The 72,089-nt window shown below is 47.3% G+C and overlaps 1 protein-coding gene across 1 annotated transcript; it reads left to right on the forward strand.

Moving 5' to 3' along the window:
* The first annotated feature begins 22,517 nt into the window (after nucleotides 1-22,517).
* On the forward strand, nucleotides 22,518-34,501 carry LOC147087774 (putative G protein-coupled receptor 139). The gene is made up of 2 exons (XM_085977829.1): nucleotides 22,518-22,877; nucleotides 32,625-34,501. Exons 1-2 carry the CDS (start codon nucleotides 22,811-22,813, stop codon nucleotides 33,533-33,535), a joined length of 978 nt encoding a protein of 325 aa, XP_085833955.1. The 5' UTR covers nucleotides 22,518-22,810; the 3' UTR covers nucleotides 33,536-34,501.
* The last annotated feature ends 37,588 nt before the right edge of the window (nucleotides 34,502-72,089 follow it).

The raw sequence follows: 72,089 nt of genomic DNA on the forward strand, positions 1-72,089 counted from the left end.
GAAGGAGGATTTGGGGATAGTGCAGGAAAGTGGATTTGGGGTTAGTGTGGGAATGTGGATTTGTAGTTAGAGCAGGATGGTGGATTTGGTGTTAGTGCGGGAAAGTGGACTTGGGGTTAGTGCGGGAAGGAGGATCTGGGCTCAGAGCAGGAAGTTGGATTTGAGGTTAGTGCGGGAAGGTGGATTTGGTGATAGTTAGGGAAGTTGGATTTGGGGTTAGTGTGGGAAGGTTGATTTGTGGTTACTGCGGCAAGGTGGATTTGGGGATAGTGCGGGAAGGTGCATTTTGGGTTAGTGCGGGAAGTTGGATTCGGGGTTATTGCGGGAAGTTGGATTTGGGGTTAGTGAGAGAAGTTTGATTTGGTTTGAGTGTGGGAAGGTTGATTTGGAGTTAGTGCTGGAACGTTGATTTGGGGTTAGTGTGGGAAGTTGGATTGTGGGTTAGTGCTGGAATCTGGATTTGCGGTTAGTGCGGGAAGATGGATTTGGGGTTCGTGCTGGAAGGTGGATTTCTGGTTATTGCGGGAAGGTGGATTTGGAGTTAATGCTGGAAGGTGGATTTGGAGATAGTGCGGGAAGATGGATTTGGGGTTCGTGCTGGAAGGTGGATTTGTGGTTATTGCGGGAAGGTGGATTTGAAGTTAGTGCTGGAACGTTGATTTGGGGTTAGTGTGGGAAGTTGGATTGTGGGTTAGTGCTGGAATCTGGATTTGAGGTTAGTGCAGGAAGATGGATTTGGGGTTCGTGCTGGAAGGTGGATTTCTGGTTATTGCGGGAAGGTGGATTTGGAGTTAATGCTGGAAGGTGGATTTGGTTTTAGTGCATGAAGTTGGATTTGGGTTTAGTGCAGGAATGTGGATTTGGGAATAGTGGGGGAAGGTGGATTTTGGGTTAATGCGGGAAGGTAGATTTGGGTTTAGTGCGGGAAGGTGGATTTGGGAATAGTGGGGGAAGGTGGATTTTGGGTTAATGCGGGAAGGTGGATTTGGGTTTTGTGCGGGAAGATGGATTTAGGGTTAGCACGGGAAGGTAAATTTGGAGTTAGTGCGAGAAGGTGGATTTGGCGTTTGTGCTGGAAGGTGGATTTGGCGTTAGTGTGGGCATGCGGATTTGGGGACAGTGCGTGAAGGTGGATTTGTGGATAGTGCAGGAAGGTGGATTTGGGGATTGTGGGGGAAGGTAAATTTGGGGTTAGAGCGGGAAGGTGGATTTGGGGTTCGTGCTGGAATGTTGATTTGTGGATAGTGCGGTATGGTGGATTATGGGATAGTGCGAGAAGATGGATTTGGGGTTAGTGCAGGAATGTGGATTTTTGTTTAGTGTGGGAAAGTGGATTTGATTTAGTGCGGGAAGATGGATTTGGGTTTATGGCAGGATGGTGGATTTGGGGTTAGTTTGTGATAGTGGATTTGGGGATAGTGCAGGAAGGTGGATTTGCGGAGAATGCAGGAAGATGGATTTGGGGATAGTGCAGATGTTGGATTGGCGTTCGTGCATGAAGGTGGATTTGGGGTTATTGCGGGAAGGTGGATTTGGGGTTAGTGCGGGAAGGTTGATTTGGGGTTAGTGTGGGAAGGTGGATTTGGGGTTATTGCGGGAAGGTTGATTTGGGGTTAGTGTGGGAAGGTTGATTTGGGGTTAGTGCTGGAAGGTGGATTTGGGGTTAGTGTGGGAAGGTTGATTTGGGGTTAGTGCTGGAAGGTGGATTTGGGGATATTGCGGGAAGGTGGATTTGGGGTTAGTGCGGATGGTTGATTTGGGGTTAGTGCTGGAAGGTGGATTTGGTGTTAGTGCGGTGTTGTATCCGTGTGTTAATGGAGACACGGAATGCAGGAGTTGGTTTACAGGTGTTTATTGAACAAAGTCTGGAGGTGAACTAAAAGATACAAGACACTATATAGGCTTATATAACCCGAGTGGCCACTACCGGCATTACAGTACACAGGGGCTCTTAAAGTTACATACACCACAATTCCTCCCCTTTTAGACAACCAGTACATAACATTTTAATTCATCATTAATTAACATGTTTACAAGAGCAATAATCTACACATTTGCTGCAGTTAATCAATTATAATTAAGTCTCTCTGAAGGCTTCCTGACTCGGTCTGGATAACGCCTCGGTGGTACAGTAGTTTTCAGTGGTGTAGTAGGTTCTTTTGGCAAGGTCGATTCGTCTTGAATGCCAGTGTCGGGTTCTTCTGGTTCCAGTATCACCGGATCAGATGTAGATACTATGGGTATCTCTGCTTCATCATTAGGCATATAGAGTTGTGGTGTATGTTGTCCCTTTTCGGATGACTATGATCTGGTCAGCATGGCGCCTTATTATGCTTTCTCCAATGTCCACTGTATACATCAGCGGTCCTAGTCATGTGCAAATAGTTCCAGGCTGCCATTTCTCGGTACGGTAGTCCCGGGCCAGAACTTGTTGACCTATCTGGAAGGTTCTAGTTGGCCTTTCATTCATGCCTTGAAATTGCCGGTTCTCTATGTCCCTTCTGATGTTTGGCTTAATCAAATCCAGCCGGCATCTTAGTCTTCTATTGATAAACATTATGGCAGGAGTTTGGTTTGTAACCACATGTGTTGCATTCCTGTATACAAACAAGAAGTTATGTACCTTATGTTGTAGATTTATGTCTTCATTACCCATGGCATTTATGGCCTTCTTGAAGGTCTGGACAAACCTTTCAGCTAATCCATTGGTGGCAGGATGGTATGGGGCGGACGTGTAGTGCTTAACCCCATTGTTTTTTAAGAACTTCCTGAATTCTTCGGACACAAATTCGGTCCATTATCAGAACAGATCTGTTCAGGCAGCCCATTCCTGGCAAATATGGTCCTTAATACTGTGATGGTTTTTTCCGTGGTGGTGGAGGACATCTTTATTACCTCTGGCCACTTGGAGTGTGCTTCAACCGCGATTAAGTACAATGAGTCCATAAATGGACCAGCAAAGTCGATGTGTACCCTTTGCCATGGAGATGAGGGCCACTCCCATGGATGTAGAGGGGCTTGTGATGGGGCGTTTTTATCTTCTGGCATCCTAGACAGCTCTTGTTCATTTCTTTGATGTCTCCATTGATACCTGGCCACCACACAAACGCTCTGGCTAGGTTCTTCATTTTCACTCTGCCCAGATGCCCGCGTGAAGCTCCTTTTGCACTTTATGCTGGAGTTTGGGTGGAATCACCACTCTGGATCCACACATCAAGGTTCCTCGGCACACTGACAGCTCTTTTCTTCTTTGCGAGACGGCTGGCAACAGTGGTTCACCATGTGCTGGCCATCCCTTCACCGTTATATCGTAGACTCGTGAGAGTGTCGGGTCATTTCTCGTTTCCTTTTCAATGGTAGAATTTGTTACTGGTAGACATTCCACTATGGTTGAGTGGAACATCTCCACTTGGTCCACTGTCAGTGCCTCTTCTACCATTGGCAACGGTAGGCGCGATAAACCGTCAGCATTCTCAAGCTGTTTTGTTCCTTTGTATTCTATATCATATTGGTGTGCCACTAGGAAAAGGGAACGCCTCTGTAGCCTTTGCGCTGTCATAATGCGAACGCCCTTTTTAGGGTTGAAGATGGAGACGAGTGTTTGATGGTCAGTCAACAAGGTAAATTTTTGTCCGTGTAGGTAATGGTTGAATTTCTTCACTCCCCATACCAGGCTGAGTGCTTCCCTGTCGATCTGGGCATAGTTACGCTCAGCTGAGTTTAATGAGCGTGACGCAAAAGCTATCGGCCACTCCGAGCCATCAGGGAATCTATGCGATAATACCGCTCCTACGCCATAAGGGGATGCATTGCATGCGAGTCTGATTGGCAGTGATGGGTTGTAATGAGCCAACACTTCCTTGGACGTGATCAAGCCTTTGCATTTATGGAAGGGACGTTTACAGTCTTCGCTCCATTTCCAAATTACTCCCGTTTGTAGCAGTGCGTTAAGAGGGTGCAGAACAGTTGACAAGTTCGGTAAAAATTTATGGTAGTAATTTAACAATCCCAGGAACGACCTTAATTGTTAGATTTTTTCAGGTGCTGGGGCTTTTATGACAATTTCTATTTTTTCAGGTGACTTATGCAACCCTTCTTCGTTAATTGTATGCCCACAATATGATACTTGTTTTTGGAAAAATTCGCACTTGGGGCGATTTGCTCGTCGGCCCCGTTCTCTCAGCCTAGTGAGCACCTGCTCCAAATTGGCAAGGTGCTCGTTGTCGTTTTCTCCTGTTACAAGTATGTCGTCTAGGTAGCATTGAGTCCCCGGAATCCCCTGCAGGACTTGCTCCATAGCTCTTTGCCAGATAGCTGGAGCTGATGCTACTCCGAAAACCAGTCGATTGTACTGGTACAGGCCTTTGTGTGTGTTTATCGTTAGATAATTTTTAGAGGCCTCCTCAACCTCCATCTGTAGATATGCCTGTGCCAAGTCAATGTTGGTGAAACGTTTCCCTCCGGATAGTGAGACGAAAATATCTTCTATCCTCGGAAGAGGATATAGTACCGTGTGGAGGACCGGGTTTACAGCCACCTTGAAGTCCCCACAGATGCGAATTTTTCTCTGTTCTTCAGATTTATCATTATTCAACGCTTTCTTCATGACCGGGATGATGGGTGTTGCCCATTCGCTCCAATCTATCTTGGATAACATGCCTGCTTTTTCCAAATTCTCCAGCTCTGCTTCGACTGCTGGACGAATTGCGTATGGCACCGGCCTTGCCTTAGAAAACTTGGAAATTGCCGCATCTTCCACTTTTATTGAGGCGGTGACGCCTTTTAAGGTACCTAGTTCCTGTTGAAACACTTCTTTGGCGTTGGCCAAGATGTCTTTCAATCGTTTAAGTTTGACGTCATCATCACTTTTTTTCTTACTGGTCACCGTCAGTGCCTGAACGGAGTGCCAGTCTAAACGTATCTTCCTGATCCATTCACGTCCCAACAGCGATGGACAACCATCTTGCAGAACGTATAAATAAAACTTCTGTATTTCCTTGCCGCTGTATACAACAGGCACCCTTATTTTCCCTCTGGGGTATACTTTCTGCCCCATATATTTCTTCAAGATAATGGATGTGTCTTGCAAATGTATATGTGGAAATAGCCGCTCGTAATCCCGTCGACGTATGACGGTCAGAGCTGATCCTGTATCTTGCTCCATTTTAACTGGGGACCCCGCTATCGTGAGGGTAACCCAAATGGTCTGGTAATCTTCATTGGCAGGTACATTATGTAATTTGATACAGCTTAGTCTCTTGTTTCCAGAGTCGCTATCGCTCTTCTGGTCTTCGGAGCTACTGTCCGTCATTATTTGTACCTTTCTGTACTTTTCCTTATTGATTTTTTTTTCTGTCAGTGGATTTTTTGTTTCCACATCGGCATACACGTTCAATGTGTCCCATCTTTCCGCAATGCCTGCATTCTTTGTCCTTGAACCAGCAGTCCCTCTGGTCATGGGTGGATCTGCCGCAGTGATAACATCTCTCGAAGCACCGTGTCATTTCATGGGTGCCGAAATCTTGTGGCTTTTGCTGTATCTCTGCAGCTCCTCTCGCTGCTGCTTCGTATGATACAGCCACACTGAAAGCCTTGTCCAGTGTCAAACCTTTCTGAGAAAGTAGCCTTTTTGTGTTCCTTCACTTAGGAGACAGAAGACGAATTTGTCTCGTAGAGAATCTGCCAGTCCTGCCCCGAATTGGCAGTGGTTTGACAGCTTCCTTAATTCGGTGAGGTAATCAGCGTTACTTTCATCCTTGTGCTGATTCCTCCTGAAGAATTTGAATCCATCCGCTATCAGCAGCGGTGTTGGGTTTAAGTGCTCCTGTAGGGTATCAACAATCTCCTTAAAATTCTTGTCCATCGGTTTGGCTGGAGTGATTAAGTTTCGTAACAGCCCGTATGTCCTTGCGCCCATCAGATTTAGAAGAACCGATGCCTTTTTATCATCCTCTACTTCATTCGCTGTGCAATATACCTCCACTCTTTCCACATATGTGGTGCAATCCTATATATCACTATCGAAAGTAGTAATATTGCCAGTCTTATGCATCCTGAAAATCAAAAATGGCACCTCCCGCGCTTTCCTTTCTTCCCTGCCAAGAAAAAATGGCGCCTGCCGCGCTTTGCCGCCGCTGCCACTGTTGAAAACGCTGTTCTCCGCGGTGTTTACTTACACAGATATTTTTAATAGTTGGAGACTCGTTCCCGCCGGACTCTCTGGGACTTTTCCCTCCCTCTGCTTGGTCCGAAAGCCGATCTGCTTTGCAGCGCCGGCCGTCTCCCGAGTGCTCCACCATCCATCTCTGTTTGCCTCCGCCTTCCAACTTAATGCTGGGCCCCGCTGCAGTGCCATCCGATCGAGCCCCAGCCTGCCGCCCAGGAAGGATGATTGCAGTACCTGCCACCATCCCGGCTAGCTGGTGAAACCAAGTTTATTTGTTTTTTTTCTTCGACCTTCGTCTGAGGAGGCGATCTTCTTGAGGTGCTGCCGAATTGCAGGAAACTCCGTTTCCAATTCGTCAACACTTTTGTATCCATGTGTTAATGGTGACATGGAATGCAGGAGTTGGTTTACAGGTGTTTATTGAACAAAGTCTGGAGGTGAAGTAAAAGATACAGGACACTATACAGGCTTATATAGCCCAAGTGGCCACTACCGGCATTGCAGTAAACAGGGGCTCTTAAAGGTACATACACCACATGCGGGAAGATTGATTTGGGGTTCATGCTGGAAGGTGGATTTGGAGTTAGTGCAGGAAGATGGATTTAGGGTTAGTGTGGGAACATGGATTTGGGGTTAGTGCGGGAAGGTGGATTTGTGGATAGTGCGGTATGGTGGATTTTGGGAAAGTGCGAGAAGGTGGATTTGGGATTAGTGCGGGAATGTGGATTTGGGTTTAGTGCGGGAAAGTTGATTTGGGTTTTGTGCGGGTAGATGGATTTGGGGTTATGGCATGATGGTGGATTTGGGGTTAGTGTGTGATAGTGGATTTGGGGATAGTGCAGGCAGGTGGATTTGGGGAGAATGCGGGAAGATGGACCTGGAGATAGTGCAGATGGTGGATTGGCGTTAGTGCATGAAGGTGGATTTGTGATTATTGCAGGAAGGTGGATTTGGGGTTAGTGCGGGAAGGTGGAATTGGATTTAGTGCGTGAAGGTGGATTTTGGGTTAGAGCAGGAAGGTGGATTTTGGGTTAGAGCAGGAAGGTGGATTTGGGGTTAGTGCGGGAAGGTGGATTTGGGGTTAGTGCGTGAAGGTGGATTTTGGGTTAGTGCGGGAAGGTGGAATTGGAGTTAGTGCGTGAAGGTGGATTTAGGGTTAGTGCGGGAAGGTGGATTTGGGGTTAGAGCAGGAAGGTGGATTTGGGGTTAGTGCAGGAAGGTGGATTTGGGGTTAGTGCGGGAAGGTGGATTTGGGGTTAGTGCGTGAAGGTGGATTTTGGGTTAGTGCGGGAAGGTGGATTTTGGGTTAGTGCGGGAAGGTGGATTTGGGGTTAGAGCAGGAAGGTGGATTTGGGGTTCGTGTGGGATGGTGGACTTGGAGTTAGTGCGGGAAAGTGGATTTGGTGTTACTGTGGGAAGGAGAATTTGTGGTTAACGTGGGAAGGTGGACTTGGGGTTAGTGCGGGAAAGTGGATTTGTGGATAGTGCGGGAAGGTTGATTTGGGGTTACTGCAGGAATGTGGATTTGGTATTAGTGCGGGAAGGTGGATTTGTGTTCAGAGCAGGAAGGTGGATTTGTGGATTGTGCGGAAGGTGGATTTGGTGTTAGAGCAGGGAGGTGGATTTGGGGTTAGTGCGGGAAGGTGGATTTGGTGTTAGTGCGGGAAAGTGGATTTGTGGATAGTGTGGGAAGGTTGATTTGGGGTTACTGCAGGAATGTGGTTTTGGGTTTAGTGCGGGAAGGTGGATTTGGGGTTATGGCAGGATGGTGGATTTGGGGTTAGTGTGTGATAGTGGATTTCGGGATAGGGCAGGAAGGTCGATTTGGGGAGAATGCGGGAAGATGGATTTGGGGATAGTGCAGATGGTGGATTGGCGTTAGTGCATGAAGGTGGATTTGGGGTTAGTGCAGGAAGGTGGAATTGGAGTTGGTGCGGGAAGGTGGATTTGGAGTTTGTGCGGGAAAGTGGATTTGGGGTTACTGTGGTAAGGTGGATTTGTGGTTAATGCGGGAAGGTGGATTTGTGGTTAGTGTGGGAAGGTGGATTGGTGGATATCACAGAATCACAGAATCACAGAAACCCCACAGTGCAGATAGAGGCCATTTCGGCCCATCGAGCCTGCACCGACACATATCCCACCCTATCCCTGTAATCCCTACACCAACACATATCCCACCCTATCCCCGTAACCCCACGTATTTAATCCCCCTAACACTAAGGGTCAATTTTTTTTATCATAGCCAATCAACCTAACCTGCACATCTTTGGACTGTGGGAGGAAACCGGAGCACCCGGAGGAAACCCACGCAAACACGGGGAGAATGTGCAAACTCCACACAGACAGTCACCCGAGGCCGGATTCGAACCCGGGTCCCTGGCGCTGTGAGGCAACAGTGCTAACCACTATGCCACCGTGCGGGAAGGTTGATTTGGTGTTACTGCAGGAATGTGGATTTGGTGTTATTGCGGGAAGGTGGATTTGTGGTTAATGCGGGAAGGTGGATTTGTGGTTAGTTTGGGAAGGTGGATTGGTGGATAGTGCGGGAAGGTTGATTTGGTGTTACTGCAGGAATGTGGATTTGGTGTTATTGCGGGAAGGTGGATTTGGGGTTAGAGCAGGAAGGTGGATTTGGAGTTATTGCTGTAAGGTGGATTTGGGGTTAGCGCAGGAAGGTGGATTTGTGTTTAGTGCTGGGATGTGGATTTGGGTTTAATGCTGGATGGTGGATTTGGGGTTAGTGCTGGAAGGTGGATTCGTGGTTACTGCTGGAAGATGGATATGGGGTTATAGCAGGAAAGTGGATATTTGGTTAGGGCGGGAAGGTTGATTTGGAGTTAGTGCGGGAAAATGGATTTTTGGTTCGTGCGGGAAGGTGAATTTGGGGTTAGTGCCAAAAGTTGGACATGGAGATTGTGCGGGAAGTTCGATTGGGGTTAGTCCATTAAGGTGGATTTGGGGTTAGTGCGTTAAGCTGAATTTGAGGTTAGCACGGGAAAGTGGATTCGGGCTTCGGGCAGGAACGTGGATTTGGGGTTATTGCGGGAAGTTGGATTTGGGGTTAGTGCGGGAAGGTGGATTTGGGATTAGTGCGGGAAGGTGGATTTGCGGTTGGTGCGGGAAGGTGGATTTGGTGTTAGTGCGGGAATGTGGATTTGTGAATAGTGCGGGAAGGTGGATTTGGGGTTAATGCAGGAAGGTGGATTCGGAGTAAGTGCGGGTAGGTGGATTTGGGGTTTAGTGCGGGAAGGTGGATTTGGGGATAGTGCAGGAATGTGGATTTGGGGTTTGTTTGGGAAGGTGGTTTTGGGGTTACTGCGGGAAGGTGCATTTGGGGACACTGCGGGAAGATGCATTTTTGGTTAGTGCGGGAAGGTGGATTTGGGGTTATTGCGGGAATGTGGATGTGGGGTTAGTGCGAGAAGTTTGATTTGGGTTTAGTGCGGGAAGGTTGATTTGGGGTTAGTGCTGGAAGGTGGAATTGGGGTAAGTGCGGGAAGATTGATTTGCTGTTCGTGCTGGAAGGTGGATTTGGGGTTATTGCTGTAATGTGGATTTGGATTTAGTGCTGGAAAGTGGATTTGGTTTCAATGCAGGAAGTTGGATTTGGGTTTAATGCGGGAATGTGGATTTGGGAATAGTGCGGGAAGGTGGATTTGCGGTTAATGCGGAAAGGTGGATTTGGGGTTAGTGCGGGAAGATGGATTTAGGGTTAGTGCGCAAAGATGGATTTGGGGTTAGTGCGGGAATGTGGATTTGGGTTTAGTGCGGGAAAGTGGATTTGGATCTAGTGAGGGAAGATGGATTTGTGGTTATGGCAGGATGGTGGATTTGCGGTTTGAGTGTGAAAGTGGATTTGGGGATAGGGCGGGATGGTGGATTTGGGGAGAATGTGGGATGATGGATTTGGGGATAGTGCAGATGGTGGATTGGCGTTAGTGCATGAAGGTGGATTTGGGGTTAGTGCAGGAAGGTGGATTTGGGGTTGGTGCGGGAAGGTGGATTTGGAGTTTGTGTGGGAAGGTGGATTTGGGGTTAATGCGGGAAGGTGGATTTGGGTTTAGTGTGGGATGGTGGACTTGGAGTTAGTGCGGGAAAGTGGATTTGGGGTTATTGTGTGAAGGTGGATTTTTGGTTAATGCGGGAAGGTGGACCTGGGGTTAGTACGGGAAGGTGGATTGGTGGATAGTGCGGGAAGGTTGATTTGGGGTTACTGCAGGAATGCGGATTTGGTGTTAGTGTGGGAAGGTGGATTTTTGCTTAGAGCAGGAAGGTGGATTTGGGGTTGGTGCAGTAAGGTGAACTTGGGGTTAATGGGGGAAGGTGGATTTGGGGATAGTGCGGGAAGGTGCATTTGGGGTTACAGCAGCAAGGTTGATTTGGTGTTAGTGTGGGAAGGTGGATTTGGGGTTACTGCGGGAAGGTGGATTTGGCGATAATGCAGGAATGTGGATTTGGAGTTAGTGCGAGAAGGTGGATTTTGGGTTATTGCTGGAAGGTGGATTTGGGGTTAGCGCAGGAAGGTGGATTTGGGTTTACTGCTGGGAGGTGGATTTGGGGTTAGTGCTGGAAGGTGGATTTGGTGTTAGTGCTGGAAGGTGGGTTTGGGGTCAGTGCGGGAATGTGGATTTGGGGTTATTGCAGGAAAGTGGATTTTGGGTTGGGGCAGGAAGATTGATTTGGGGTTAGTGCGGGAAGGCAGATTTGCGGTTAGTGCGGGAAGGTGGATTTGGTGTTCGTGCCAGGAGGTAGATTTGGGGATAGTGTTGTATGGTTGATTTTGGGATAGTGCGAGAAGGTGGATTTGGGTTTAGTACGGGAAAGTGGATTTGGGTTTATTGCGGGAAGATGGATTTGGGGTTATGGCAGGAAGGTGGATTTGGGGTTAGTGCATTAAGGTGGATTTGGGGTTAGTGCAGGAAGGTGGATTTGGGGTTAGTGCAGGAAGGTGGATTTGGGGTTAGTGCAGGATGGAGGATTTGGGGTTAGTGTGGAAAGGTGGATTTGGGTCTGTGTGGGAATGTGGATTTGGGTTTAGTGCGGGAAGATGGATTTGTGGTTAGTGCGGGATGGTGGATTTGGGGTTGGTGCGGGAATGTAGATTTGGGTTTAGTGCGGCAAGGTGGATTTGGGGTTAATGCGGGAAGGTGATTTGGGTTTAGTGCGGGAATGTGGATTTCAGGTTATTGTGGGAAGCTGCATTTGGGGTTAATGCGGGAAGGTGGATTTGTGCTTTGTGCGGGAAGGTGGATTTGGGGATAGGGCGGGAAGGTGGGTTTGGGTTAGTGCAGAAATGTGAATTTGGGGTTAGTGCGGGAAGGTGGATTTGGGGTTAGTGCGGGAAGGTGGATTTGGGGTTAGTGCAGGAATGTGGATTGGGGTTAGTGCGGGAATGTGGATTTGGGGTTAGTGTGGTAAGCTTCATTTGGGGTTAGTGCAGGAAGGTGGATTTTGGGTTAGTGCCTGAAGGTGGATTTGGGGTTATTGTGGGAAGGTGGGTTTGGGGATTGTGTTGGAAGGTAGATTTGGGGTTTGTGTGTGAAAGTGGATTGGGGGTTAGTGGAGGAAGGTGGATTTGGGGATAGTGCGGGAAGCTGGATCTGGGGATACGGCAGGATGTTGGATTTTGGGTTAGTGTGGGAATGTGGATTTGGGGTTTGTGCAGGAAGTTGGATCTGGGGATAGTGCGGTAAGATGGATTTGTGTTTAGTGCGGGAAGGTGGATTTGGGGATAGTGCAGTAAGGTGGATTTGTTGGATTGCGCGGGAAGGTGGATTTAGTGTTATTGTGGGAATGTGAATTTGGGGATAGTGCGGGAATGTGGATTTGGTATTAATGCGAGAAGGTAGATTTGGGGATAGTGCGGGATGGTGGATTTGGAATGTGCTCAGTAAGGTGGATTTGGGGATAGTGCGGGAAGGTGGATCAGGGGTTAATGCGGGAATTTGGATTTGGGGATAGTGCGGCAAAGTGGATTTGGGGTTAGTGCGGGAAGGTGGATTTGGAGTTAGTTCGGGAAGGTGGATTTGGGATTAGTTTGGGAAGGTGGATTTGGAGTTAGTGCGGGAAGGTGGATTTGGGTTTACTGTGGGAAGGTGGATTTGTGGTTAATGCGGGAAGATGGATTTGTGGTTAGTGCGGGAAGGTGGATTTGATGTTAGTGCAGGAAGGTGGATTTGGCGTTAGTGCGGGAAGGTGGACTTGGGGTTTAGTGCGGGAAAGTGCATTTGGGGATAGTGCAGGAAGTTGGATTTGGGGTTAGTGCGGGAAGGTGGTCTTGGGGTTAGTGCGGGAAGGTGGATTTGAGGTTATTGCGGGAAGGTGGATTTGGGGTTAGTGCGAGATATTTGATTTGGGTTTAGTGTGGGAAGGTTGATTTGGGCTAGTGCTGGAAGGTGGATTTGGGGTTAATGCGGGAAGGTGGTTTGGGGTTTAGTCCTGGAAGGTAGATTCGGTGTTAGTGCGGGAAGATGGATTTGGGTTTCGTGCTGGAAGTTGGATTTGGGGTTAGTGCAGGTATGTGGATTTGGGAATAGTGCGGGAAGGTGGATTTGGGGTTAATGCGGGAAGGAAGATTTGGGGTTAGTGCGGGATTTTGATTTAGGGTTAGTGCGGGAGGATCGATTTGGGGTTAGTGCGGGAACATGGATTTGTAGATAGTGTGGTATGGTGGTTTATTGGGATAGTGCGAGAAGGTAGAGTTGGGGATAGTGCAGGAATGTGGATTTGCGTAAAGTGCAGGAAAGTGGATTTGGGTTTAAGATGGGAAGATGGATTTGGGGTTATGGCAGGAAGGTGGATTGGGGTTTGTGTGTGACAGTGGATTTGGGGATAGTGCGGGAAGGTGGATTTGGGGAGAATGCACGAAGTTGAATGAGGGGATGGTGCAGATGGTGGATTGACTTTCGTGCATGAAGCTGGTTTTGGGGTTAGTGCAGGAAGTTGGATTTGGGATTACTCTGGGAAGGTGGATTTGTGGTTAATGCGGGAAGGTGGATTTGTGGTTAGTGCGGGAAGGTGGATTTGGGTTTTGTGTGGGAAGGTGGATTTGTGGATAGTGCGGTAAGGTGGATTTGGGGTTAATGCTGGAAGGTGGATTCGGAGTTAGTGCAGGAAGTTGGATTTGGGGTTTAGTGCGGGAAGTTGGATTTGGGGATAGTGCAGGAAGTTGGATTTGGGGTTAGTGCGGGATGGTGGATTTGGGGTTAGTGCAGGAAGGAGGATCTGGGGTTAGAGCAGGAAGGCGGATTTGGGGATAGTGCAGGCAGGTGGATTTGAGGTTAGAGCAGGAATGTTGATTTGGAGTTAGTGTGGGAAGGTGGATTTGGGGTTACTGTGGGGAGGTGGATTTGAGTTTGTGCGGGAATGTGAATTTGGGAATGATGCGGGAAGGTAGATTTGTGCTTAGTGTGGGAAGGTGGATTTGGAGAGAGTGCGGGAAGGTGGATTTGGGTTAGTGCGGTAATGTGGATTTGGGAATGGTGCGTGAAGATATATTTGGGGTTAATATGGGAAGGTGCATTTGGGGTTAGTACGGGAAGATAGATTTAGGGTTAGTGCGGGAAGATGGATTTGTGGTTAGTGCGGGAAGGTGGATTTGTGGATAGTGCGGTATGGTGGATATTGGGATAATGCGAGAAGGTGGATTTGGGTTCAGTGCGGGAAGATCGATTTCGGTTTATGGCAGGAATGTGGATTTGGGGTTAGTGTGTGAATGTGGATTTGGGGATAGTGCGGGAAGGTGGATTTGGGGAGAATGCGGGAAGATGGATTTGGGGATAGTGCAGATGATGGATTGGCTTTAGTGCAAGAAGGTGGATTTGGGGTTAGTCCAGGAAGGTGGATTTTTGGGTAAGTGCGGGAAGGTCGATTTTTTGGAGTTAGTGCAGGAACGTGGATTTGGGGTTTATGCGGGAAGGTGGATTTGTGGTTAGGGCGTGAAGGTGGACTTGAAGTTAGTGCGGGAAGGTGGATTTGGGGTTAGAGCACAAAGGTTGATTGGGGATAGTGCGGGAAGGTGGATTTGTGGTTAGTGCGGGAAGGTGGATTTGGGGTTAGATCTGGAAGGTGGATTTGGGGTTCGTGCGGGAAGGTGGATTTGGTGTTAGTGCGAGAAGGTGGATTTAGAGTTATTGTTGGAATGTGGATTTGTTGTTAGCGCAGGAAGTTGGATTTGTCGTTAGTGCTGGAAGGTGGATTTGTGGTTAGTGCTGGAATGGATTTGGGGTTATTGCAGGAAAGTGGATTTTGGGTTCATGGGGGAAGTTTGATTTGGGATTAGTGTGGGACGGCGGATTTGTGGTTAGTGCGGGAAGGTGGATTTGTGGGTAGTGCCAGAAGTTGGATTTGGGGATTTTGCGGGAAGTTCGATTGGGGTTAGTGCATTAAGGTGGATTTGGGGTTATTGCAGGAAGGTGGATTAGGGATGAATGCGTGAAGCTAAATTTTGGGTTAGCGTGGGAAGGTGGATTCGGGGTTAGGGCAGGAAGGTGGATTTGTGATTTGTGTGGGAAGCTGGATTTGGGTTTAGTGCGGGAAGGTGGATTTGGGTTACGGCGGGAAGGTGGATTTTGGGTTACTGTGGGAAGGTGGATTTGGGATTATTGCGGCAATGTGGATTTGTGGTTGTGCGCAAAGTTTTATTTGGGGTTAGTGCGGTATGGTTGATTTGGGGTTAGTGAGGGAAGGTGAATTTGGGATTAGTGCTGGAAGGTGGATTTGGTTTTAGTGCGGGAAGGTGGATTTGTGGTTAGTGCGGGAAGGTGGATTTGCGGTTCGTGCTGGAAGGTGGATTTGCGGTTATTGCGGGAAGGTGGATTTCGTTTTAGTGCAGGAAGTTGGATTTGGGTTTAGTGCAGGAATGTGGATTTGGGGATAGTGCGGGAAGGTGGATTTGGGGTTAGTGCCGGAAGGTGGATTTGGGGTTAGTGAGGGATAGTTAATTTGGGGATAGTGTGGGAAGGTTGATTTGGGGAGAGTGTCGGAAGGTTGATTTGGGGATAGTGCGGAAGGTTTATTGGCGTAAGCAAATGAAGGTGGATTTGGGGTTAGTGCAGGAAGGTGGATTTGGGGTTAGTGCGGGAAGGTGGATTTGGGGATAGTGCGGGAAGGTGGATTTGGGGTTTGTGTGGGAAGGTGGATTTGGAGATAATGCGGGAAGGTGGATTTGGGGTTAATGCGGGAAGGTGGATTTGGGGTTAGTGCGGGAAGGTGGATTTGGAGTTAGTGCGGGAAGGTGGATTTGTGGTTACTGTGGGTAGTTGGATTTGTAGTTAATGCGTGAAGGTGGATTTGCAGTTCATGCGGGAAGGTGGATTTGGGGTTAGTGCGGGAAGGTTGATTTGTGGATAGTGTGGCAATGTGGATTTGGGGTTAATGCAGGAAGGTGGATTCGGTGTTAGTGTGGGAAGGTGGATTTGGGGTTTAGTGCGGGAAGGTGGATTTGGGGATAGTGCAGGTTGGTGGATTTGGGGTTAGTGCAGGAAGGTGGATTTTGGGTTATAGCAGGAAGGTGGATTTGGGGTTAGTGCGGGAAGGTGGATTTGGGGTAGAGCGGGAATGTGCATTTGGGGTTAGAGCAGGAAGGTTGATTTGGAGTTAGTGCGAGAAGGTGGATTTGGGGTTGCTGCAGGAAGGTGGATTTGGGGATAATGCGGGAAGGTGGATTTGGGGTTAATGTGAGAAGTTTGATTTGGGTTTAGTGCGGGAAAGCTGATTTGGGGTTCGTGCTAGAAGGTAGATTTGGGGTTATTGCGGGAAGGTGGATTTGTTGTTAGTGCTGGAATTTGGAATTGGTTTTAGTGCAGGAAGTTGGATTTGGGGTTAGTGCGGGAATGTGGATTTTGGAATAATGCGGGAAGGTGGATTTGGGATAGTGAGGAAATGTGGATTTGGGTTTAGTGCGGGAAAATGGGTTGTGGGTTATTGCGGGAATGTGGATTTGGGGTTATTGCGGTCGGTCAGTTACTGTGTGCTCAGTAAGAATGTGTGCAGTAGGTGAGTTACTGTTTGCTCAGTCAGGATGTGTGCTGTAGGTCAGTTACTGTGTGTTCACTCAGAATGTGAGCAGTAGGTCAGATACGATGCGCCCAGTCAGGATGTGTGCAATAGGTCAGTTACTGTGTGCTTAGTCAAGACGTGTGCATTAGGTCAGTTCTTGTGTGCTCAGTCAGAATGTGAGCTCTACTTCAGTTACTGTGTGCTCCATCAGGTTTTGTTCATGTGGTCATTTCCTGGGGCTTCGGTCATGCTTTGGTAATTTGTGCAGTTTCTGGTGTTCTCATTCAGGATTTGTGCAGTATGCCAGTTTCCATGTGCTCTGTCAGAATGTGAGCAGTAGGCCAATTACTGTGCACTCATTCAGGATGTGTGCAGTAGGTCAGTTATTATGTGCTCTGTTAGAATGTGTGCAGTCGGTCAGTTAATGTGTGCTCCATCAAGATGTGAGCAGTAGGTCAGATATTGTGTACTCAGTCAGGCTGTGAGCAGTAGGTCAGCTGCTGTGTGCTCAGTCAGGATGCATGCATTCATTCAATTACTGTGCGCTCAGTTAGCGTGTGAACAGTTGGTCATTTACTTTGCACTCAGTTAGGATGTGCGCAGAAGGTCACTTACTGTGTGCTCAGTTAGGATGTGTGCAGTAGTTCATTTACTGTGTGCTCAGTCAGGATGTGCGCAGTAGGTCATTTGCTGTGCGCTCAGTCAGGATGTGTGCAGCAGGTCAGTTACTGTATGCTCAGTCAGGATGTGAGCAGTAGTTCATTTACTGTGCGCTCATTCAGGATGTGAGCAGTAGGTCAGTTGCTGTGTGCTCAGTAAAGATGTGTGCAGTAGGTCATTTACTGTTCGCTCAGTCAGGATGTGAGCACTGGGTCAGTTACTGTGCGCTCAGTTAGGATGTGAGCAGTAGGTCTTTTACTGTGCGCTCAGTCAGGATGTGAGCAGTGGGTCAGTTACTGCGCACTCAGTCAGGATGTGAGCAGTAGGTCTTTTACTGTGCGCTCAGTCAGGATGTGAGCAGTGGGTCAGTTACTGCGCACTCAGTCAGGATGTGAGCAGTAGGTCTTTTACTGTGCGCTCAGTCAGGATGTGAGCAGTAGATCATTTACTGTGCGCTCAGTCAGGATGTGAGCAGTGGGTCAGTTACTGTGCGATCAGTCATTATGTGAGCAGTAGGTCAGTTACTGTGTGCTGATCAGGATGTGAGCAGTAGGTCAGTTACTCTGTGCTCATCAGGATGTGAGCAGTAGGTCAGTTACTGTGTGCTTATCAGGATGTGAGCAGTAGGTCAGGTACTGTGCGCTCAGTTAGGATGTGTGCAGTAGATCATTTACTGTGTGCTCAGTCAGGATGTATGCAATAGGTCAGTTACTGTGTGCTCAGTCAGGATGTGAGCAATAGGTCAGTTTCTGTGTGTTCAGCCAGGATGTGAGCAGTAGTTCAGGTACTGTGCGCTCAGTTAGGATGTGTGCAGTAGATCATTTACTGTGTGCTCAGTCAGGATGTATGCAATAGGTCAGTTACTGTGTGCTCAGTCAGGATGTGAGCAATAAGTCAGTTTCTGTGTGTTCAGCCAGGATGTGAGCAATAGTTCAGGTACTGTGTGCTCATCAGGATGTAAGCAGTAGGTCAGGTACTGTGCGCTCAATTAGGATGTGTGCAGTAGGTAATTTACTGTGTGCTCAGTCAGGTTGTGAGCATTAGGTCCTTTCCTGTGCGCTCAGTCAGGATGTGAGCAGTAGCTCAGTTACTGTCTGCTCAGTCAGATTGTGTGCAATAGGTCAGTTACTGTTTGGTTATCAGGATGTGAGCAGTAGGTCAGGTGCTGTGCGTTCAGTCAGGATGTGAGCAGTAGGTCAGTTACTGTTTGGCCATCAGGATGTGAGCAGTAGGTCAGGTACTGTGCGTTCAGTCAGGATGTGAGCAGTAGGTCAGTTACTGTGCGATCAGTCAGGATGTGAGCATTACAGTTTCCACAGGGCCATGACCATTCCGAACCTAGATTCATGTCCAATTTCCTGCCCGCTCCCCGTAACCCTTAATTACCTTTACTTCTAGGAAACTATCTATTTCTGTTGTAAATTTATTTAATGATGTAGCTTCCACAGCTTTCTGGGGCATCAAATTCCACAAATCTACCACCATCTGAGTGAAGAAGTTTCTCCTCATCTCAGTTTTGAAAGAGCAGCCTCTTACTCCAAGATTATGCCCCCGAGTTCTAGTTTCACCCATCATTGGGAACATCCTCACCGCATCCACCCGATCAAGCCCCTTCACAATCTTACATGTTTCAATAAGATCGCCTCTCATTCTTCTGAACTCCAATGAGTAGAGTCCCAATCTACTCAACCTCTCCTCATATGACCACCCCCTCATCCCCGGGATTAACCGAGTGAACCTTCTTTGTACTGACTCGAGAGGAAGTATGTCTTATCTTAAGTATGGACACCAAAACTGTATGCAGTATTCCAGGTGCGGTCTCACCAATGCCTTGTATAACTGCAGCAATACCTCCCTGTTTTTATATTCTATCCCCCTAGCAATAAAAGCCAACATTCAATTGGCCTTCTTGATCACTTGCTGCACCTGCATACTAACTTTTTGAGTTTCGTGCACCAGGACTCCCAGATCCCTTTGTACTACAGTACTTTCCAGTTTCTTGCCATTAAGATAATAACTTGCTCTATGATTTTTCCTGCCAAAGTGCATAACCTCACACTTTCCAGTATTGTATTCCATCTGCCAAATCTCTGCCCACTTACTTAGCCTGTCTATGTCACTTTGCAGGTTTTTTATGTCCTCCTCACTCAGTACTTTCCCTCCCATCTTTGTATCATCTGCAAAATTTGATACGTTAAACTCGGTCCCCTCCTCCAAATCGTTAATATAGATTGTAAAGAGTTGAGGACACAGCACTGACCCCTGCGGAACACCACTAGTTACTGATTGCCAGTCTGAGAATGAACCATTTATCCCAACTCTCTGCTTTCAGTCCTCCACCCACGCCAGAATATTACCCCCAATCCCGTGATTTTTTATCTTGAGCAATAATCTTTTGTTTAGCACCTTGTCAAATTCCTTTTGGAAGTCTAAATAAACTACGTCCACTGGTTCTCCTTTATCCACCCTGTATGTTACTTCCTCAAAGAACTCAAGCAAATTTGTCAAACATGACTTCCCCTTCTTGAAACCATGCTGATTTTGTCCTATTAAATTATGTTTATCCAAATGTCCCGTTACTGTCTCCTTAATAATGGACTCTAACATTTTACCAACCACAGATATTAGGCTAACAGGTCTATAGTTTCCAGCTTTCTGCCTACTACCCTTTTTAAATAAGGGAGTTAGATTAGCAGTTTTCCGATCTGCCGGGACCTTTGCTGAGTCCAGGGAGTTTTGGAAAATTATTACCAATGCATCCACAATCCCTACCGCCACTTCCATCAAGACCCTAGGATGTAAGCCATCAGGTCCAGGGGATTTCTCCGGCTTGAGTCCCATTATTTTAGCAAGTACCACTTCCTTAGTGATTTTAATCGTATTTAGCTCCTCTCCCCCTCGAGCCCCCTGTTTGTCCAGTGTTGGGATATTTTTTGTATCCTCTACCGTAAAGACTGATACAAAATATTTGTACAACGTTTTTGCCATCTCCATGTTTCCCACCATTAATTTCCCGGTCTCATCCTCTAAGGGACCAACATTTACTTTAGCCACACTGTTTCTTTTAATATAACTATAGAAACTTTTGTTATCTGTTTTTATATTTTTTGCTAATTTACTTTCATAATCTATTTTCCCTTTCTTAATCAATCTTTTAGTTATTTTTTGCTGCCTTTTAAAGACTTCACAATCTTCTATCCTCCAACTAGATTTGGCTACCTTATATGCCCTTGTTTTTAGTCGGATACTATCCTTAATTACTTTACTTAGCCACAGATGGCGATCTTTTCTTTTACACCCTGTTTTCCTCAGTGGAATATATATTTTTTGCAAGTTGTAAAATAACTCCTTAAATGTACACCACTGATCATGTACCTTCTTACCCTCTAATCTATTTTCCCAGTCCACTCTAATCAATTCCGCTCTCATACCTTCATAGTCTCCTTTATTCAAGCTCAGCACGCTTGTTTGAAATCCAACCTTCTCACCCTCTACTTGAATATGGAATTCAACCATGTTATGGTCACTCATTCCAAGGGGTCCTTTACTAGGACATTTTTAATTAATCATGTCTCTTTACACAGGACCAAATCTTGGTCAGTTGAACAGTTTCTGGGATATCGGTCAGATTGTTTTCTTGTGGAGAGTTTCTACGATTTCAGTCAGACTGTGGTTATTTTGTTTAGTTTATTGGTGAACGATCAGGTAGTTGTCATTTGGTCAGTTACAGGGTGATTGGTTAGAATCTGCTCGTGCGGCCAGTTTCTGTTCAATTTTGTTGATGTGAAGTGGCCAGTTTTATTTAATTGATCGAGTTATTTAAGCTATACCTCAATGAGTTGTGGATGTCGCTGGGAAGACAATCCTTTATTGCCACTCCTCAATTGCCCTTGAGAAGGTGGTGGTGAGCTAACATCCTGGACTGCTGCAATCGGTGTTGTGAATGTACTCCCACAGTGCCGTTAGGCAGGGAGTAGCAGGATTTTGGCACAGCGGCAATGAGTCAATGGCGATATTTCCAAGTCAGGATGTTATGTGAATTGGATGGGAAATTGGAGGTGGTTCTCCCATGCGTCTGCTGCCATTGTCTGCCAAGGTGGTAGAGGTTTTGGCTTGGGAGATGCAGTGGAAGAAGCCTTGACGAGTTGTTGCAGTGAAGCTTGTAGATAGTATGCATTTTTTATATTCATTCACTTCATTCAAATTCCCCAGCTGCCGTGGTGGAGATCTGAACTCATGTCTCCGGATCATTAGTCAGGCCTCGGGATTACCAATCCAGTATCATAACCAATAGCTACATTACCCCACAGCCAAATTGCAGCCACGTTGAATGATTAAGGTGGTGAATTGCATGCTTATCAATCAGGATCCTTTTAACTGGATGGTGTTGATCTGTATTGGTTTGAGGTGCTGTATTAATTTCATGTGCTACATTGGGTTGCAGTGCTGCATTAGTTTGAGCTTCTCCATTAGTTTGAGGTTCTCTATTAGTTTGAGGTTCTCTATTAGTTTGAGGTTCTCTATTAGTTTGAGGTTCTCTATTAGTTTGAGGTTCTCTATTAGTTTGAGGTTCTCTATTAGTTTGAGTGGCTGTATTCGTTTGAGGGGCTGTATTCGTTTGAGGGGCTGTATTCGTTTGAGGGGCTGTATTCGTTTGAGGGGCTGTATTCGTTTGAGGGGCTGTATTAGTTTGAGGGACTTTATTAGTTTGAGGGGCTGTATTAGTTTGAGGGACTTTATTAGTTTGAGGGGCTGTATTAGTTTGAGGTGCTGTATTAGTTTGAGGGGCTGTATTAGTTTGAGGGGCTGTATTAGTTTGAGGTGCTGTATTGGTTTGAGGGGCTGTATTGGTTTGAGGGGCTGTATTATTTTGAGGGGTTTTATTAGTTTGAGGGGCTGTATTAGTTTGAGGGGCTGTATTCGTTTGAGGGGCTGTATTCGTTTGAGGGGCTGTATTCGTTTGAGGGGCTGTATTAGTTTGAGGGACTTTATTAGTTTGAGGGGCTGTATTAGTTTGAGGGACTTTATTAGTTTGAGGGGCTGTATTAGTTTGAGGTGCTGTATTAGTTTGAGGGGCTGTATTAGTTTGAGGGGCTGTATTAGTTTGAGGTGCTGTATTGGTTTGAGGGGCTGTATTGGTTTGAGGGGCTGTACTATTTTGAGGGGTTTTATTAGTTTGAGGGGCTGTATTAGTTTGAGGTGCTGTATTGGTTTGAGGGGCTGTATTGGTTTGAGGGGCTGTATTATTTTGAGGGGCTTTATTAGTTTGAGGGGCTGTATTAGTTTGAGGGTCTGTATTAGTTTGAGGGTCTGTATTAGTTTGAGGGTCTATATTAGTTTGAGATCCTGTATTAGTTTCAGAGGCTGTCTTAGTTTGTGGTGCTTTATTATATTAGCGTACTGTATTAGTTTGAGAGGCTGTAATAGCTTGAGGGGCTGTATTAGTTTGATGCGCTTTATTAGATATTTTATTTTTATTTGGTTTAATAGATTCATTAGCTTTAGCGTATATATTGGTTTGAGAGGTAATGGCCGTTTAGGACATGGGAAAATTAAGAGCGCAGCCCCAGCCCAGAGTGCTGCACTGAGAGGGCACTCTAGCATTTGCAGTTTGATTACTAAATGAGCACAACAGCATGAAGGATATCACAGAAACAATATGAGATATGAGATGCACTGAAGGTGTTTGAAACAACAAACCTAGTGCTGGGAGAACACAGCTTGCAATTTCCATTGGTTAATTAATATGATCAGAATTCTCAAGTCTTTGGGGTTTTCAATTTAAAACTCAGCGCTAAATATATTCCATTATAACAGGGAATTAACTTGGCTGTCGTAACTTGTTTGTTCAACCTTTTAACAATGTTGCAACCTCAATCTCCCCGTGGAGATCGCGCAGGGTATAAATGAAAGGCTGTGGGATTCGGCTCAGAGTATAATTCAGAGAGATTGCCTGCAGCACGGACACATCGCTTCACACAGAAAATGTATCACACATTTGAGAGTGTCCAGAAAATATATTACATGATCCTTGCCGTCATTGGAGTTCCTGGTAAGTGATAATAACCATTGAAGTAGTGTAAATCTGTATGTGAGCTGTTCTCTGCTTTAGCTCTCTGGCTGATAATGTTACATGCTCGTCTAGTGGACATAGTTTTACAGACGTGCGATCAGTGTTTGGTAATTTCGTTAAGTCTAGTGTCTTGACACAACCTGTTTAATGCCATTTCCTGAACTGAAAATATACCTGTTTGTAGCTCACAGGCTCTCTGAATGATCAAGTTATTGCCGTTAGTGGAATATGATGTACAGTTAAATCAGTCCTCATTCCGGGAAATGTCTCTGAGAAAAGGTGTTAGTGCAATGGTCTGTCACTGTAAAATTGTACTAAGTGTGGGTCACTAACCAGAGTGGAACACCTGACCCCAGTGACTATGGATTACTTGGAGTATCTCTCACTGTAGAATTTTACTGGTGTGGATCACTAACTGGAGTGGAACACCTGACCCCAGTGACTATGGATTACTTGGAGTATCTCTCACTGTAGAATTTTACTGAGTGTGGGTCACTAACTGGAGTGCAACACCTGACCCCAGTGACTATGTATTACTTGGAGTATCTCTCACTGTAGAATTTTACTGAGTGTGGGTCACTAACCAGAGTGGAACACCTGACCCCAGTGACTATGGATTACTTGGAGTATCTCTCACTGTAGAATTTTACTGAGTGTGGGTCACTAACTGGAGTGGAACACCTGACCCCAGTGACTATGGATTACTTGGAGTATCTCTCACTGTAGAATTTTACTGAGTGTGGATCACTAACCAGAGTGGAACACCTGACCCCAGTGACTATGTATTACTTGGAGTACCTCTCACTGTAGACTTTTACTGAGTGTGGGTCACTAACCGGAGTGGAACACCTGACCCCAGTGAATATGTATTACTTGGAGTATCTCTCACTGTCGAATTTTACTGAGTGTAGATCACTAACTGGCGTGGAAGAATTCAGTTCGACTTTGTAATCACTATTTTAGGTGACTGATTTCTCCCCTCCATTTGTTTTATGAAGTGCAGCTCGGAACAGAGTGTAGAGCTGCGAGTTTGGTGAGAGAGGGAGTTCGGGGAGGGAGCTGTTACTTTCTTTTTCTATCTTTGTCAGCTTCCAGGAGAGCAGGAGTTACAAAGCTTTACAAGAGGGTACGGAGAACCAGCGGACGTTCGGCTCAGTGGCACCACCCCGCTCCCCGCATTTGGAGAAAAATAAAAGGTGACATCACAGGAAAAAGGTTAAGGGATTGGTTGGTGAGTATTTTGCTCACTGCCCTTATCATTTAAAGCCAAGAACATTTATTAGTAATTGTAAGGTTTCAATAGTACTAATTTGTATCAGTATCAGTAACAAATCTTATTAAAAGTAGTATCGTTTATTAATTAATAAAAATAAAGTAATTAAACCTCTATAATTAATGCAGGGCAGGTGATGTGTGGCGACTGCAGTATGTGGGAGCTACTGGATGCGTGATCCAGGATGAGCACATCTGCGGTAAGTGTCTGCGGCTCGAGGAGCTTCGGCTCAGAGTTGATGAGCTGGAGGCCGAGCTGCGGAAACTGCGATGCATCAGGGAGGGGGAAAGTTATCTGGCCACTTTATTCCAGGAGGCAGTCACACCCCTTAGGATAGTGTCTTCTGATTTGGTCAGTGGTCCAGGGCATGAGTATGTGACTGCGAGTGAGGCAGGTATGGGGATCCAGGACGTGGAGGAGCCTCAGCCTTTGCAATTGTCCAACAGGTTTGAGCTTCTTGCGAAAAGTATGGATGAAAGTGGTGGCTGCAGGATGGATGAGCAAACTGACCATGGCACCGAGATACAGGAAGCCGTTCAAGCGGGGGTAGTTAATAGGAATGTAGCAGTAATTTGGGACAGCATAGTCAGGGAATAAAAACAGTTCGCTGTGGCCAAGAGTGAGATTACAGACAGCTGTGTTGCCTGCCCGGTGACAGGGTTCGGGACATCTGCTCTGGGCTGGACAGGAACTTGCAGGGTGAGGGGGAGGAGCCAGTGGTCGTGGTCAATGTAGGTGCCAACGATATAGGTAGTACTAGGAAAGAGGTTCTGCTGAGAGAGTATGAGCAGCTAGGGGTTAAGCTAAAAAGCAGAACATCAAGGGTAACAATATCTGCATTATTACCCGAGCCACGAGCAAATTGCCATAGCATAAATAAAATAAGAGTGATGAATGCGTGGCTGAAAGCCTGGTGTGGGAGAAATTGGTTTCAATTCCTAGGGCACTGGCACCAGTAGTGGGGAAAGTAGGATATCTATATTTGGGTCGGTCATCACCTGCACTGTGCTTGGACCAGTGTTCTGGCGAGTCGTATAATTAGGGTAGTAGCGAGGGCTTTAAACTAAATATTGGGGGCATGGGATCAAATTAGGGAAGATGTTGTAATTTAAAGATTAGAGACAAGGCAATAGAAAAAGATATTAACGTGGAAAATGTTAAACAGACAGTGACAGAAATTATAGAGAGTACACAGCTAAGAGTAAATCAACAGATAAGGCTAGAGGTTACAAAAGTAATATAAAGACAAAACTAAAGGCACTGCATCTGAACGGAATTAGCATGCGAAACAAAGCAGATGAACTGAAAGCGCAAATAGAAATAAATAAATCTGATTTGATAGCCATTACAGAAACATGGCTGCAGGGTTATGTAGATTGGGACCTGAATATTGAAGTGTACATGATATTTAGGAAGGCCAGGAAGGTGGTAAAAGTTGGAAGGGTGGATCTGTTAATTAATGATGGTATTAGCACTATAGGGAGTGATGACTTAAGTTCAGGAAACCAGGATGTAGAAGCGGTTTGGGTAGAGATGAGAACTGATAAATGCAAGAAGTCACTTGTGGGAGTGGTGTACCGGCCAGCTAACAGTAACCACATGGTAGGATGGAGTATAAAGGAAGAAATAATGGGAGCTTCTCAGAAGGGTTCAGCAATAATCAGGGGATTTTAAACTGCATATAGACTGGAAAAATCAGACGGGCAAAGTTGGCATCGATGAAGAGTTCTTGGAATGTTTTCTGGATAGTTTCTTACAAAATCACGTTCTGGAGCCAACCAGAGAGCAGGCTAAATTAGACCTGGTGTTCTGCAAGGAGATAGTATTAATCAATGACCTCATAGCGAAGGCGCCCCTAGGTAGCAGCGATCATAATATGATTGAATTTTACAATCAGTTTGACAGAGAGAAGAGTGGGTCCAAGACTTGTAATTTAAGCTTACATAAGGACATTTAAGAGTGCATGAAAGCAGAGCTAGTTAAAATGAACTGGCAAATTAGGTTAAGGGATAGATCAATAGAGTTGTAGTGGCAGACAATTAAGGGGATGTTTCAAAATACACACAATATATGCAATCGAACGAGAAAGGAAAATATCAAGGGGAGGAACCACCATCCGTGGTTAACTAAAAATTTTAAGACAATATTAAACTTAAAGAAAAAGCTGAAACTTGCGCAAAGATGGGTGGCAGGATTGGACAGAATGTAAAAAACTGCAAAGAATGACTAAAAGATTAATAAGGAGAGAAAAATTAGTGTACGAGTGAAAGCCAGCTAGAAATATAAAAACAGATAGTAGAAGTTTTTATAGATATTTATAAAAGAAAAGATTTAACAAAGTTAGCATTGGTCCTATAAAAAGTGAGGCTGGGGAATTAATAATGGATAATAAGGAGATGGCTGTTGAATTGAACAGGTATTTTGCATCGGTCTCCACTATAGCGGATACAACTAAAATCCCAGAAATAGCTGAAATCAGGAAATGGAAGGGAGGGAGGAAATCAAGATAATTATAATCACCAGGGAAGTGGTACTGAGCAAATTGTTGGAGATGCGGTCTATCAAGTCCGCGGGCCTGATTGACTTCATCCTAGGGACTTAAAAGAAGTGGCTAGTGAGATAGTTGATGCGTTGCGTTTAATTTTTTTAATTTCCCTAGATTCGGGGAAGGTTCCATTAGATTGGGAAATAGCGAATGTAACTTTATTCAAAATGGAAGGGAGACTGAAAGCAGGAAACTACAGGCCAGCTAGCTTACCATCTGTCATAGGAAAGATGTTAGAAACGATTATTAAAGGTGTTGTAGCAGGGCACTTCGAAAAGTTCAAAGTAATCAGGCATAGTCAACATGGTTTTGTGCAACGGAAATCATGTTTAACAAATTTATTGGAGTTGTTTGAGGAAGTAACATGTGCTGTGGATAAAGGGGAAACTGTGGATGTACTGTCCTTAGATTTCCAGAAGGCATTTGTTAAGGTGCCACATCAAAGGTTATTGCAGAAAAGAAAAGCTCATATTGTAGGGGGTAACATATTGGCATGGATACAAGATTGGCTAGCTAACTGGAAACAGCGAGTAGGCATAAATGGGTCATTTTCTGATTGGCAAGATGTAACCAGTGGTGTGCCACAGGGATCAGTGCTGGGCTTCAACATTGTACATTTGTATAAATGACTTGGATGAAGGACCGATCGTATTGTTGCTAAATTTGCGAATGCCACAAAGTTAGGTATGACGATACATTGTGAAGAGGACATTAGAAGGCCATAAAGGGATATAGATAGGATAAGTGAGAGGGCAAAGATCTGGCAAATGGAGCATAATGTGGGAAAATGTGAAGTTGTTCATTTTGGTGGCATAGTGGTTAGCACTGTTGCCTCACAGCGCCAGAGACCCGGGTTCGACTCCGGCCTCGGGTGACTGTCTGTGTGGAGTTTGCACATTCTCCCCGTGTTTGCGTGGGTTTTCTCCGGTTGCTCCGGTTTCCTCCCACAGTCCAAAGATGTGCGGGTTAGGATGATTGGCTATGATAAAAATTGACCCTTAGTGTTAGGGGGATTAAATACGTGGGGTTATTGGGATATGGTGGGATATGTATTGGTGCAGGGGTTACGGGGATCGGGTGGGATATGTGTCGGTGCAGGCTCGATGGGCCGAAATGGCCTCTATCTGCACTGTGAGGTTTCTGTGATTCTGTGAATTGAATACAAAAGTAGGGAGGTTAAGCTACAGTTACACAGGGCATTGGTGAGACCACACCTGGAGGACTGTGTACAGTATTGGTCTCCTTATTTAAGGAAGGATGTAAATGTGTTGGAAGCAGTTCAGAGAAGGTTTGCTAGACCAAAACCTGGAATGGGCGGGTTGTCTTATGAGAAAAGTTTGTGCAGTCTTCGCTTGTATCCGATGGAGTTCAGAAAAGTAAGAGGTGACTTGATTGAAACATATACGATCCTGAGGGGTCTGGACAGGGTGGATGTGGCGAGGGTGTTTCCTCTTCTGCGAGAATCTAGAACTAGGGGTCACTATTTAAAAATAAGGGGTCACCCATTTAAGATGGAAATGAGGAGAAATGTTTTCTCTCAAAGGGCGGTGGATGCAGAGTCTTTGAATATTTTTAAGGCAGAGGTAGATAGATTCCCGGTTAGCAAGGGGGCGAAAGGTTATCGGGGGTGTGCGGGAATGTGGACTAATCGGATGAGCCATGATCTTATTTAATGGCGCAGCAGGCTCGAAGGGCCGAGTGGCCGACTCCTGCTCCTAAATCCTATGTTCGAAATTGATGGCGAAAGAGAATATTTTTGCTTTTGGGTAAAGATGTTTTAAAAACGCGTATGAAGTGAAATGCATTGATATTGAGCTGCAAGAACAGAAACAGGTTTAAATACTTTTCTTACACTAAGAGTAGTTACTGTAAGCACTTCAGTTGTTTTAGTGCTGAATATTCCCCTTCCCCCAACACGTTCCTGTAAGCCTGTGGGTCATGAGTGCTGAATTTCATTATCTGTCTACTAGTCAGGATGAATATTAGGCTGTGGTTTTTGATTATTGCACTTCGGAAACTGATTAATGTTTGACAGATCAGTTCTTATCTATGATTCAGAGGGCTAGAAATTCATCATAGCCTAGGAATGGGCTGTAGCATTAGAAAAGTTGGAGAATTAGTGTCAGGCGCTAATGCTTTAGCGAGCATGCAACATTCATGCACAATGCTCAAATAAATGATTGGAAATCTATTTCAAGTTTTTAACCACAAGCTCATTGGCGTTACACTCAAAGGGTGGACCAATATCAGTAGCACTCTAATCACAAGTCATGATTGCCGCAGGCTTTTTCTTGTTCTGGAAGGGAAGGATCATTGATGCTGCAGAACTTCATTCTCAGCATGGCTGGCTGTGCAGCTGCCTCAGCAAGCTTCAGCAGGTCAAGGAAAAGGAGTTGGAGGACTAAAGCAGCTGTAGTCATTGCAGATCCATGCCCCAGGGAGAGTGCCTGCAGATTCTGCGATTAAACATTGGAGGCATTGGTGTTCGCTGTGGAGAGATGGATGGCGGTGCACTACCCAGCAAGTGGCAGAAGGCCCTCGCCAGAAGCCTTCTGCACCATGGGTAGGGAAGTAGCGCAGCACGTCTTGGGCAGAACTGTCATCCCCTGGATCCGCACAAAGTGCAGGAAGAAATTTAGCGACTTCACTTGCGTGGACAGGGTGAGTGAATGCTTCTACAAATCTATGTACCGCCATCTGAACCAATCTTCACACTCCACGAAAAGCACCACACCCGCAGCACTCAACCACCAACAAAATCTATCTACCAACACTCACAGCCACATCTCACACCTTGCACACAAAGACACCTATACACCGATGGCAAGCACATCAGCCAATCACATAGTTCCACAATCACTCACACACTTTCCTTTCCTTTCCTTCCTTTCCAAGGTCGTTCAGAACAGGAGGGGGCAGTAGCGCGCATGCGGTGTCTACGTCGACACCTAACCACTGTCTGCGCTGGAGAAACGAGTGCTGCAGATTATTGGGCGCCAGGTGGTGGATGCCGTGGCCCCCGGCGACGTTGACCCCCTTGGGTACAACAACGGTATATTCTATCCTAATCCTTCTTCCAACATCCCTCTTCCCCCTCACGCCACAAGCCATTCACACATTCCCCCTAATCAGACTGTATGCAAGCATTTCTCCCCTTCTGTCCCCTCCCCTCACCTTAGCATGACTCTTGTGCCAGTAAGAGTTAAAGTAATGAGCAAGCAGCTGAGCAGCCTGTCCCTGAGGGCACTATACAGAGCGAGGTGGAAGAAGAGGAGGAGGAAGAACACACCGAGTCATTGCCTCTCTCTCCCTTAGGCACCAGCTCAGACACTGGCACTACTCCTTCTTTACAGGCTGGTATAGTCGCCGGATCTGCAGAAGGGAAGGCACCGGTGACGAGTGGGCTGCAGCAAGGTAAGGGGGAAAGGGTAGCTCGGGGCCCATCTCCCAGGAGGGCGAGTTCGACTGGGAGTTCGGCTGCACAGGACTCAGATCAGGACCTCGATGGTGAGGCTGCTAGAAGAATGGTGAAGGGCATGCACAGGGAGATGATAGGTGCAATAGCAAGGTTGCCCGAAATCACATCGGCAATGATAAAGAGCTTGGAGGAGTCCGCCCACAAACTTGCACAATGCTTTGCACACACCTTGTATCCCATCATTTCCAGTCTGCAAGGAATGGTAGATTCCCAGAGAGAACTTGAGTCCCAGACCCGAAGACGCCTGTGAATGGCAAGCTGGCAGCTTCCATTGCAGCACAGGCAGAACTGACACAACGTTTAGTGCTGTAATGCAGTGTTTTCTTGGTGGTATCCAAACTCAGACAGGTGCCATGCAGTCTCAGCTCTGACAGCTGCCATCGTGGCTGAGTCTATCACTGTCGACCAGAGCTTTCACGATATCTCAGCAGGTCAACAATCTGTGTTCCAACAGATTTCTTGGGATGATGTGGTGCTGCCCCGGGAGAGTGTCAGTGCATCAGTGGAGCAGGAACCTGCTGTCTTCTCCAGAATCACAGCATTCCTGCTCCCACAAATGCCACTAAGCCTTTGCCTGTCATCCAGCCAGCCCAGGCAACTGCCGCCCGTGCTGAGGTGGTGCAGTCTCTAGCTGGCCCTTCCAGGCCCAGAGCTGGTTGAGTCGCTCTTCAAGACCATCTTAAGTATCCCGCAGGGAAACTCAGCAGCCTTCCACCAGTCCTGCTGCAGCCACTAGGTCAAAACATCGTAGGAGCACTGGCGTGGGCAAATACACAGTAACGAGAAGCACCCAGCGACTGCACAGGCGTGAATAGTTAATTCATTTTTATTAAGTATATGTTCACTGATTATTCATAAATTTATTCATTAACTTTTGATCCTTGAGTGGTGTCTCTCACTTCTTCTTTGCGCTGTGATATGGCCTGAAGTAAAGATGGTGATGTGGTGAGCAATGGAGATCTGTGGTATACTTCATTCGTATGTCAGTTATTTGAGTTGCTCACGGACCGCCCTTCTGGAAGGTTGATAGAGTGGATGTCTCCTCCCTCTCTCCTGTTGCTCCTCCTCCTCGTCTACCTCCTCGTGGTCCTCATCCTCCTCTTCCTCCTCGAACTCCTCCTCCACATCCTCCTCACCCTCTTCCTCCTCCTGAGGTGCTCCCGTAATCCCAGGTGGCAAGGGCTGGGCTCCCAAGTTGTGGCGCATGCAGCAAACATCAGGAATTGTGACACCCGCTCCAGCAAATACTGGAGGGCTCCTCCCGATCGGTCAAGGCAGTGGAACTGTTGCATCAGCATGCAGATGGTCTGCTCGATAATGTTCCTGGTGGCAGCATGGCGCTCATTATATGACTGCTGGGCAGGGGCGTTGGGTCTGCAGAGGGGAGTCATGAACCAGATGGAGAGCAGGTAGCCCTTGTCTCTGACCAGCTAGCCGTGAGCTTGATGTGGTGGCTGGAAGAGTGCGGGCACACCAGTCTTGGGCAGGATGAAGGCTGGTGCGTATATCTGTGGTCCACCCACCATTCTCTGCCAGATTCCCTGGTCACTGGAACCTTCTCCTCTTTTACAGATTTTCCGTCCTTGCCTCCCCCTCTGTTATTCTGCTACAGCCATTTATTCCTGATCTGGTTCAATCTTTTATTTCTTTAATTGTCCTATCTCCCTTGACCAATTATCCATTTTATTCCTGGATCACTTCTGCCCTCCACCCGAGCATAGACCTCTCAATTGTTCTTTCCTCCCCTCCCCTACTTTTCTCTGGCTCTATCATTGCTTTAAAACTGTTAATATCTAATATGTTTCAGTTCTGATGAAAGATAGTCGAACTTAAATGTTAACACTGTTTCTCTCTCCACAGATGATGCCTGACTTGATGTGTGTCCACATCATTATCTGTATTTATCAGAGTTACAGCATTCTTAATATTGTGCTTTTGATATCAACCAGGCGGGTTCTGTAGGCAGGGTATAGTTTTGTCGTTGACAGCTTCCCTGCATGAAGTCAGCAGGATTGGCCAGCTTGGGTTTCAGTCGGGGGGGGAGGAATCTGGAGAAGATCGCAGGACCAAGTCCATGGCCCTGAGATGCTGGGTGGCCGATCCTGGGTTTTTTTCCGATCCCCGGCCACGGGGGGTGATGGCTGTCCAATACCAGTGTGTGATCTGATCCCCGAACACGGGAAGGGTTCTGCAAATCCGGGGGCGGTCCAATCACGAGCCAGGATGGTGGTCCGATTTATCTGTTAAACTCGGAAGCAGGTGGTCTGGAGGCGGGCTGTGGTCGGATGGAGATTTAAACCTGATAATCTCTGACCCGACTAAAAAACAACCCGTTCTTGGTTATAAAATACGGCCCATATTCTCTGGGCACAGATACGGAGAATGTTTGATCAGTAGTTTGCATTCTCTTTTCCCTGCTCTTTTTTTCAGTTAATTTAGTGGCGATTGTGATCCTGTCCTGGGGAAAGTGTGGGCTCTCCACCTGCACCACTCGCTATCTGGTGGCGATGGCAGCGGCAGATCTACTGGTCATCATCACTGAGGTCATACTGAACCAGATCAATTGGTATTATTTCCCAATGTGTTTCCTGGTCATCACTCCTGTGTGTAGTGTTCGCACTGTCCTGGTCGGTGCAGCCACAGACTGTTCTGTCTGGTTCACCGTCACTTTCACCTTCGATCGATTTGTGGCCATTTGTTGCCAGAATCTGAAAACAAAATATTGCACTGAGAAAACTGCGACTGTGGTTCTGGCAACAACCTGCATTCTGCTCTGTTTAAAAAACGTTCCCTTCTACTTTATATTTAAACCAGGAGAGATAATCGACAATGTGCCATGGTACTGTTACGTAAAACCAAGCTATTATTCTGAGCCCGGTTGGGTCGAATATGACTGGCTTGACACAATTTTAACTCCATTGCTCCCATTCGCTTTCATTTTGTTGCTCAACGCTCTGACAGTCAGACACATTTTAGTGGCCAGTCGAGTCCGTAAGATACTGAGGGGTGAGAGCAAGGGAGAGAATCGCAGTGACCCAGAGATGGAGAGCAGAAGGAAGTCTGTGATTTTACTCTTCACCATATCTGGCAGCTTCATACTTCTGTGGTCGGTATATGTAATATATTTCATATACTATTACATTAGAGGTGTAGATTCCAATTATCACAATGATTCTATATCTATCTTTAATGAAGTCGGATATATGCTGCAGAATTTAAGTTGCTGCACAAACACATTTATTTATGGGGTGACCCAGTCCAAGTTCAGAGAGCAGTTGAAGAGTGCGGGGAAATATCCGGTTGCCTCAATTATTCAATTAATTAAGAAGCAGAACAACTGAGCGCAGCCCAGATTCGGGTTCCAGTGTTTCCAGCCCATAAATCTAATACTTACCCCAGAATGCCATCAACTGTATTACATCAGGAATCGCTGGTGATCTGAAAATAGAACCATCGGCGGGGCAAGCACTTTTTTTTAGAACGCAGCAGCATTTCTGACTGAGAGTTCTCACCTTGTCTTTCGGGACAGGACCACTAGCTTTTTGCACATATAGTGCATCATTTCACTTGCAGCTTCCAGAGTAAGAGCAACGTCAATAGGAAGGCAGGCAGAGCTGAGCGGTAGTTCTGGTGCTTATATTAAAAGATTAAGCAGCACTGAAACCGGATATTCGGCCCAACTAGTCTGTGCTGCTTATTGTGCTCCTCACGAGATTCCTTCCATTGGGTCCACCTCATCTCAGCCTCTCAGCAAAAACATCTTACATTTATACAGCGTCTTTAACGGAGTAAAAGATCCCAAGGTGCTTCACAGGAGGTTACAGAACAAAGGTGCGGTAGAGAGCCAGTAATGTATAGGGGTGGATCCCAGAGCTTAGTGCCGAAGATTGACAGCTGCAGTTTGTTGGCAGCAATAAGTGTAAGAAGTAGATTCCCGTCCCTGAACTGTCACAGAACTTCCTGATCCTACATCGATTTGCAATGTATTGACAGAAAGTTGTTTTTGTTGTATCTGTTGGGGGATCTGTAACAGCAAATTTTAGCCAACCAATGAGAACAACCTTCAATTTATTTTACATGTTGTTATTTAATGTGTACTGAATTTTTTTTTGCTGTTCATATTCCACACTTCTGGTAAGTAATTTTCAGCCTCTGATCTCACTCTGTACTCCGGGCAGTCACTGAGTGGATAACTAGTGCCTGGCCCTGCTGTATTCTAACAGTAATGTGGTATTACTTTGTTCTTTTTGTCCAAGTTACTTTGTGAGTTTTGAAGAATTAAGAATAAAGATTGAAGGGTAAATTGATTTGACATGAAATTGGTCATTTTCTTCTGAACTATTGATAGCTAGGAAAGTAAATGTTTTATTGTAAAAGAAAGTTGGAAATATCAATTTATTTACCGCCTGTCACAAACTTGGAACGTCCCAAAGTGGTTTTGCAGCCTCGGGTCAGGAGTCACACGCGGCACACATTGGGCGTGGGGCTGGAGCCGGAATCCGTGTTCAAAAAGCACCAATCACTGACATGATTGTGGCGTCATCCACCACAGGGCAAAAGGCAACAGCTGGCGGCCAAGTTTGTATCACCTATAGACGGCCAGGTTTGTGTTAACAACAGCCGGCATCTTTGTGTCACCTGCAGACGACCGTTTCCCTGTGACCTACAGGCGACCGTGTTTCTGTCACCTACAGAAGGCCAAATTTGTGTCACTTACAGATGGTTATATTTGTGTAAGCTACAAACAGCCATGTTTCTGTGACCTGCAGACCGCTATGTGTAAGACACGTGCAGAGGTCTTGGTTGTATGACCTACAGACGGCCATGTTTGTGTCATTTACAAACGGCCATGTTTGTGTTACCTACAGACGGCCAGATTTGTGACACCTACAGACGGTCATATATTTGTGTCACATACTGATGGCCATGTTTATGTCTCCTACAGACGGCCATGTTTGTGTCACCTACAGACGGTCATATATTTGTGTCACATACTGATGGCCATGTTTATGCCTCCTACAGACGGCCAAGTTTGTGTCACCTACAGACGACCATATTTGTGTCACCTACAGACGGCCATGTTTATGTCACCTACAGACAGCCAGGTTTTTGTCAGCTACAGATTGACATCTTTGCGTCACATACAAACTGTTTCCCTCACCTACTGACAACAATGCCTGTGTCACCAGCAGCTGGCCATGATTTTATCAGCTACAGACGGCCATGATTGTTTCATCAATTTCCGGCCATGTTTGTTTCTCCTACAGACGGCCATATTTGAATCACCTAGAGACGGCCATATTTGAATCACCTAGTGACGGCCATATTTGTGTCACCTACAGACGGCCATGGTTGTGTCATCTATAGACTGCCATGTTTATGTCACCTACAGATGGCCATATTTGAATCTCCTACAGGCGGCCATGTTTGTGGCATCTACATACGGGCTTGTTTGTATCACCGACAGACTGCCATGTTTGTGTCACCTACGGCCAGCCTTGTTTCTATCGCCTACTAACAACCATGTTAATGTCACCTACAGAATGGCATGTTTGTATCACCTACAGACGGCCATGTTTGTGTCACCTACTGACGGCCATGTTTGTGTCACCTACAGACGGCCTTGCTTGTGTCACTTACGAATGGCCATGTTTGCATCACCTACAGATGGCCATGTTTGTGTCATCTACAGACTGCATTTTTGAATCACCTACGAAAACAATGTTAGTGCCACCTACAGAAGGCCATGTTTGTGTCACCTACAGATGGCCATGTTTGATTCGCCTACTAAAACAATGCTTGTGTCACCTACAGATGGCCATGTTTGTGTCATCTACAGACGGACATGTTTGTGTCATCTACAGACGGACATGTTTGTGCCATCTTCAGACTGCCATGTTTGTGTCACCTATAAACGGCCATGTTTGTGACATTTACAGACAGCCATATTTGTATCACGTACAGCCGGCCATGTTTTTGTCACCTACAGACGGCCATGTTTGAATCACCTACAGACAGCCATGTTGGTATCACCTACCGACGGCTGTGTTTGCGTCACCTACAGACGGCCATGTTTGTATCACCTACAGATGGCCCTTTTTGAATCACCTACAAACGGACATTAATGTCTCACATACTGCCAGCCCTATTTGTCTCACCTACTGACAACCACGATTGTGTCATCTACAGACGGTCATATTTGTGTCACCTACAGACGGCCATGTTTGTGTCACCTACTGACAGCCATGTGTGTGTCACCTACAGACGGTGGTGTTTGTGCCACCTACAGACGGCAAAGATTGTGTCATATAGAGCCGGCCATGTTTGTGTCACCTGCAGACGGCCATGTTTGAATCACCTGCAGACGGCCCTGATTGTGTCACCTACAGATGGCCATTGTGTATCACCTACTAAAACAATGTTTGTGTCACCTACAGAAGCCCATGTTTGTGTCACCTACTGACAGCCATGTTTTTATCAATTACAGATAGCTGTGTTTGTGTCAGCAACAGACTGCCATGTTTGTGTCACCTACAGATGGCCATGTTTGTGTCACCTACAGACGGCCATGTTTGTGTCACCTGCTGACGGCCATGTTTGTGTCACCTACAGATGGCCTTGTTTGTGTCACTTACGAATGGCCATGTTTGTATCACCTACAGACTGCTATGTTTGTGTGACATACAGACTGCCATGCTTGCGTCACCTACATAAGGCCATGTTAATATCACCGAAGCCCGCCATGTTGATGTCACCTAGAAACAGCCATGTTTGTGTCACCTCAAGGCGGCCTTGATAGTGCCACCTACAGATGGCCAATTTTGCATCACATACAGTCTGTCATTTTGTGTCATCTTCAGACGGCCATGCTGGTGTCACCTAGGGATGGCCATGTTTGTGTAAGCTACAGACGGCCATGTATGTTTCACCTGGAGCCGACCATGATTGTGACAGCTACAGACGGCCATATTTTAGTCACCTACGGACAGCCCTGTTTGCGTCAGCTACAGACTGTCAAGTTTGTGTCACTTACAGACAGCTTGGTTTGTGTCAGCTACAAATGGCCCTGTTTGCGTCACTGACAGAGGGCCATCACAGTGTCACCTACAGCCGGCGAATTTTGTGTCAGCGACAGAGGGCTGTGTTTGCATCACCTACAGATGGCCGCATTTGTTTCACCTAATGACAGCCATGTTTGCGTCACCTACAGGCGGCCAGGATTGTGTCACCTACAGACGGCCATGTTTGTATCAGCAACAGACGGCCGTGTTTGTGTCACCTACAGATGACTGTGCTTTTATCACCGATTGACAACCATGTTTGTGACACACTCAGGCAGCTGTGTTTGTGTATCCTACAGATGGCGATGTTTGTGTCATCTACAGACGGCCATGTTTGTGTCACCTGCAGACGGCCATGTTTGTGTCATCTACAGATGCCCATGTTTGTGTCACCTACAGATGGCAATGTTTGCCTCACCTAATGACAACCATATTTGTGTCACCAACAGACGGCTGTGTTTGTTTCACCTACAGACGGCGAAGTTTGTGTCACCAACAGGTGGCCATGTTTGTGTTACATACAGACGGCCATGATTGTGTCGCCTACATACGGCCATGTTGGTGTCACTTACATACGGCCATGTTTGAAACACCGACAGACGGCCATGATTGTGTCACCTACAGACGGCCATGTTTGTATCACCTACAGACGGCCATGATTGTGTCACCTACAGGCGGCCATGTTTGAATCACCTGCAGACTGCCATGATTGTGTCACCTACAGACGGCCATGTTTGAATCAACTACAGACAGCCATGTTTGTGTCACCTACATACGGCCATGTTTGTATCACCTACAGACGACCATGATTGTGTCACCTACAGATGGCCATGTTTGTATCACCTACAGACGGCCATGTTTGTGTCACCTTCTTACGGCCATGTTTGAATCACCTACAGACGGCCATGATTGTGTCACCTACAGACGGCCATGTTTGTATCACCTACTAAAACAATGTTTGTGTCACCTACAGAAGGCCAGGTTTGTGTCACCTACTGACAGCCATGTTTGTATCAATTACAGATAGCTGTGCTTGTGTCAGCAACAGACTGCCATGTTTGTGTCACCTACTGATGGCCATGTTTGTGTCACCAACAGATGGCCTTGTTTGTGTCACTTACGAATGGCCATTTGTGTATCACCTACAGACTGCTATGTTTGTGTCACATACAGACTGCCATGTTTTCGTCACCTACATATGGCCATGTTTTTATCACCGAAGCCCGCCATGTTGATGTCACCTAGAGACGGCCATGTTTGTGTCACCTCAAGGCGGCCTTGATAGTGCCACCTACAGATGGCCAATTTTGCATCACATACAGACTGTCATTTTGTGTCATTTCAGACGGCTATGCTGGTGTCACCTAAAGATGGCCATGTTTGTGTGAGCTACAGACGGCCATGATTGTTTCACCTGGAGACGACCATGATTGCGACAGCTACAGACAGCCATGTTTTTGTCACCTACGGATGGCCGTGTTTGCGTCACCTACATCCTGTCATGTTTGTGTCATTTACAGACAGCTTGGTTTGTGTCACCTATAAATGGCCCTGTTTGCATCACCGACAGATGGCCATCACAGTGTCAGCTACAGCCGGTGAAGTTTGTGTCAGCGACAGAGGGCTGTGTTTGCATCACCTGCAGTTGGCCGCATTTGTTTCACCTACTGACAACCATGTTAGTGACACATTCAGGCAGCTGTGTTTGTGTCTCCTAGAGATGGCCATGTTTGTGTCACCTATAGAAGCCCATGTTTGCGTCACCTGCAGACGCCCATGTTTGTGTCACCTACAGACGGCAAATTTTGTCTCACCTAATGACAACCATATTTGTGTCAGCAACAGATGGCTGTGTTTGTTTAACCTGCAGACGGCGATGTTTGTGTCACCAACAGACGGCCATGGTTGTGTCACCGACAGACGGCTGTGTTTGTGTCACCTAGAGACGACTGTGTTTGTGTCACCAAAAGCCGGCCATGGTTGTGTCACCTACAGACTGCCATGCTTGTGTCACCTACAGACGGCTGTGTTGTGTCGCCTACAGATGGCCATGTTTGGGTCAGCAACAGCCGGCCATGCTTGTGTAACCTACATACGGGCATGTTTGTGTCACCTGCAGACTGCCATGATTGTATCAACTACTGACAACCATGTTTGTGTCACCTACAGACCGCCATTTTTGTATCACCTACAGACGGCCATGTTTGTGTCACCTACATACGTTCAAGTTGTATCACGTACTGACTGCCATGTTTGTGTCACCTACAGACGGCCATGATTTTGTGAACTACAGATGGCTTTGTTGTGTCAGCAACAGACGGCCATGTCTGCGTCACTTACATATGGCCATGTTTGTATCACCTAGAGATGGCCATATTTGTGTCACCTCAAGACGGCCATGTTTATGTTACCGACAGGTGGACATGTGTGCGGAACGTACGGATGGCCATGTCTGTGTGACCTAAAGATGGCCATGTGTGGGTTACCTACAGATGGCCATACCTGTGTGATGTACAGACGGCCATGTGGGTGTCACCTACAGAGGGCCATGTCTGTGTGACCTACAGTCGGCCATGTTTGTTTCACTTACAGACGGTCATGTTTGTGTCACCTACAGACAGCCATGTTGCGTCACCTACAGACTGTCATGTTTCTGTCATCTTCAGACGACCACGCTTGTGTCACCTACAGACGGCTACATTTGCGTCACCTACAGATGTCCATGTCTGTGTGACCTACAGATGGGCATGTTTGTTTCACCTACAGACGACCATGTTTGTGTCAGCTACAGACGGCCAAACGTTTGTCACCAACAGACTGTCATGTTTGTGTCACTTTCATACGGCAGTGTTTGTATCGCCTACAGACAGCCAAGCTTGTGTCACCTACAGATGGCCATGTTTGTGTCAATTACAGACGGCCATGTTTGTGTGAACGACAAATGGCCATGTTAGTGTCTCCGACTGACGGCCGTATTTGTGTCCCCTACAAGATGCCTTAATTGTATCAGCTAGTAAAAATGGCCATCTTTGTGCCAGATACAGAGGGCCTTGCTTGTTTCAGCTGAAAACCGCCATGTTTGTGTCACCTACAATATAATAACAAAAACAACATGAGCAGGAGTAGGCCATTCGGCCCTTCGAGCCTGCTCCACCATTGAATGAGATCATGGCTGATCTTCCGCTTTAACTCCATTAACCGGCCCGACAACCATATCCCTTTTTGCCTTTTCTATTCAGAAATCTATCGACATCTGTTTTGATAATATCCAATGACTGAGCCACCATAGCCCTCTGGGGTAAAGCATTCCAAATATTCAACATACTCTGCATGAAAAAATTCTTCTCATCCCAGTCCTTAACGGCCTTCTCTTTATCCTGAGGCTCTGGCCACTGGCACTAGAATCCCCAGCCAAGGGAAACATTCTCCATGAATCCATCCTTTCAAGCCCTGTAATAATTTTGAATGCTTCAATGAGACCCCCTCTCATTCTTCTGAATTCAAGAGAATAGAGTCTGTCAGGGCGAGGCTGGTTCTGGACCCAAGTGCAGACAGACGAGGTGAGAAGCAGGTATGCAGTCTTAAATAAAAGTACTTTACAGAATACCACAGGTAAACAGTTACAAACATAGCAGCTCAAGACAAGCTACCACTAGGCAAACGGCTTGTCAAGACTGAGCACAGAGGGATGAAACCACAGAACTTAAATACAAGCAAAAACATGTGAAACCAATAAACCTGATAAAGGCAGTTAATTAAACTAGTAACAATTTAGCAAAAGGAAACAAACAAGTGAAAGTGCCATCTAGGCATTACCAAGGGAACTAACCACCACCCTCACAGGAACCCCTCCCCTAGGAACGGCTGCTGACGTTCCTCCTGGACGATCAGGGTGGCGATTGCGAAAATCCCTGATGTGTTCAGGATCCAAAATGTCCCGGGCCGGAACACAGGAACGCTCTTCAGGACCATAACGCTCCCAGTCGACCAGGTATTGAATGCTCCTCCTAACCCGGCGACTATCAAGGAGGCGACGGTCAGTGTAGACTTGCTGACCGTCAATCATGTGGGGTGGGGGGGAGGTCTGGAAGCAGGAACCAAGGGACTGTTAAGTACCGGCCTGAGGTGAGAGACATGGAACATGGGATGTATCTTCATCAACCAAGGAATGAGGAGCCGGTAGGCCACACGGCTTACTTTTTCCAAAATCCTAAAAGGTCCGATGAACCAGGAAGCCAACTTGCGGGACTCCACATGGAGCGGAAGATTCCGGGTAGATAGCCAGACTTCCTGTCCAGTCCGGAACCGAGGAGCTGGGCGGCGGTGTTGGTCAGCCTGCACTTTCTGCCGAGAAGAAGCGAGCTGCAAGGCGGGTCGGACCCTCCTCCAGGTGCGGCGAAAGCGTTGGAAGAACTGCTGGGCAGCCGGGACTCCTATCTCCCTCTTCTGTTCAGGGAAGAGTGGCGGTTCGAAGCCATATTGACATTCGAAAAGTGAGAGGCCAGTGGAGGAACTCTGAAGGGTATTGTGCGCGTACTCTGACCAGACCAGATACTTGCTCCAGGTGGAAGGATTGGAAACATAAAGCTTCTTAGCAACCTCTCCAGATCTTGGTTGCTTCTCTCAGTCTGGCCGTTAGATTGTGGGTGGAACCCAGAGGAGAGACTGACGGAAGCGCCCAGGAGGTAAAAAAAGCCTTCCAGAACCTGGATGAGATCTGGGGACCACGGTCAGAGATGACATCCAGGGACAAGCCATGGAGGCAGAAGACATGCTAGACAACCAGCTGGGCAGTCTCTCTGGCAGAGGGAAGCTTGAAAAGAGGGACGAAGTGAGCAGCCTTGGAAATGCGATCGACCACAACTAGGATGGCAGTGATTCCCTCAGATGGAGTTAGCACGGTGATGAAATCCAGGGCGATATGAGACCAGGGATGGCTGGGGATGGGCAAGGGATGCAGTAGACCAAGTGGAGGTTGTTGGGATGTCTTGTTCTAGGCACAGAGGGGACAAGCGGAGACAAAGACCTGGGTGTCGGCTTCAATAGAGGGCCACCAGAACCTCCTCTTAAGGAACTCGAGAGTCCAACTGATCCCAGGATGACCAGTCAATCGAGAAGAGTGCCCACATTGAAGGACATGGGCGCGCACCTGACTGGGGACATAAAGGCTATTAGGAGGGCCTCCTCCAGGGTGAAACGCCTGACTTTGGGCCCCTTGAACCACAGTCTCAATCTCCCATGCGACGGGAGCAATGATGCAGGAACTGGGGATGATATGTTCCGGGGTCCGGTCCTCTTCCGAGGGGTCAAACTGGCGAGAAAGGGCATCAGGTTTGAGGTTCTTAGATCCTGGGTGGTAAGACAGGAGAAAGTTGAACTGGTTAAAGGAGAGAGCCCACCTGGCCTGCCGAGGGTTGAGGCGCTTGGAGTCCTGGATTTTTTCAGAATTTTATGGTCGGCCCAGATGACAAAAGGATGCTCTGCTCGCTCCAACCAATGTCTCCACTCCTCCAAGGCCAACTTAACTTCCAAGAGCTCCCTTTTGCCGACATCGTAGTTATTCCCTGCTGGCTTCAGGCGATGGGAAAAGAAGGCACAGGGATGTAGCTTTTGGTCCTTAGGGGAGCGCTGGGACAGGATAGCCCCGACTCCAATATACGAGGCATCCACATCTATGATAAAGGGCAGAGTGGGGTCCGGGTGTAACAGAATGGAAGCCGAGGTGAAACGGTGTTTGAGCTCCTGGAAGGCCCGTTCCGCTTCAGAAGACCAACTGAACCGTAAAGACAACGCCTTGGTCAATGCAGAGAGGGAGGCGGCAATGGAGCTGAAGTTGCAGCTGAAGCGTCTGTAAAAGTTGGCGAATCACAGGAACCGCTGAAACTGCTTAACCGATGTGGGACGCGGCCAGTTCAAGATGCCTTGAACCTTGCTAGGATCCATCTGGACGCTTCAACAGGAGATGACCTAGCCCAGGAAGGTGACCTTAGAGACGTGGAATTCACATTTCTCGGATCTGACAAAGAGACGGTTCTCCAAAAGCCTCTTCAGAACCTGTCTGACGTGTTGGACATGCTGCTGGGGGGACTTTGAGAAGATGAGAATGTCATCCAGATAAACAAACACGAACTGGTTCAGCAGGTCCCAGAGCACGTCATTGACCAGAGCTTGGAAGACAGCAGGAGCGTTAGTGAGGCCAAAGGGCATGACGAGGTATTCCTAGTGAGCACTAGGGATGATAAAGGCAGTCTTCCATTCATCCCTATCAGCATTCAACACTATCGCCCCAACAAGCTGTCCACCAAACTCCACACTCTTGGCCTGAACACTTCCCTTTGCAACTGGACCGTGGACTTCCTAACTAACAGACCCCAGTCTGTCAAATTAGGTAACCACACCTCCCCACCCCTGACCCTGAACGCGGGGGACCCACAAGGTTGTGTGCTGAGCCCCCTCCTCTACTCCCACTTCACCCACGACTGTGTGGCTGTTCATGGTTCCAACACCATCATCAAGTTTGCGGATGATACCACGGTGGTAGGCCAGATCACAAACAACGATGAGTCAGCCTACAGGGAGTAGGTGCAGCATCTCGTGAAGTGATGCGCCGATAACAACCTAGCCCTTAACATCAAGAAAACCAAGGAAATCATTGTGGACTTCAGGAAGTCTAAAGGCGGAAGTCATACACCCATCCACATCCATGGGGCTGTGGTGGAAAGGGTGGACTGCTTTCAGTTCCTCGGAGTCCACATCACAGAAGACCTCTCCTGGTCCCTCAATACCTCCTCTTTGGTGAAGAAGGCACAGCAGCGCCTATATTTCCTAAGGAGGCTGAAGGGATGTAACCTGTCACCCCTGATCCTCTCTAACTTTTACCGCTGCACAATAGAGAGCATACTGACGAACTGCATCACAGTGCGGTATGGCAGCTGTAGCTCCTATGACCGGTAAGCCCTGCAGCGGGTAGTCAAAACTGCCAAACGCATTACCGGCACCCGGCTACCGACCATAGAGAACATCTACCAGCAACGCTGTCTACGGAGGTCACTGACCATCACCAAACACCCTACCCACCCCAGCCACAGTTTGTTTGCCCCCCTGCCATCTGGGAGACGCTCCAGATGCATTCGCACCTGAACGACCAGAGTTAGGAACAGCTTCTTTCCCAGGGCTGTCATCCTACTGAACTCGACAAATAAACTCTAAAGCCTGCACATCTGCCAATGCACTTTATTATGTTTATGTTTATGTATTACAAGCCAAATGAATGTTGAATGTTAAATGTCTTAATCAAAATGTACACTCTCGGGAGCCGCAAGCATACATTTCATTGTACTGCACTTGTGCACTAACAATGACAATAATGTTGATTATTATTATGCGGACCAGGTTGTACGCATTGCGGAGGTCAAGTTTGGAGAAGATGGTTGCTCCCTGCAGCTGCTCAAACGCTGAAGACATCAAAGGGAGAGGATAGCGGTTCTTAATGGTAATTGTTTTAAGCCCCCGATAGTCTATGCAAGGCCTAAGACCACCATCCTTCTCCTTTACAAAAAAAAGCCATCACCCGCTGGGGAGGTGGAAGCGCGAATGAAACCTGTAGCGAAGGCTTCCTTGATGTATTCTTCCATGGAAACATTCTCAGGGCCAGAGAAAGAGTAGAGCCGATGCCAAGGGGGGCTAGTGCCAGGCAGGAGATCAATGGCACTGTCTTAGGACCGCTGTGGGGGGAGTGTAGTGGACCGCCGCTTAATAAACACAGCATGGAGGTCCGAATTTCGGGGGCAGATGAGCAACGCCCAGCTGATCAGCTGGCTCGGGAGAGGAAGGATGGGGCAGACTAGGGAAGACCTTAAGACAGTTGACTAGACATGAAGGACCCCACTCCAGCACAGTCTCGGTAGTCCAGTCAATGTGAGGGTTGTGAAGAGAGTGCCACAGATGTCAAAGAGGGAGCACAGGTGAATCGATAAGGTGAAACTGCATCATCTCTTGCTTTCTCTCCCCTACTTGTACATGTAATGCTCCGGTGATATGATGAATACGCCCAGAACCAAGGGGTCTGCTGTCGAGCGCGGGGACTTGTAAAGGCTTGTCAAGGCGGGAAAAAGGAATTTTCAGGCTACGCACCAGGGCGGCATCGATAAAACATCCAGCGGCCCCGGAGTCAATAAGCGCCTGGAGGTTGTACTGTTGTCCCTCCCAAGAGAGACGAGCGGGAAGCAGGGTTTGGAAGACAGAAGGGGTAGGAGAAGGGATTTAATCTGTCCATATTTTCCCAATCCTCCTGGCTTTTTTATGAAGCTCAGGGCATGTGGCTCTGAGATGGCCAGACAGGCCACAGTAAAGACAATGCCTCTCTCTCAATCACCTCTGTTTCTCAAACTGTGAGAGCCGAGTTCTGCCGAGTTGCATAGGTTCCTCTTCGGCGCTAACAGGTGGACTCGGGGGACCTTGGATACTCTTGGTCAGATTCGAAACTCCAGAAGATCTCACCTATGTGGACGTAGTGAATCTCCTCTCTCTACCATGCTCCCGGAGGCGGTTATCCACTCTGATGGTGAGGGAGATGAGCGTGTCAAGGTCCTCCGGAACTTCTCTGGACGCTAGTTCATCTTTGATAGATTCAGAGAGGCCATGAAGAAACGTGGAGAGAAGGGCCTCGGTGTTCCAGTGGCTCCGCGCAGCGAGTGTGTGGAACTCAATCGCGAATTTGGCTACGCTGCAGTTGCCCTGGCGGAGATTAAAAAGTCTCTTAGCTGCCTCCCGTCCACTCACAGGAGGGTCAAAGACTTTGCTCATCTCTTCGACGAAAAGGAGAATGTCCGAGCAGATGAAAGATTACTGCTCCCAGAGAGCGGTAGCCCAGGCGAGAGGTTTTCCCGAGAGTAGTGATATGATGAACGCTAGCTTAGAGCGGGGTGATAGGAACATGGAGGGTTGGAGTTCAAAAACTAGGAAGCACTGAGTCAAGAATACGCAACACTTGCCCGGATAACCGTCATAGCGCTCTGGCGCGGGTAGGCGAGGCTTTCGGTGAGTCTGGAGATCGGCGACCGGTGGTGTAACACCTAAAGGAACTGACTGAGGTGGAACATCCTGAGCAGAAGCCACAGCGGCTGGGTGTTGAATGGTCTGAGTACACGTACCTACCTTTTCCAAAATGCTTTGGAGAAGATGCTCAAGGCGGCCGAGTAAATCACCTTGATGGGAGAGAATAGAACGAAGTTCCTCTATCACTGCTGGGTCCATACTGGCTCAGTCTTGCTGTCAGGGCGAGGCTGGTTCTGGACCCAATTGCAGACAGACGAGGCGAGAAGCAGGTATGCAGCCTTAAATAAAAGTACTTTACTAGAATAACACAGGTAAATATTTACAAACATAGGAGCCCAAGACAAGCTACCACTAGGCAAACGGCTTGTCAAGACTGAGCACAGAGGGAAGAAACCACAGTACTTAAACACAAGCAAAAACAGGTGAATCCAATAAACCTGATAAAAGGCAGTTAAGTAAACTAGTAACAATTTAGCAAAAGGAAACAAACAAGAGAAGGTGCCATCTAGGGGTTACTGAGGGAACTAATCAGCACCCTCACGATAGTCCTCGTTTACTCAATCTCTTCTCATATGACAGTCCCGCCATCCCAGGAATCACTCTCATGAACCTTCGTTTCACTCCCTCTAAGGCAAGTATAATATTCCTCAGGTAAGGAGACCAAAATTATGCACAGTACTCCATGTGTGGTCTCACCATGGCCTTATATAATTGTAGTAAGACTTCTTTATCGCTGCACTCAAATCATCTTGTAATGAAGGCCAGCCTATCATTTGCCTTCTTAATGGCTTGCTGCACCTAAAAATTCACTTTCAGTGACTCATGTACACGGACACCCAGGTCACTTTGAGCATCTGCATTGCACAATCTATCACCATTTGCGAAATACTCTGCTTTCTGTATTTTTGTACCAAAGTGTATAACTTCACATTTAGCCACAATGGCCCAAAAATTCGGGTCGGGGGCTTACCTTGCGCGCCGACAGTTGAGCTGTATGGCCCTGCGGAATTTCGCTCCGGGGCCTGGCCCAGCTGCCGGCACACTGTGCTTGCGTGTCCCAGGGGCGTAGTTAGGGCAATGCGTCACCTAGGATCGTGGGCAGCCAATCGGAGGAGGGAAAAACCCATTCATAAGATTGACAGGAAGACGTGTCCAAACTTATGAATACTACAGCCCGAAAATAGCAGTAATCTATCGGATAATTTTTTTTTTAAATCACATTTTAAATAAACTATTAATTAAATTAAATAACTATTTTAAACAATAATTTAAATTTTTGAAAAAGATAATTTTATATTCTAACGGGGCTAAGAATAAACTTAACTTGCTTTAAAGTATTTAAAAATAATAAACCTGTGGAAAAATGTTTGAATTTTAATTAATTGACCACTTAGCTTGTAAAAAGCAGGCCTTACGCCTGCTTTTTACATTTCTAAATACTGCAGGCATACGATCCCGGGAAATCCTGCAAAAAAAAAGCTAAGTTGAAAGCACACGCGCATCCTCTCCTGTATGCACGTTCGACCTCTGCACCCCTTTGTTTAGAGGATCGGAAGTGCCGGTTTCCCGCGTATGAACAGTGCATGCCGATAACCGTTACTTCCATTCAGCCTACGGGTAAGTACACCATGCATACTCACCCATGGAGACCCGAATTTCTGGGCCATTATATTCCATCAGCCAAGTTCTCGCCCGCTCACTGAACCTGGCGAGATCCCCTTGAAGCCTCCGCACCTCCTCTTCAGAACTGACACTGCCACCTAGCTTTGTACCATCAGTAAATTTGAAAATATTACATTTAGTCCCCTCATCCAAATCATTGATATAGATTGTGAATAGCTGGGGCCCGCGCAGTGATCCCTGCAGTACCCAGTAGTCACAGCCTGCCATGCTGAAAATCTCCAGTTTATCCCTACTCTTTGTTTTCTGTCTGTTAACTAATTCTCAATCCATATAGAATATTACCCCAATTCCATGTGCCCTAATTGTGTTCAGAAACCTATTGAGTGTGACCTTATCGAAGGCCTTCTGAAAAAAACAGATACTACACATCTGCCGGCTCCCCTTTATCTACTCCATTAGTTACATCCTCAAAGAACTCCATTAGGTTTGATAAACAGGCTTTCCCTTTCATAAATCCATGTTGACTCTGCCCAATCTTATTACAGTTTCTAAGTGCACAGTTATTTCATACATTTATAATAGATTGCAACTACTGATGTGAGGCTAACAGGTCTGTAGTTCCCTATTTTCTCTCTCACGCCTTTCTTAAATAGCAGACATGCGTTTGCTACCCTCCATTCTGCAGGAACCGTTACAGAATCTACAGAAACTTGGGAGATGACAACCAATGCGTCCACGATCCAAATGGCCACGTCTTTCAAAACCCTGCGATGTAGGTCATCCGGTCCTTGCGATTTATCGACTTTTAATCAGATTAATTGTGCTTATGCTGTTTGTTTATTAATAATAATTTCTTTAAGTTCCTCATTCCTGCCACACTCTTGCATTTTGCGTAATTCTTTGAGTTTTGTTGTGTCTTCCTCCGTGAAGAGAGAAACAAAGTATTAATTTAACTTCTCTGCCATGTCAACCTGCATCTGTGTCTACCTTCTGCCTCGTCCATCGTAACACGCACATCCTTCACGCTATATCACCCACCATCGGTCACTCACTTCTGCCTCCTCCATACTATCACACACATCCTTCTCTGTATGACACCCACCATCGGGCACTCACTTCTGCCTCCACCATCCTATCACGCACATCCTTATCCCTCTGTGCCAGCCAACACCTGCATATTCCGTCTGCCTGCTCCATGCTATCATGCCTATCCTTCTCTTTCTGTCACACACCATCCTATCGAACACAGCCTTCTGTCTGTGTCACCTACCATCTGTCTCTCGCTTCTGCCTCCTCCATACTATCACAAAGATCCTTCTCTCTATGTCAACCACCATCGCTCACTCACTTCTGACTCCTCCATCGTAACAAATCATTCTTTTCGCTCTGTGTCACCCACCATCTGTCTCTCATTTTGCCTCCTCCATCCTATTACAAACAACCTTCTCTCTCTGTGTCACCTACGATCTGTCGCGCCATTCTGCCGCCTCGCTCCTATCACACCGATCCTTGTCTCTATTGCAAACATCATCTGACTCTCCCTTCTCCCTCCTCCATCTTATAACACCCATCTTTCTTTTTCTGTGAGAGCCAACATCTTTCTCTCCCGTTGCCTCCTCCACCCTACACACACATTTTACTCTGGCTGGGTCACCCACCATCTCTCTCTCTCTCCCTTCTGCCCCCTCCATTCTATCACACCTATCCATCTCTCTCTGTGTCTCACACCATCTGTCTATCCCTTCAGACTCGTCCATCCTATCACACCCATCCTTCAATCTCTGGGTCACACACTATCTGTCTGTCGCTTCTGCTTGATCCATGCTACCACACCCATCCTTCTCTCTCTCTGTGTCACCCACCATCTGTCTCTGTCTTCTGCCTCATCCAGACTATCATACACGCCTTCTCTCTGTGTCACCCAAACTCTGTTTTTCACTTCTGCCTCCTGCACCCTCACACACGCATCCTTCTATCTCTCCATTACCCAGCATCTGTCTCTCCCTTCTGCCCCCTCGATCCTAGCACACCCATCTTCTCTCTCTGTGTAAACCACCATCTGTCTCTCTCTTCTGCCACCTCCATACTATCACAACCATCCTTCCTTGTCTTTGTCCCCTGCCATCTTCCTCTGCCTTCTGCCTCCCGAATCCTGTCACACGCATCCTTCTATTTCTGTGTCACCCAACAGCTGCCTCTCCCTTCTGCGTTCCCTATCCGATCACACCCGTCCTAATCTCTCTCTCTCTCTCTGTCACTCGCTATCCATCTTTCACTTCCTCTTCCTCCTGCTATCACACATGTCCATCTCTCTCTGGATCACCCACCATCTGTCTCACCTTCTGCTTCCTCCATCGTCTCACGCCCAACCTTTCTCTCGAATTCACCGACCATCTGCCTCTCACTCCCGCCTCCTCCATCATATCCATTCGTCCTTCTTTCTCTTGATCACCCACCGTCTGTCTCGCCGTTCTGCATTCTCCATCATATCCACCCATCTTTCTCTCTCTGTGTCACCCACCACCTGTCTCTCCCTTCTGTCTCCTCCATCCTATGCACCCATCAATTGCTGTCTGGGTCACTCACTCTATGCCTGTCCCTACTGCCAGCTCCATCATATCAGACACTGAAATCACTCTCTGTTAACTACCACCTTCCTCCTCTATCCTATCCCACCCATCCATCTCTCTCTCTGTCACCCACCATCTGACTCTCCCTTCCGCCTCATCTATCCTATCATGCATAACCCCCTCTTTCTGTGTCTCCAACCTCCTGCTTCTTTCTTCTGCCTCCTCATTCCTGTCATTCCCATCCATATCTCATCGGATCACCCACCATCTATCTCTCACTTCTGCCTCCTCCATCCTATCCCACCCATCCATCTCTCTCTCTGTCACCCACCATCTGACTCTCCCTTCCGCCTCCTCTATCCTATCATGCATAACCCCCTCTTTCTTTGTCTCCAACCTCCTGCTTCTTTCTTCTGCCTCCTCATTCCTGTCATTCCCATTCATATCTCATCGGATCACCCACCATCTATCTCTCACTTCTGCCTCCTCCATCCGATCACAACAATCCTTCTCTCTCTGTGTAAGCCAACACCTGTCTCTCCCTTCTGGCGCCTCCATCCATTCACATGCATCCTTCTCTCTCTGGGTCACCCAGCATAAGTCTCTCCTTATACCTCATGCAGCCTATCACACCCATCTTCTCTCTCTGTGTAAACCAACTTCTGTCTCTCTCTCTTCTGCCACCTCCACGCTATCACACCCATTCTTCTTTTTCTGTGTCGCCCGCCATCTGTCTCTCGCTTCTGCATCCTCCAACCTTAAGCAGACATCCTTCTCTCTCTGTCACCCACCACCTGTCTATCGCTTCTGCCTCCTCCATCCTTAACACCCATTCTTCTCTCTCTGTCTCACCAACCATTTGCCGCTCCCATCTCCCTCCTCCATTCTATCACAGCCATCATTCCCTCTCTCTGTCACCAACTAACTCTCTCTCCCATCTGCCTCATCTATCCTATTACACCCATCATTATCTCTCTGTGTCACCAGCCATCTGTCTCTCCCTTCTGCCTCGGCCGCCTAATCACACCCAACCTTTCCTCACTGTGCCACCCACATTCTGTCTCTGCATTCTGCCTCCTGCAACCTATTCCAACCATCCCTCACTCTCTGTGTAACCCAACATCTGTCTCTCCCTTCAACCTGCTCCATCCTGTCACACCCTTCCTTATCTCTCTAAGTCACCCACCATCACTATGTCCCTTCTGCTTCCAAGATCTTATCAACCCATACTTCTCTCTCTCTGTGTTACACAACATCTGTATCCCCCTTCGGCCTCCTCCATCATATCACACACATCCTTCCCCCTCTGTGTTACCCACCATCTGTCTCACCCTTCTGCCTCCTCCATCCTATCCATCAATGCTTCTCTCTCTGTGTTAACCACCATCTGTCTCACCCTTCTGCCTCCTCCATTCTATCCATCCATCCTTCTCTCTCTGTGTTACCCACCATCTGTCTCCCCCTTCTCCCTCCACCATCCTATCACACTCTTCCTTCTCTCTCTGTGTCACACACAATCTGTCTCGGCCTTCTGCCTCCTCCATTCTATCCATCCATCCTTCTCTCTCTGTGTTACCCACCATCTGTCTTTCCCTTCTCCCTCCACCATCCTATCACACTCTTCCTTCTCTCTCTGTGTAACACACAATCTGTCTCGCCCTTCTGCCTCCTCCATTCTTTCAAACCCATCCTTCTCTCTTTCTCCCAACATCTGTCTCTCCCTTCTGCCTCCTCCATCTTATTACATCCATCTTTCTCGCTCTGTCACTCACCATCTGTCTCTCATTTCCTCCTCCTCGCTGCTATCACATCCCTCCTTCTCTCGCTGGGTCACCGACCATAGCTCCATCCATTATGCCTCCTCCATCCTATCATACCGATCATTCTCGATCTCTCTCACCCACCATCTGTCTCTCCTATCTGCCTCCTCCATCCTATCACACCCATCGTTCTCTCTCTGCATCACCTGCCATCTTTCTCTGCCTTATGCCTCCTCATTCCTATCACACGCATTCTTCTCTTTCTGTGTCACCCACTATCTATCTCGCCCTTCTGCATTCTCTGCCCTATCACACCCGTCCTACTGTCTCTCTGTTACTCACCATCTGTCACTCACTTCCTCCTCGTCCTTGCTATCTCATTCATCCCTCTCTCTCTGGGTCACCATCTGCCTCTACCATCTGCCTCCTCCATCCTATTACATCCACCCTTCTATCTCTGTCACTCAACCATCTGTCGCTCCATTCTGCCTCCTCCATCCTATTACACACGACTTTCTCCCTCTTTGTTACCCACCACCTGCCTCTCTCATCTGCCTCCTCCATCAAATCACACGCATCCTTCTCTCTCTGTGTCACCAACCATCTGCCTCTCCCTTCTGCCTCTTCCATTCTATCACACCCGTTATTCCATCCCTGTGTCACCCACCATCTGTCTCTACCTTCTGCCTCATCCATCCTATTAAATCCATCCGTCTCTCTCTGTGTCACCCACCATCTGTCTCTCCCTTCTGCGTCATCCATCCTATTACATCCATCCGTCTGTCTCTGTGTCACCTACCATCAGACTCTCCCTTCTGCCTCCTCCATACTGCTCATCGATCCTTCTCTCTCTGTGTTGCCCACCATCTTTCTCTCCCTTCTGCACCCTTCATCCTATTCCAACCATCTTTCTGTCTTTGTCACCCAAGATTTGTCTCCCCTTCTTCCTCCACCATTCCATCAAACCATTCCTTCTCTCTTCGTGTCACCCACCATCTGTCTCTCCCTGCTGCCTAATCCACCCTGTCAAACTCATCATTCGCTCTCTCTGTGTCACCCACCACCTGTCTCTCCTTTCTGCCTCCTCCATCCTATGCACCCATCAATTGCTGTCTGGGTCACTCACTCTCTGCCTGTCCCTACTGCCAGCTCCATCATATCAGACACTGATATCACTCTCTGTTAACTACCACCTTCCTCCTCTATCCTATCACGCCCATCTTTCTCTCTCTCTGTCACCCACCATCTGACTCGCCCTTCTGCCTCCTCTATCCTATCATGCATAACCCCCTCTTTCTGTGTCTCCAACCTCCTGCCTCTCCCTTCTGCCTCCTCAGTCCTGTCATTCCCATCCATATCTCATCGGTTCACCCACCATCTATCTCTTACTTCTGCCTCCTCCATCCTATCACAACAATCCTTCTCTCTCTGTGTAAGCCAACACCTGTCTCTCCCTTCTGGCGCCTCCATCCTTTCACATGCATCCTTCTCTCTCTGGGTCACCCAGCATAAGTCTCTCCCTTATACCTCATGCAGCCTATCACACCCGTCTTCTCTCTCTGTGTAAACCAACTTCTGTCTCTCTCTCTTCTGCCACCTCCACGCTATCACACCCATTCTTATTTTTCTGTGTCACCTACCATCAGACTCTCCCTCCTGCCTCCTCAATACTGCTCATCGATCCTTCTCTCTCTGTGTTGCCCACCATCTTTCTCACCCTTCTGCATCCTTCATCCTATTCCACCCATCTTTCTGTCTTTGTCACCCAAGATTTGTCTCCCCTTCTTCCTCCACCATTCCATCAAACCATTCCTTCTCTCTTTGTGTCACCCACCATCTGTCTCTCCCTGCTGCCTAATCCACCCTGTCAGACCCATCATTCGCTCTCTCTGTCAGCCACCATCTGTCTCTCCCTACTGCCTCCTTCATCCTATTACATCCATCTTTCTCTCTGTCACTCACCATCAGTCTCTCACTTCCTCCGCCTTGCTGCTATCACATCCAATCTTCTCTCGCTGGGCCACCGACCATTTGTCCCTCCCCTCTGCCTCCTCCGTCCTATCACATCCATTCATCCCTCTCTGTCACCCACCATCTGACTCTCCCTTATGCCTCCTTCATCCTATTACACCAATCGTTCTCTCTCTGTTTCACTTGCCATTTTTCTCTGCTTTATGCATTCTCAATTCTATCACACTGATCCTTATCTCATTGGGTCACCCACCATCAGTCACTCCATTCTGCCCCCTCCATACAATCCATGCATCCTTCTCGCTCTGTGTCACACACCATCTGTCTATCACTTCTGCCTTCTTCATCCTATTACACCCATCTTTCTCCCTCTGGCACTCACCATCTGTATCTCGCTTCCTCCTCCTCGCTGATATCACATCCATTCTTCTGTCTTTGGGTCAGCGACCATCTGTCCATCCCTTCTGCCTCCTCCATCCTATCACTTCCATTCATCTCTGTGTGTGTCACCCACCGTCTGCCTCTCACTTCTGCCTCCACCAACCAGTCACACCCATCATTCCCTCTCTGTGTCACCCACCATCTGTCTCCCCCTGTGTGTCACCCAACATATGTTTCTTGCTTCTGCCTCCTCCATCCTTTCACATCCATCCTTCTGTCTCTGTGTCAGCCACCATATGTTTCTCCCTTCTCCTTACACTATCCAAGCACTTCATCCTTCTCTCTCTTTGTCACCCACCATCTCACTCTCCGCCCTGCCTCCTCCATCCTATCACACCAATCATCCTCTCTCTCTGTCAGCAACCATCTGTCTCTACCATCTGCCTCCTGAATCCTATCACGCCCATCCTGTTCTCATTGGTTCACCCATCAGCTATCCCTGTATTTCTGCCTCCTACATTCTATCACATCCGTCCATCTGTCAGTGTGTCACCCACCATCTGTCTCCCTCTTCTGCCTCCTCAATCCTATCACACCCATCCTTATCTCGGTGGGTCACCCACCATCTATCCCTTTATTTCTGCCTCCTCCATTCTATGCCATCCGTCCGTCTCTCTGTGTGTCACCCACCATCTGGCTCTCGCTTCTGCCTCCTCAAGCCTATCACACCCATCCTCTCTCTCTATGTTACCCAACCCCTGTCTCTCCCTTCGGCCTCCTCCATCCTATCCACCATTCTTCTCTCTCCGGGTCACTCACCATCTTTCACTCCCTTCTGCATCCTCCTTCCTTTCACATCCATCCTCGTCTCTCTGGTTAACCCACCATATGTCTGTCGCTTCTGGCTCCTCCATCCTATCACACCCATCCTTCTCTCTCTGTGCCACCCACCGTATGTTTCTCCCTTCTGCTTCCTCCTTCCTATCACACCAATCCTTTTCTCTCTGTGTAACGTACCATTTGTCTCTCTCTTCTGCCTCCTCCATCCTCTAACACCCATTCATCGCTCTCTGTGTAGCCCACCATCTGTCCAACTTCTGCCTCCTCCATCCTATCACACCCATTCTTCACTCTCTGTGTCTCCCACCATCTGTCTCTCTTTTCTGCCTACTTCCACCTATTACACCAATTCTTCCCTCCCTGTCACCCACCTTCTGTCTCCCCCTTCAACCTCCTCCATCCTATCACAAAAAACCTTCTCTCTCTGCGTCACCCAGCATCTGCCTCTCCCTTCTGCCTCCTCCATACTATCACAACCACCCTTCTCTCTCTTTTCTCCCACCATCTGACTCTCCATTCTGGTTCCTCCATCCTTTCACAAACATATTTCTTCCTCTGTCACCCACCATCTGTCTGTCTCTTCTGCCTCCTCAATCCTATCACACCCATACTTATCTCATTGGATCACGCACCATCTATTACTTTATTTCTGCCTCCGACATTCTACCGCAGACGTCCTTCTCTCTGTGTTTAACTCTCATCTGCCTCCTCCGTATTCTCGCACCCATCTTTCTATCTCACTTCGACCCACCTTCTGTCTCACCGTTCTGCCTCCTCCATCCTATCCACCCATTCTTCTCTCTCTGGGTCACTCACCATCTGTCTCACCTTTCTGACTGCGCCATCATATCTGCTGTTCCTTCTCTCTCTTGGTCACAAACCATCAGTCTCTCGCTTCTGCATCCTTCATTCTATCACACCCAGCCTTCTCTCTCTGGATAACCCACCATCTTTCTCCCCGTTCTGCCTCCTCCTTCCTAACACACCCATTCTTCTCCCTCTGGGTAACCAACATATATCTCTCGCTTCTGCCTCTTCCATCCTATCACAGCCATCCTCCTTTCTCTGTGTCACTTACCATCTATCTCTCCCATCTCCCGCCGCCATTCTATCACACCCTTTTTTCTCTCACTGTCTCACCAACCATCTGTCTCCATCTTCTGCCTCCTCAATCCTATCAAACCCATACCTATCTCATTGAGTCACCCACCATCTATCCCTTTATTTCTGCTTCCTCCATTCTATCACACCCATTCTTCGCTCTGTGTGTCACTCACCTTCTGCCTCTCTATTCTGCCTCCTCCAACCTAACACACCCACCCTTCTCTCTCTGTGTCACCCACCATCTGTCTCTCCCTACTGCCTCCTCCATTCTATTACACCCATCCATCTCTCTCTGTCACCCACCAACTGTCAATCTCTTCTAGCTCCAACATCTTATCACACCCTTCCTTTTCTCTCTGGGTAATCCACCGTCTGTCTCTCCCCTCTGGCTCCTCCATACTATCACACCCATTCTTCTCTCTTTGTCACCCACCCTCTGAATCTACCTTCTACTTCCTCTACCCTTTCACACACATCTTTCTCTCTCTGTCAATCACCATCTCTCTCCCTTCTGCCTCGTCCATCCTATCACACCCATTCTTCTGTCCCTCTGTCATCCACCATCTGTATCTCCCTTCTGAATCCTAACTCACCCTTTCTTCGCTCTGTGTCAACCACCAACTTTCAACCACTTCTACCTCCACCCTCCTATCGCACCCATCCTTCTATCTTTGTGACTGCAACTATCTTTCTCTCCCTTCTGCCACTTCCATCCTACACACACATTCTTCTCTCTCTGGGCCACCCGCCAACTGTCTCTCCCTTTTAACTTCTCCATCCTATCACAGCCATCTACTCTCCCTATTTCCCCCACCATCTGTTTCTCCCTTTTGCATCCTCCATCCCATACACCAACTTTTCTCTCTCAGTGTAACCCAGAATCTCTCTCTCCATTCGGCCTCTATATCCTGTCACACACACCCTTCTCCCCGTGTGTCACCCAACATCTGTCTCTCCCTTGTGCCTCCTCTATCCTATCACACCCATCCGTCTCACACTGTGTCACCCACCATCTGTCACTCGCTTCTGCCTCCTCCATCCTATCACATCCATCATTCTCTCTCTGTGTCACCGACCATCTGTCCCTCTCTTCTGCCGCCTTATTCCTATCACATGCATTCTTCACTCACAGTGTCACTCGCAATCTGTCTCTCCCCTATGCCTCCTCAATCCAATCACATCCATCCTTATCTCATTGGGTCGTCCTCCACCTATCTCTCCCTTCTGCCTCATCCATCCTATCACACGCATCATTCTATCGCTGTGTCACACACCAAAATGCCTCTCTCTTCTGGCTCCTCTACCCTATGACGCCCATCGTCTCTCTCTGTGTAACACACCATCTGTCTCTCTTCTGCCACCTCCATACAATCACACCCATGCTTCTTTCTCTGTGTCAACTGCCATCTTTCTCTTACCTCTGCATCCCCCATCTTATTACACATATCGTTCACTTTCTATTTCACTCACCATCTGCCTCTCCCTTCTGAGTTCTCCATCCTATCACACCCATCCTTCTCTCTCTCAGTTACTCACCATCTGTCTCTCACTTCCTCTTTATCCCTGCTATCACATGCCTCCTCCATCCTATCAAACAATCCTTTTCTCTATGGGTCACCAACAATCTGACTCCACTGCTGCCTCCTCCATCCTAACACATCCATTCTTCGCTCTCTGATTCACCGACCTTCTGTCTCTCCCCTCTGCCTCCTCCATCCTATTATGGATGTCCTTCTCTCTCTTTCTCTCCCACCATCTGACTTTCCCTTCTGCCTTCTCCATCTGATCACACCCATCGTCTCTCTCTGTTAACCCACCAACTGTCTCTCTCTTCTGCCACGTTCAAACTATCACACCCATCCTCTCTCTCTGGGTCCACTATCAACAGCCTTTCCCTTCTACCTTCTCCTTCTCGGTCACAAACCATTTGTCTCTCACTTCCTCTTCCTCCCTGCTATCGCATCCAACCTGCTCTCTCTGATTCACCCACCATCTGTCCCTCCTTCGGCCTGCTCCATCTTCTCAAGCACATCCTTTTCCCTGTGGGTCACCGATCATCTTATTCTCACACCTGCCTCCTCCATCCTATCACATCCGTCCTTCATTCGCTCAGCTACACGCAATCTGTCTCCCCTACTGCCTCGTCCAACCTATCACAGCAGTACTTCTCTCTCTGTGTCACCCACCATCTTTCCCTACCTTCTGTATGCTCCATCATATCACATCCACCATTCTCTCTCTCTGTCACTCACAATATTTTTCACCCTTATGCTGTCTCCAACCTATCATACCCACGTTTTTCTGTGTCAACATCCACCTGTCGCTCCCATCTGCCTCTCCATCCTAACACACCCATCATCCGCTCTCTGCGTCATCCACCTTATGTCTCTCGCTTCTGCCTCCTCCATCCTCTCACATCCATCCTTCTGTCACTGTGTCACCCAGCGTATGTTTCTTCATTCTGCTTGCTCTCTGCAATCACACCCATCGTTCTCTGTCCTTTACGCCAACCATCTGACTCTCCCATCTGCCCATCTGTCCCTCTGTTCTGCCTCCTCAGTGCTATCACATCAATCTTTATCTCATTGGACCAACCAATATTGATCTATCCCTTCTGCCTTCTCCGTCATTTCGCAGCCATCCTTCTCTCTCTGTCACCCACCATCTGTGTCTCCCTTCTGCCTCGTCCATCCTATCACACCCGTCCTTCTCTCTGTCTGGCACCGACCATCTGTCTCTCCCTTTTGCCTCATCCATCCTATCACGCCCGTCCTTCTCTCACTCTGTCACCCACCATCTGTCACTCCATTATGCCGTCTCCATCCTATCAAACCCATGTTTTTCCCTGGGTCAACAGCCATCTGTCTCCACATTCTGCCTCCTCCGTACTAACGCACCCATTCTTCTCTTTATGGTTCACCCACCATATGGATCTCGCCTATGCCTCCTCCATCATATCACATCCATCCTTCTGTCACTTTGTCACGCATCGTATGCTTCGTCATTCTGCCTCCTCCATCCTATCATACCCATTCTTCTCTCTCTCTGAAATACACCATCGGTCTCCATCTTGCTCTTCCTCCGTGCTATCACATGCATCCTTTTCTCTATTGGGCAACGTCCATCTAACTCATTCTCCTGTCTCCTCCATCCTATCACATCCATCCTTCTCTCTCTTTGACACACACCATTTGTCTCCTCTTCTGCCTCCTCAATCCTATCACAACCATCTTTCTCTCTCTGTGCCACCGATACTCTGTATCAGCATTCTCTCTCTTCCACCATATCACACCGGTCCTTCCCTCTCTGTGTCACCCACCATCGTTTTCAACCTTCTGCTTCCTCCATCCTATCAAACCCATCATTCTCTCTCTCTGCCACTAACCATATGTCTATCGCTTCTGCCTACTCCATCCTATCACAGCCATCCTTCTCTCTCTGTCACGCACCATCTGTCCCTACCTTCTGCCTATTCCTTCCTAAACCACCCATTCATCTGTCTCTGGGTCACACACCGTCTGTCTCTCTCTTCTGCCTCCTACATCCTATCACATTAATCCTTCTGTCGCTGTGTCACCCACCAGATGTTTCACCTTTCTGCCTGCTTTATTCTATCACACCTATCCTTCTCTCTCTGTTGCAGCAACCATCTATCTCTCCCATCTGCCTATTCCTTCCTAACACACCTATTCATCTCTCTCTGGGTCACCCATTATCTGTCTCTCACTTCTGCCTCCTCCATCCTATTACATCAATATTTCTGTCACTGTGACCCCCACCATATGTTTCTCCTTTCTGGCTCCTCGAACCTATCAAAACCATCCATCCCTCTCTGTGTCAACCACCATCTGTTTCATCCTGTGCCTCCTCCATTCTATCACAACCATCCTTCTACCTCTGTCACCCACCGTCTGCCATCACTTCTGCCTCCTGCATCCTATGACAACCATCGGGCTCTCTTTGTGTCACCCACCGTCAGCCTCTCCATTCTCACTCCACCAACTTATCAAAAGGATCCTTCTGACTCTGTCTCACCGATCATCTGCCTCTCCTTTCTGTCTCTTCCATCATATCACACACATCCTTCCCTCTCTGTCACCCACCATCTGTCTAAACTTCTGCCTCCTCCATCATGTCAAACCCGTCTTTCTCTCTCTGTGTCACCCAACATCAGTCTCTCCCTCCTGCCTCGTCTATCCTATCACACCCGTCCTCTTTCTGTCACCCGCCATCAGTCTCCGCCAAGTTTGAATCCATCCGTCTCTCTCCGCATCGGCCTGTCTCTGTCAGTTGTTCGCTCTCTATCTCCCACCATATGTCTCTCTGCCTGTCACCCTACTGTCCGTCTCTCTCTCTCTTTCTCCACCGGGATACCTCCCTCCTGTCTCGCTCTCCCCGTCTGTCCCTGTATCTGATTTCCATCATCTGTTCTCCAATTCTGTCTCCACCCTGTCTATTTTCCAAGTCTGTCTCTCTCTGTGTTTATCTACGTCTGCCACCGCCCTTCTGTCTCTCTCTCTCTCACTTTGTGTCTCCCTCTCCCTCCCCATCTGCCTCCCCCTGTCTGTCTTATTCGCGTCTGTCTCCCTGCATTTTTTCTACCCCAGTCTGTCCCCCATCTGTCTCTCTCTCTCTTTCTGTCGCCACAGTTTTTCACACATATTTCCATCTTCTGATGTCAGATTTAGCACTACTGTCTCCATATCTGTGTCCCCTCCTCTGTCCCCCCCGGTGTCTCACTATCTATCTCTCTTTCTCCTCCATGTCTGTCCCTCTCTTTCTGTCTCACCCATCTGTCTGCCCCGTCTCTCTCTCTCTGTTTCTCCCCACATCTCTTTCCGCTGACTGCCTCCTCCTCTCAGTCTCCCACTGTCCATTTCTCTCTCCCTCTATCTCCACTGCCTTTCTCCCTATCCGTTTCCCCGTCTGTCTAAATGTATATCTACATCAACCCCGGTCTTTCTCTCTCTGCCTCACCGACCCCGGCTGTCTCTCCATCTATCTCACCCCATCTTATCTCTTTCCCTGCTCCCGCATCTGTTTCTCTCTGTATCTCCCTAGTCTGTCTCCATCAATGCCGCTCTCCCCATACATTCTCGCCCCCGGTCTGATTAAGGCTCTGTCTCCCATATTCCTCTCTCGCTCTGTCTCCCCTTCCTGTCTTTTGCTCTCTCCCTTCCAACTATCTCCCCCGTCTGCTTCCTCCCATCTATCACCCCGTTTGACAGCCACATCTGTCTCTTTCTGTGTCGCCCACAATCTGACTCCCCACAACCTGTCTGCATCCATCTCCCTCCCAGTCGGTTTGACTCTCTGTGCCCTGGGTCTGTCGCTGTCTCTCTGTTTCCCACCATGTGTCTCTCTGTCTGAGAGCACAGACTGAACATTTTGGAGTTTGGTAAGTGTGGGTGTTTTAAGGGTTAATCTCCTTTTAGGGTTACTCTCTTTAAAATCTAGTGTTAATTGCTAGTAGCTCTTAATTAGGATAAACTGTTTAAGTTGAACTTTAAACTTTAAATTTTAAATTTTCTTTCAGGATTAAGCAGAAACAAACAAGCAAGCTCTCCTACTAGAGAGCTGCTGTAGTTAGTTAACTAGCTAGCTAGAGTAAACTGGTTCCTAAAATAACAGCAGAGCAGTGCTGACTGATCTGCTTTACAAACAGTATAAATCCAGGGATCTGTGAGTGCAACCGGCACCAAGTGCAGCGGGGAGAGTGAACAAGTTGGAGTTTGTTAAGTGTGTGCGTTCGGGGAAGAGGGAGATGGAGGTGTTGCTTTGCCTTGCTTTTTCTGACTTCTCCCTCAGACCAGCAGCGGAACTGAGCGGGAGCAAACCAAGTCCTGAGAGCGAGGATAAAAGCAGCAGCTGAACTGCATTTACTAGAGAAAACGGCAGTGTGACGTTTGAGGTAAGGCAGGTAAGTGATTGGTGCTGACTGTCGGCTATGTTTTAAGTTAACATATAGCATAAAACAACATTTTAAAAACTAAACTTAATTCAATTAATTTAATAAACTAAACGAAGTAAATGATTTGAATAACACTAAAATAATTAATAAAATAAATAAAATAATGGGAGAACAGTAGATGTGGCTGCTGCAATATGTGGGAGGTTGTGGACATTTGTTTCCAGGGTGATTACATCTGCGGTAAGCGTCTGTGCTTCAAGGAAATTTAGCTCCGAGTTGAGGAGCTGGAGTCCGAGCTGCAGATATTGCATGACATCAGGGAGGGAGAAAGCTACCTGGAGCTTTTGCTCCAGCAGGCAGCGATAGCCATTTGATGAAATGCTTTAGAATTGACACGTGGTCAGGGACAGGAGTGTATGACTGCGAGTGAGGCAGTTACAGGGATCCAGGAGGTAGTATTTCAGGAGCCTGATTCTCTGCACTTGTCCAATAGATTCGAGGTTCTTGCAACGGTTGTGGACAAGTGCGGGAATTGAGGGGGTGACGTTCAAACTTACTATGGCACCATAATAGTGGAAACCGTTCAAGTGGGTGAAGTAAACATGAAGGTGCTTCTTGTATTGCTAGGGGGATAGACACTTTGCTCTGCAGCCAGGAGCGTGAGTCCCGAAGTTTATTTTGCCTACCAGGTGCCAGGTTAAAGGACATCTTCTACGAGCTGGAGAAGAACTTGGAGTGGGAGTGGGAGGATCGAGTTGTCGTTGTCCACGTAGGTACTAACGATATATGTAGGTCAAAGAAAGAGGTTCTGCGGAGAGAGTTTGAGCAGCTAGGAATTACGTTAAAAAGCAGAACCACGAAAGTCTTAATCACTGGATTATTACAGGAGCCACAAGCAAAATGGCATAGTTTCAACAGGATCAGGGAGATGAATGCGTGGTTCAAAGACTGGTGTGGGAGAAGTGGATTTTGATCCGTGGGGCACTGTCACCAGTACTGCGGAAAAAGTGAGCTGTTCCGTTGGGACGGACTACACCTGAACCATGCTGGGACCAGAGTTCTGACGAATCGAATAACTATGGAGGTAGATAGGGATTTAAACTAAATGAGGTGATATGGGGGAGGCTCCCGGTGGAGAGAAATCTAGAATGCGAAAGAGAAAACGCAAGGAAACAGTGCAAGAATGTGGTTGGGGTAAGAATAAACCGATTGTATCAGTAAGGGTCAAAGCGTGCAGAAAAAGGAGTGCACCAACAAATAATGTCCGGGTAAGTAAAATGGTAAGAAGACAATTAGGGTCATACTATGTTAAGATGTCTAAAGATTTTAAAAAGAGAAATCTAAAGGCACTGTAATTGAATGCGTGAAGCATTTGTAATAAGGTAGACGAATTAATAGCGGAAAAATTAAGACATAGCTGCAGGGTGACCAAGACTGGGAACTGAATATCCAAGGATATTCGATATTTAAGAAGGAGAGGCAAAAAAGTAAAGGAGGTGGGGTGGCGTTGGTAGTAAAGGATGACATTAGAGCAAAAGTGAGAAAAGTTATTGGCTCAGAAAATCAAGATGTAGTATCAGTCTAGGTGAAGCTAAGTTGAGCTGTAAGGGCTAAAAAAATCTGACTTTTCATTTTTTTAAATTTTGTAAGGCAGTTTTCCTTCAATGGACCACACTGCACAGTGCTGCCACCCAATCATCAAAATCCACGACAAGACCTTGGACAACGTGGACCACTTTCTATACCTCGGGAGCCTACTGTCAACAAGGGCAGACGTCGATGACGAAGTCCAACACCGCCTTCAGTTTGCCAGTGCAGCCTTCGGTCGCCTGAGGAAGAGAGTGTTTGAAGACCAGGACCTCAAAGCCGGCACAAAGCTCATTGTCTACAGGGCAGCAGTGATACCTGCCCTGCTGTATGCCTCAGAAACATGGACAATGTACAGCAGGCACCTCAAAGCACTGGCGAGGTAACACCAAAGCTGCCTCCGCAAGATCCTGCAAATCCATTGGCAGCATAGACGCACCAATGTCAGTGTTCTTGCTCAGGCCAACATCCCCAGCATCGAAGCTCTGACCACGCTCAATCAGCTCCGATGGACGGGTCACATTGTCCGCATGCCCGATACGAGACTCCCAAAACAAGCGCTCTATTCAGAGCTCCGGAAAGGCAAGAGAGCCCCAGGTGGGCACAGGACACGTTTCAAGGAGACCCTCAAAGCCTCCTTGAAGAAGTGTAACATCCCCACTGACACCTGGGCATCCCTGGCCCAAGACCGAACAACGTGGAGGAGAAGCATCCGGGAAGGCGCCGAACACCTCGAGTCTCTTCGTCGGGAGCAAGCGGAAGCCAAGCGCAGGCAGTGCAAGGAGCGCACTTCAACCCAAGCACCACACACACCCATCCCTTCAACCACCTTGTGCCCCACCTGTGACAGAGACTGTAGTTCCCGAATTGGACTCATCAGTCACCTGCGAACTCATTTTTAACGTGGAAGAAAGTCATCCTCGGTTCCGAGAGACAGCCTAAGAAGGAGACGAAGAAGAAAAAGAGATGCTTGCATTCAGAGAAGGCTGATCTTGCTGAGAGAGTGCAGCCATCGGCAAAGATTGAACAGGTTGGGCCCTATTATTTCAGACGTGGGAAAAATTAGAAGTTAGATGTTACTATATTATGAATGGGTTGGGCAGGATCGATTTGGAGAGAATGTTTAGATTGTGGAAGAATCCAAGACAAGGAACAATAAATGCAATATATTTCCTGATAAATCAAAAGGGAAATAAGGCGCAATTAGCAGAGTTGTTGAAATGTGGAACTCGCCGCCTTGGCAGGTAGTTGAGGCAAATAGCTTAGGTGCTTTTAACAATTAAACATAGAAGAAAGGAGCAGGAGTAGGCAATTCGGCCCGTCGAGCTCCCACCACCATTGATCATCCAAATTCAGTACCCTGTCCCTGCATTCTCCCCATAGCCCTTGATCACTTTAGCCTGAAGAAATATATCCAACTCCTTCTTGAATATAATTAATGAATTGGCCTCTACTGCCTTCTGTGGTAGAGAATTATACAGGTTCACCACTGTATGGTGAAGAAAGTCCTCCTCATTTCTGTCCTAAATGGCTTACCCCTTATCTTAGTCTGTGATCCCTGGTTCTGGACTCCCCGACCATCGGGATCATCCTTCCTGCATCTAGTCTGTCCAGTCCTGTCAGAATTTTATAAGTTTCAATGTGATCCCCTTTCATTCTTCTAAACTCCATTGTGTTGTATCCGTGTGTTAATAGAGACACTGAAGGCAGGAGTTAGTTTCAAAGGTGTTTACTGAACAAATTCTGGGGGTGAACTAACTGATACAACACAATATACAGGCTTATATAGCCCGAGTGGCCATTACTGGCATTACAGGACGCAGGGGGCTCTTAAAGGCACATACACTACAATTCCTCCCCTTTTTGCCAACCAGTACATAATATTTTAAGTAATCATTAATTACAAGGTACAAGAACAATAATCTACACATTGCTGCAGTTAATCAATTATAATTCAGTCTCTCTGGAGGCTTCCTGACTCGGTCCGGATAACGCCTCGGTGGTGTAGTAGTTTCTGGTGATGTAGTAGGTTCTTTTGGCAAGGCTGATTCGGCTTGAATGCCACTGTCGGGTTCAAATGGTTCCAGTATCACCGGATCAGAGGTAGATACTATGGGTGTCTCTACTTCATCTTTAGGCATACAGAGCTGTGGTTTAGGTTGTCCTTTTTCAGATGACTCTATGACCTGTTCAGCATGGTGCCTTATTATGCTTTCTCCAATGTCCACGGTATACATCAGCGGTCCTAGTCGTGTGCAAATAGTTCCAGGCTGCCATTTCTCGGTACGGTAGTCCCGGGCCAAATCTTGTTGACCTATCAGGAAGGTTCTAGTTGGCCTTTCATTCATGCCTTGAAATTGCCGGTTCTCCACGTCCCTTCTGATGTTTGGCTTGATCAAATGCAGCCGGCATGTTAGGCTTCTATTGAAGAACATCATGGTGGGAGTTTGGTTTGTAACCATATGTGTTGCATTCCTGTATGCAAACATGAAGTTATCTACCTTATGGTGAAGTTTTATGTCTTCTTTACCCATGGCCTTTATGGCCTTCTTGAAGGTCTGGACAAACCTTTCAGCCAATCCATTGGTGGCGGGATGGTATGGGGCGGACGTGTAGTGCTTAACACCATTGTTATTTTAAGAAATTCCTGAATTCTTCGGACACAAATTGCGGTCCATTATCAGAACAGATCTGTTCAGGCAGCCCATTCCGGGCAAATATGGTCCTTAATACTGTGATGGTTTTTTCCGTGGTGGTGGAGGACATCTTTATTACCTCCGGCCACTTGGAATGTGCATCAACCGCGATTAAGAACATTGAGTCCATAAATGGACCAGCAAAGTCGATCTGTACCCTTTGCCATGGAGATGAGTGCCACTCCCATGGATGTAGAGGGGCTTGTGGTGCAGCGTTTTGGAACTTCAGGCATCCTAGGGAGCTCTTGGTCATTTCTTCGATGTCTCCATCGATACCTGGCCACCATACAAACGCCCTGGCTAGGTTCTTCATTTTCACTCCACCCAGATGCCCTTCGTGAAGCTCCTTCAGCACTTTATCCTGGAGTTTGTGTGGAATCACCACTCTGGATCCACACATCAAGGTTCCTCGGCACACTGACAGCTGTTCTCTTCTTTGCGAGAATGCTGGCAGCAGTGGTCCGCCATGTGCTGGCCATCCCTTCACTGTTAAATCGTAGACCCGTGAGAGAGTCGGGTCATTTCTCGTTTCCCTATCAATGGCAGAAGTTGTTACTGGTGGACATTCCACTATGGTAGAGTGGAACATCTCCACTGGGTCTACTGTAGGTGCCTCTTCTACCGTTGGCAACGGTAGGCGCAATAAACCGTCAGCATTCCCATGCTGTTTTGATCCTTTTGTATTCTATGTCATATTGGTGTGCCCGTAGAAAAAGGGACCACCTCTGTAGCCTTTGCGCTGTCATAATGGGAACACCCTTTTTAGGGTTGAATATGCAGATGAGGGGTTGATGATCAATCAGCAAGGTAAATGTTTGTCCGTGTAGGTTATGGTTGAATTTCTTCACTCCCTATACCAGGCTGAGTGCTTCCCTGTCGATTTGGGCATAGTTACGCTCAGCTGAGTTCAATGAGCGTGACGCAAAAGCTATCGGCCGTTCCGAGCCATCAGGGAATCTATGCGATAATACCGCTCCTACGCCATAAGGGGATGCATCGCACACCAGCCTGATTGGCAGTGATGGGATGTAATGAGCCAAAATTCTTTGGACATGATTATGTCTTTGCATATATGGAAGGCACGTTTACAGTCTTCGCTCCATTTCCAAATTACTCCTGTTTGTAGCAGTGCATTAAGAGAGTGCAGAAGAGTTGATAAGTTCGGTAAAAATTTATGATAGTAATTTATCAATCCCAGGAACGACCTTAATTGTTAAACATTTTCAGGAGCTGGGGCTTTTTTGACCGCTTCAATTTTTTCAGGTGACTTATGCAACCCTTCCTTATTAATTATGTGGCCACAATATGATATTTGTTTCTGGAAAAATTCGCACTTGGGGCGATTTGCTCGTAGGCCCCGTTCTCTCAACCTAGTGAGCACCTGCTCCAAATTGGCAAGTTGCTCGTTGTCGATTTCTCCTGTTACAAGGATGTCTTCTAGGTAGCATTGAGTCCCCGGAATCCCTTGGAGGACTTGCTCCATAGCTCTTTGCCAGATAGCTGGAGCTGATGCTACTCCGAAAACCCGTCGATTGTACTTGTACAGGGCTTTGTGTGTATTTATCGTGAGATACTTTATAGCGGCCTCTTCAACCTCCATCTGTAGATATGCCTGTACCAAGTCAATTTTGATGAAACGTTTCCCTCCGGATAGTGAGGCGAAAATATCTTCTATCCTCGGAAGAGGATAATGTACCTTGTGATGGACCAGGTTTACAGTCACCTTGAAGTCTCCTCAGATGCGAATTTTTCTCTGTTCTTCAGATTTATCATTATTCAACGTTTTCTTCATGACCGGGATGATGGGTGTTGCCCACTCGCTCCAATCTATCTTGGAGAATACGCCTGCCTTTTCCAAATTCTCCAGCTCTGCCTCGAATGCTGGACGAATTGCGTATGGCACAGGCCTTGTCTTAAAAAACTTGGGAATTGCCGCATCTTTCACTTTTATTGAGGCGGTGATGCCTTTCAAGGTTCCTGGTTTCTATTGAAACTCTTCCTTGGCGTTGGCCAAGATGTCTTTTAATCGTTCAGGTATGATGTCATCATCATTTTTTCTCTTACTGGTCACCGTCAGTGACTGAATGGAGTGCCAGTCTAAACGTATCTTCCTGATCCATTCACGTCCCAACAGCGGTGGACCACCATCTTGTAGAACGTATAAATTGCAACTTCTGTATTTTCTTGCCGTTGTATACAACACGCACCCTTATTTTTCCTTTGGGGTATACTTCCTGCCCCGTATATGTTTTCAAGATAATGGATGTGTCTTTTAAAGGTATATGCAGAAATAACCGCTCGTTACCCGTCGATTTATGACGGTCAGAGCTGATCCTGTATCTAGCTCCATTTTAACTGGGGACCCTGCTATCGTGAGGGTAACCCAAATGATCTGGTAATCTTCTTTGGCAATTACATTATATAATTTGAGACAGCTTAGTCTCTTGTTTCTGGAGTCGCTATCGCTCTTCTGGTCTTCGGAGCTACTGTCCGTCATCATTTGTACCTTTCTGTACTTATCTTTATTGATTTTTATTTTCCTGTCCGTGGATTTTATTTGTCCAGATCGGCATAGCCGTGCAATGTGTCCAATCTTTCCGCATTGCCTGCATGCTTTGTCCTTGAACCAGCAGTCCCTCTGGTCATGGGTGGATCTGCCGCAGCGCTAACATCTCTCGAAACCCTGTGTCATTTCATGGGTGCCGAAGTCCTGTGTCTTTTGCTGTATCTCTGCATCTCCTCTTGTGGCTGCTTCGTATGATACAGCCATACTGAAAGCGTTGTCCAGTGTCAATTCTTTCTCAGAAAGCAGCCTTTTCTGTGTTCCTTCACTTAGGAGACAGCAGACGAATTTGTCTCGAAGATAATCTGCCAGCCCTGCCCCGAATTGGCAGTGCTTTGATAGCTTTCTTAAGTCGGTGAGGTAATCAGCATTACTTTCATTCTTGTGCTGATTCCTCTTGAAGAATTTGAATCATTCCACTATCAGCAGCGGTGTTGGGTTTAAGTGCTCCTGTTGGGTATCAACAATTTCCTTAACATTCTTGTCCTTTGGCTTGGCTGGGGTGATTAAGTTTCGTAACAGCCCGAATGTCTTTGCGCCCATTAGATTTAGAAGTACTGACGTCTTTTTATCATTTTCTATTCCATTTGCTGTGCAATATACCTCAACTCTTTCCACATATGTGGTCCAATCCTCTATATCATTATCAAAAGCATCAATATTGCAAGCCTTAGGCATCCTGGAAAAAAATGGCGCTTCCCGCGCTTTCCTTTCTTTCCTGCAGAAAAAATAAGGCGCTCCCAGCGCTTTCCCAGCGCTGCTCCTGCTGACAACGCTGTACTCCGCGTTTTTTTTAAATTTTTTAATTTTATTTACAGGTGGAGACTCGTTCCCGCCGGACTCTCTGGGACTTTTCCCCCCCTGTCTGTTTCTGCTTGCCTCCGCCTTCGCTGCTCGGCCTCGCTGCAGAGCCAGCCGATGGAGCCCCAGCCCGCCACCCAGGAAGGATTATTGCAGTACCTGCCACCAGCTCGGCCAGCTGGTGAAACCACAGTTTTTGTTTTTTTCTTGCTTTTCTTCGACTTTGGACGCCTGAGGAATCGATGTCCTTGAGGTGCTGCCGAATTGCAGGTAAGTCCGTTTCCAATTCGTCGCCACTGTTGTATCCATGTGTTAATAGAGACACTGAAGGCAGGAGTTAGTTTCACAGGTGTTTACTGAAAAAAGTCTGGGGGTGAAATAACTGATACAACACAATATACAGGCTTATATAGCCCGAGTGGCCATTAACGGCATTACAGTGCACAGGGGGCTCTTAAAGGGACATACACTACACAGCGAGTATAAGCCCAATCGACCAAATCTCTCCTCATATGTCATTCTTGCCATCCCAGGTATCAGCCTGGTGAATCTTCGCTGAACTCCCTTCATGGCAAGAACATCCTTCCTCAGATAACGCGACCAAAACTGCACACAATACTCAAGATGTGGTCTCAACAAGGCCCTGTACAACTGCAGCAAGACATCATTATTCCTGTACTCAAACCCTCTCGCTACGAAGGCCAACATACCAGTTGCCTTCTTAACCGCCTGCTGCACCTGCATGCTTACCTTCAGCGACTGGTGCTCAAGGACACCCAGGTCTCGTTGCACTTCCCCTTCTCCCAATCTATTGCCATTCAGATAATAATCTGCCTTCCTGCTTTTGACACCAAAGCAGATAACCAAGCATTTATCCACGTTATATTGCATCTACCATGCTTCTGCCCATTCACCCAACCTGTCCAAATCATCCTGGACCTTCTCGGCATTCTCCTCACAGCACACACGCCCACCCAGTTTTGTGTCATCTGCAAACTTGGAGATATTACATCTATTTCCCTTGTCTAGATCATTAATATATATATTGTGAATAATAATAATAAATCAACTTTATTGTCATTGTACAATGCACAAGTACATGAACAACGAAATGTGATCTTGCAAGCTCCCATGAGTCCAGTACAAATAACATTAACATTAAACGTAAATAGCACCGTCCTGGGAGAAGCAAAGCCGCTGCGTCTGTGCGCGCCACCATTCCATTTCCACCATTCCTCCTGTCCGAAAATCTTCAGCCCAACGCCCGGGCCTGCTCACCAGCTGCCCCTCCCGGGGCTCCTTCCGTGACCTTCTCACCAGCCGCCCCTTCTCGGGGCTCCTTCCATGACCTTCTCACCAACCGCCCCTCCTCAGGGCTCCTTTCGTGACTTTCTGCATCTGGTCTTCCCTGATGGTCACACTCTACCAGGTACTAACCAGGCCTGGCTCTGCTTAGCTTCCAAGCCTTGCCAGTGACCCTGTCCCTAGTCCCAGGAACGGGGCTAGTCCCAGGAACAGGGCTGGGGTCCAAGGACCGTTCCCTGTGGTACCCCACTAGTCACTGCCTGCCACTTGGAAAAAGACCAGTTTATTCCAGCTCTTTGCTTTCTGTCAGCCAACCAGTTCTCTATCCAAGTCAATAACTTGCCCCCAATCCAATGTGTTTACAAGCTAATCTCTTATGCGGGACCTTATCGAAAGCCTTTTGAAAGTCCAAATGCACCACATCCACTGGTTCTCCCTTATCCATTTTACCAGTTACATCCTCAAAAAATTCCATTAGATTAGTCAAGCACGATTTACCTTTTGTAAATCCATGATGAATTTGTCCGATCCTGTTGCTGTTTTCAAGTTCTCTGCTTTTACATCTTTTATATTGGACTCCAGCATTTTCCCCAATACCGATGTCGGGCTTACCAGTCTGCAATTCCTCCTTTTCTCCCCATCAGCTTTTTTGAACAGTGGGGTAA

The sequence above is a fragment of the Somniosus microcephalus genome, unplaced genomic scaffold (genome assembly GCF_052327205.1).
Source record: "Somniosus microcephalus isolate GS21.2 unplaced genomic scaffold, FLI_Smic_1.0 unresolved_chr5, whole genome shotgun sequence".
Taxonomy (NCBI): domain Eukaryota; kingdom Metazoa; phylum Chordata; class Chondrichthyes; order Squaliformes; family Somniosidae; genus Somniosus; species Somniosus microcephalus.

Excerpts from the sequence above, each read along its gene's own strand:
- LOC147087774 (XM_085977829.1), top strand. The coding sequence starts at position 22,811 with ATGTATCACACATTTGAGAGTGTCCAGAAAATATATTACATGATCCTT. Across the intron at positions 22,878-32,624 it reads TGCCGTCATTGGAGTTCCTG|TTAATTTAGTGGCGATTGTG; the intron begins GTAAGTGATAAT and ends TCTTTTTTTCAG.